We start from the raw sequence: 72089 nt of genomic DNA, 5'->3' as shown, positions 1-72089 counted from the left end.
TGGAAAAAGGAATGTCTTCAAATATAAACTACACAGAATCATTCGGTGAAACTTCTTTCTGATCTGTGCATTCAGTTAACAGAGTTAAACCATACTTTTGATTGAGCAGATCTGAACACTCTTTCTGTTGAAAATGCAACTGGACATTTGGAGCGGTAAGAGCGTAGTAGTGGAAAAAGGAATATATTCAAATATAAACTACACAGAAGCATTCTGTGAAACTTCTTTCTGATCTGAGCATTCAGCTAACAGAGTTAAACCATACTTTTGATTGAGCAGATTTGAAACACTCTGTCTGTAGAAAATGCAACTGGACATTCGTAGCGCTAAGTGTGTAATAGTGGAAAAAAGAATATGTTCAAATATAAACTACACAGAAGCATTGTATGAAACTTCTTTCTGTTCTGTGCATTCAACTAACAGAGTTGAACCTTACTTTTGATTGAGCCGTTCTGAAACACTCTTTCTGTAGAAACTGCAATTGGACATTCTGAGCGCTAAGAGGCCTATATTGGGAAAAAGAATGTCTACAAATAAAAACTACACAGAAGAATTGTGTGAAACTTCTTTCTGTTCTGTTTGTTCAACTAAAAGAGTTGAACCTTAGTTTTGATTGAGCCGTTCTGAAACACTCTTTCTGTAGAAAATGCAAGTGGAGATTCGGAGCGCTAAGAGGGTAATAGTGGAAAAAGGAATGTCTCCAAATATAAACTACACAGAATCATTCTGTGAAACTTCTTTCTGATCTGTGCATTCAGCTAACAGAGTTAAACCATACTTTTGATTGAGCAGATCTGAACACTCTTTCTGTAGAAAATGCAACTGGACATTTGGAGCGCTAAGAGAGTAGTAGTGGAAAAAGGAATATATTCAAATATAAACTACACAGAAGCATTCTGTGAAACTTCTTTCTGATATGAGCATTCAGCTAACAGAGTTAAACCATACTTTTGATTGAGCAGTTTTGAAACACTCTGTCTGTAGAAAATGCAACTGGACATTCGTAGCGCTAAGTGGGTAATAGTGGAAAAAAGAATATGTTCAAATATAAACTACACAGAAGCATTGTATGAAACTTCTTTCTGTTCTGTGCATTCAACTAACAGAGTTGAACCTTACTTTTGATTGAGCCTTTCTGAAACACTCTTTCTGTAGAAACTGCAATTGGACATTCTGAGCGCTAAGAGGCCTCTATTGGGAAAAATAATATCTTCAAATAAAAACTACACAGAAGCATTGTGTGAAACTTATTTCTGATATGTTCATTAAGCTAACAGAGTTAAACCATACTTTTGATTGCGCAGTTCTGAACACTCTTTCTGTAGGAAATGCAAGTGGACATTCGGAGCGCTAAGAGGGTAATAGTGGAAAAAGGAATATATTCAAATATAAACTACACAGTAGCATTCTGTGAAAATTCTTTCTGTTCTGTGCATTCAACTAACAGAGTTGAACCTTACTTTTGATTGAGCCGTTCTGAAACACTCTTTCTGTAGTAACTGCAATTGGACATGCTAAGCGCTAAGAGTCCTACATTGGGAAAAAGAATATCTTCAAATAAAAACTACACAGATGCATTCTGTGAAACTTATTTCTGATCTGTAAATTCAGTTAACAGATATAAAACATATTTTTGATTGAGCAGTTATGAAACACACTTTTTGTAGAAAATGCAAGTGGAGATTCGGAGCGCTAAGAGGGTAACAGTGGAAAAAGGAATGTCTTCAAATATAAACTACACAGAATCATTCGGTGAAACTTCTTTCTGATCTGTGCATTCAGCTAACAGAGTTAAACCATACTTTTGATTGAGCAGATCTGAACACTCTTTCTGTAGAAAATGCAACTGGACATTTGGAGCGGTAAGAGCGTAGTAGTGGAAAAAGGAATATATTCAAATATAAACTACACAGAAGCATTCTGTGAAACTTCTTTCTGATCTGAGCATTCAGCTAACAGAGTTAAACCATACTTTTGATTGAGCAGTTTTGAAACACTCTGTCTGTAGAAAATGCAACTGGACATTCGTAGCGCTAAGTGGGTAATAGTGGAAAAAAGAATATGTTCAAATATAAACTACACAGAAGCATTGTATGAAACTTCTTTCTGTTCTGTGCATTCAACTAACAGAGTTGAACCTTACTTTTGATTGACCCGTTCTGAAACACTCTTTCTGTAGAAACTGCAATTGGACATTCTGAGCGCTAGGAGGCCTATATTGGGAAAAAGAATGTCTACAAATAAAAACTACACAGAAGAATTGTGTGAAACTTCTTTCTGTTCTGTTTGTTCAACTAAAAGAGTTGAACCTTAGTTTTGATTGAGTCGTTCTGAAACACTCTTTCTGTAGAAAATGCAAGTGGAGATTCGGAGCACTAAGAGGGTAATAGTGGAAAAAGGATTGTCTCCAAATATAAACTACACAGAATCATTCTGTGAAACTTCTTTCTGATCTGTGCATTCAGTTAACAGAGTTAAACCATACTTTTGATTGAGCAGATCTGAACACTCTTTCTGTAGAAAATGCAACTGGACATTTGGAGCGCTAAGAGAGTAGTAATGGAAAAAGGAATATATTCAAATATAAACTACACTGAAGCATTCTGTGAAACTTCTTTCTGATCTGAGCATTCAGCTAACAGAGTTAAACCATACTTTTGATTGAGCAGTTTTGAAACACTCTGTCCGTAGAAAATGCAACTGGACATTCGTAGCGCTAAGTGGGTAATAGTGGAAAAAAGAATATGTTCAAATATAAACTACACAGAAGCATTGTATGAAACTTCTTTCTGTTCTGTGCATTCAACTAACAGAGTTGAACCTTACTTTGATTGAGCCTTTCTGAAACACTCTTTCTGTAGAAACTGCAATTGGACATTCTGAGCGCTAAGAGGCCTCTATTGGGAAAAATAATATCTTCAAATAAAAACTACACAGAAGCATTGTGTGAAACTTATATCTGATATGTTCATTAAGCTAACAGAGTTAAACCATACTTTTGATTGCGCAGTTCTGAACACTCTTTCTGTAGAAAATGCAACTGGACATTCGTAGCGCTAAGTGGGTAATAGTGGAAAAAAGAATATATTCAAATATAAACTACACAGAAGCATTGTATGAAACATCTTTCTGTTCTGTGCATTCAACTAACAGAGTTGAACCTTACATTTGATTGAGCCTTTCTGAAACACTCTTTCTGTAGAAACTGCAATTGGACATTCTGAGCGCTAAGAGGCCTCTATTGGGAAAAATAATATCTTCAAATAAAAACTACACAGAAGCATTGTGTGAAACTTATATCTGATATGTTCATTAAGCTAACAGAGTTAAACCATACTTTTGATTGCGCAGTTCTGAACACTCTTTCTGTAGAAAATGCAAGTGGACATTCGGAGCGCTAAGAGGGTAATATTGGAAAAGGAATATATTCAAATATAAACTACACAGTAGCATTCTGTGAAAATACTTTCTGTTCTGTGCATTCAACTAACAGAGTTGAACCTTACTTTTGATTGAGCCGTTCTGAAACACTCTTTCTGTAGAAACTGCAATTGGACATGCTAAGCGCTAAGAGGCCTACATTGGGAAAAAGAATATCTTCAAATAAAAACTACACAGATGCATTCTGTGAAACTTATTTCTGATCTGTACATTCAGTTAACAGAGATAAAACATATTTTTGATTGAGCAGTTATGAAACACTCTTTTTGTAGAAAATGGAAGTGGAGATTCGGAACACTAAGAGGGTAATAGTGGAAAAAAGAATATGTTCAAATATAAACTACACAGAAGCATTGTATGAAACTTCTTTCTGTTCTGTGCATTCAACTAACAGAGTTGAACCTTACTTTTGATTGAGCCTTTCTGAAACACTCTTTCTGTAGAAACTGCAATTGGACATTCTGAGCGCTAAGAGGCCTCTATTGGGAAAAATAATATCTTCAAATAAAAACTACACAGAAGCATTGTGTGAAACTTATTTCTGATATGTTCATTAAGCTAACAGAGTTAAACCATACTTTTGATTGCGCAGTTCTGATCACTCTTTCTGTAGAAAATGCAAGTGGACATTCGGAGCGCTAAGAGGGTAATAGTGGAAAAAGGAATATATTCAAATATAAACTACACAGTAGCATTCTGTGAAAATTCTTTCTGTTCTGTGCATTCAACTAACAGAGTTGAACCTTACTTTTGATTGAGCCGTTCTGAAACACTCTTTCTGTAGTAACTGAAATTGGACATGCTAAGCGCTAAGAGGCCTACATTGGGAAAAAGAATATCTTCAAATAAAAACTACACAGATGCATTCTGTGAAACTTATTTCTGATCTGTAAATTCAGTTAACAGATATAAAACATATTTTTGATTGAGCAGTTATGAAACACTCTTTTTGTAGAAAATGCAAGTGGAGATTCGGAGCGCTAAGAGGGTAACAGTGGAAAAAGGAATGACTTGAAATATAAACTACATAGAATCATTCGGTGAAACTTCTTTCTGATCTGTGCATTCAGCTAACAGAGTTAAACCATACTTTTGATTGAGCAGATCTGAACACTCTTTCTGTAGAAAATGCAACTGGACATTTGGAGTGCTAAGAGCGTAGTAGTGGAAAAAGGAATATATTCAAATATAAACTACACAGAAGCATTCTGTGAAACTTCTTTCTGATCTGAGCATTCAGCTAACAGAGTTAAACCATACTTTTGATTGAGCAGTTTTGAAACACTCTGTCTGTAGAAAATGCAACTGGACATTCGTAGCGCTAAGTGGGTAATAGTGGAAAAAAGAATATGTTCAAATATAAACTACACAGAAGCATTGTATGAAACTACTTTCTGTTCTGTGCATTCAAATAACAGAGTTGAACCTTACTTTTGATTGAGCCGTTCTGAAACACTCTTTCTGTAGAAACTGCAATTGGACATTCTGAGCGCTAAGAGGCCTATATTGGGAAAAAGAATGTCTACAAATAAAAACTACACAGAAGAATTGTGTGAAACTTCTTTCTGTTCTGTTTGTTCAACTAAAAGATTTGCACCTTAGTTTTGATTGAGCCGTTCTGAAACACTCTTTCTGTAGAAAATGCAAGTGGAGATTCGGAGCGCTAAGAGGGTAATAGTGGAAAAAGGAATGTCTCCAAATATAAACTACACAGAATCATTCTGTGAAACTTCTTTCTGATCTGTGCATTCAGCTAACAGAGTTAAAACATACTTTTGATTGAGCAGATCTGAAAACTCTTTATGTAGATAATGCAACTGGACATTTGGAGCGCTAAGAGAGTAGTAGTGGAAAAAGGAATATATTCAAATATAAACTACACAGAAGCATTCTGTGAAACTTCTTTCTGATCTGAGCATTCAGCTAACAGAGTTAAACCATACTTTTGATTGAGCAGTTTTGAAACACTCTGTCTGTAGAAAATGCAACTGGACATTCGTAGCGCTAAGTGGGTAATAGTGGAAAAAAGAATATGTTCAAATATAAACTACACAGAAGCATTGTATGAAACTTCTTTCTGTTCTGTGCATTCAACTAACAGAGTTGAACCTTACTTTTGATTGAGCCTTTCTGAAACACTCTTTCTGTAGAAACTGCAATTGGACATTCTGAGCGCTAAGAGGCCTCTATTGGGAAAAATAATATCTTCAAATAAAAACTACACAGAAGCATTGTGTGAAACTTATTTCTGATATGTTCATTAAGCTAACAGAGTTAAACCATACTTTTGATTGCGCAGTTCTGAACACTCTTTCTGTAGAAAATGCAAGTGGACATTCGGAGCGCTAAGAGGGTAATAGTGGAAAAAGGAATATATTCAAATATAAACTACACAGTAGCATTCTGTGAAAATTCTTTCTGTTCTGTGCATTCAACTGAGTTGAACCTTACTTTTGATTGAGCCGTTCTGAAACACTCTTTCTGTAGAAACTGCAATTGGACATGCTAAGCGCTAAGAGGCCTACATTGGGAAAAAGAATATCTTCAAATAAAAACTACACAGATGCACTCTGTGAAACTTATTTCTGACCTGTAAATTCAGTTAACAGAGATAAAACATATTTTTGATTGAGCAGTTATGAAACACTCTTTTTGTAGAAAATGCAAGTGGAGATTCGGAGCGCTAAGAGGGTAATAGTGGAAAAAGGAATGTCTTCAAATATAAACTACACAGAATCATTCGGTGAAACTTCTTTCTGATCTGTGCATTCAGCTAACAGAGTTAAACCATACTTTTGATTGAGCAGATCTGAACACTCTTTCTGTTGAAAATGCAACTGGACATTTGGAGCGGTAAGAGCCTAGTAGTGGAAAAAGGAATATATTCAAATATAAACTACACAGAAGCATTCTGTGAAACTTCTTTCTGATCTGAGCATTCAGCTAACAGAGTTAAACCATACTTTTGATTGAGCAGTTTTGAAACACTCTGTCTGTAGAAAATGCAACTGGACATTCGTAGCGCTAAGTGGGTAATAGTGGAAAAAAGAATATGTTCAAATATAAACTACACAGAAGCACTGTATGAAACTTCATTCTGTTCTGTGCATTCAACTAACAGAGTTGAACCTTACTTTTGATTGAGCCTTTCTGAAACACTCTTTCTGTAGAAACTGCAATTGGACATTCTGAGCGCTAAGAGTCCTATATTGGGAAAAATAATATCTTCAAATAAAAACTACACAGAAGCATTTTGTGAAACTTATTTCTGATATGTTCATTAAGCTAACAGAGTTAAACCATACTTTTGATTGCGCAGTTCTGAACACTCTTTCTGTAGAAAATGCAAGTGGACATTCGGAGCGCTAAGAGGGTAATAGTGGAAAAGGAATATATTCAAATATAAACTACACAGTAGCATTCTGTGAAAATACTTTCTGTTCTGTGCATTCAACTAACAGAGTTGAACCTTACTTTTGATTGAGCCGTTCTGAAACACTCTTTCTGTAGAAACTGCAATTGGACATGCTAAGCGCTAAGAGGCCTACATTGGGAAAAAGAATATCTTCAAATAAAAACTACACAGATGCATTCTGTGAAACTTATTTCTGATCTGTACATTCAGTTAACAGAGATAAAACATATTTTTGATTGAGCAGTTATGAAACACTCTTTTTGTAGAAAATGCAAGTGGAGATTCGGAACACTAAGATGGTAATAGTGGAAAAAAGAATATGTTCAAATATAAACTACACAGAAGCATTGTATGAAACTTCTTTCTGTTCTGTGCATTCAACTAACAGAGTTGAACCTTACTTTTGATTGAGCCTTTCTGAAACACTCTTTCTGTAGAAACTGCAATTGGACATTCTGAGCGCTAAGAGGCCTCTATTGGGAAAAATAATATCTTCAAATAAAAACTACACAGAAGCATTGTGTGAAACTTATTTCTGATATGTTCATTAAGCTAACAGAGTTAAACCATACTTTTGATTGCGCAGTTCTGAACACTCTTTCTGTAGAAAATGCAAGTGGACATTCGGAGCGCTAAGAGGGTAATAGTGGAAAAAGGAATATATTCAAATATAAACTACACAGTAGCATTCTGTGAAAATTCTTTCTGTTCTGTGCATTCAACTAACAGAGTTGAACCTTACTTTTGATTGAGCCGTTCTGAAACACTCTTTCTGTAGTAACTGCAATTGGACATGCTAAGCGCTAAGAGGCCTACATTGGGAAAAAGAATATCTTCAAATAAAAACTACACAGATGCATTCTGTGAAACTTATTTCTGATCTGTAAATTCAGTTAACAGATATAAAACATATTTTTGATTGAGCAGTTATGAAACACTCTTTTTGTACAAAATGCAAGTGGAGATTCGGAGCGCTAAGTGGGTAACAGTGGAAAAAGGAATGTCTTCAAATATAAACTACATAGAATCATTCGGTGAAACTTCTTTCTGATCTGTGCATTCAGCTAACAGAGTTAAACCATACTTTTGATTGAGCAGATCTGAACACTCTTTCTGTAGAAAATGCAACTCGACATTTGGAGTGCTAAGAGCGTAGTAGTGGAAAAAGGAATATATTCAAATATAAACTACACAGAAGCATTCTGTGAAACTTCTTTCTGATCTGAGCATTCAGCTAACAGAGTTAAACCATACTTTTGATTGAGCAGTTTTGAAACACTCTGTCTGTAGAAAATGCAACTGGACATTCGTAGCGCTAAGTGGGTAATAGTGGAAAAAAGAATATGTTCAAATATAAACTACACAGAAGCATTGTATGAAACTTCTTTCTGTTCTGTGCATTCAACTAACAGAGTTGAACCTTACTTTTGATTGAGCCGTTCTGAAACACTCTTTCTGTAGAAACTGCAATTGGACATTCTGAGCGCTAAGAGGCCTATATTGGGAAAAAGAATGTCTACAAATAAAAACTACACAGAAGAATTGTGTGAAACTTCTTTCTGTTCTGTTTGTTCAACTAAAAGAGTTGAACCTTAGTTTTGATTGAGCCGTTCTGAAACACACTTTCTGTAGAAAATGCAAGTGGAGATTCGGAGCGCTAAGAGGGTAATAGTGGAAAAAGGAATGTCTCCAAATATAAACTACACAGAATCATTCTGTGAAACTTCTTTCTGATCTGTGCATTCAGCTAACAGAGTTAAAACATACTTTTGATTGAGCAGATCTGAACACTCTTTCTGTAGAAAATGCAACTGGACATTTGGAGCGCTAAGAGAGTAGTAGTGGAAAAAGGAATATATTCAAATATAAACTACACAGAAGCATTCTGTGAAACTTCTTTCTGATCTGAGCATTCAGCTAACAGAGTTAAACCATACTTTTGATTGAGCAGTTTTGAAACACTCTGTCTGTAGAAAATGCAACTGGACATTCGTAGCGCTAAGTGGGTAATAGTGGAAAAAAGAATATGTTCAAATATAAACTACACAGAAGCATTGTATGAAACTTCTTTCTGTTCTGTGCATTCAACTAACAGAGTTGAACCTTACTTTTGATTGAGCCTTTCTGAAACACTCTTTCTGTAGAAACTGCAATTGGACATTCTGAGCGCTAAGAGGCCTCTATTGGGAAAAATAATATCTTCAAATAAAAACTACACAGAAGCATTTTGTGAAACTTATTTCTGATATGTTCATTAAGCTAACAGAGTTAAAACATACTTTTGATTGCGCAGTTCTGAACACTCTTTCTGTAGGAAATGCAAGTGGACATTCGGAGCGCTAAGAGGGTAATAGTGGAAAAAGGAATATATTCAAATATAAACTACACAGTAGCATTCTGTGAAAATTCTTTCTGTTCTGTGCATTCAACTAACAGAGTTGAACCTTACTTTTGATTGAGCCGTTCTGAAACACTCCTTCTGTAGAAACTGCAATTGGACATGCTAAGCGCTAAGAGGCCTACATTGGGAAAAAGAATATCTTCAAATAAAAACTACACAGATGCATTCTGTGAAACTTATTTCTGATCTGTAAATTCAGTTAACAGATATAAAACATATTTTTGATTGAGCAGTTATGAAACACTCTTTTTGTAGAAAATGCAAGTGGAGATTCGGAGCGCTAAGAGGGTAACAGTGGAAAAAGGAATGTCTTCAAATATAAACTACACAGAATCATTCGGTGAAACTTCTTTCTGATCTGTGCATTCAGCTAACAGAGTTAAACCATACTATTGATTGAGCAGATCTGAACACTCTTTCTGTAGAAAATGCAACTGGACATTTGGAGCGCTAAGAGCGTAGTAGTGGAAAAAGGAATATATTCAAATATAAACTACACAGAAGCATTCTGTGAAACTTCTTTCTGATCTGAGCATTCAGCTAACAGAGTTAAACCATACTTTTGATTGCGCAGTTTTGAAACACTCTGTCTGTAGAAAATGCAACTGGACATTCGTAGCGCTAAGTGGGTAATAGTGGAAAAAAGAATATGTTCAAATATAAACTACACAGAAGCATTGTATGAAACTACTTTCTGTTCTGTGCATTCAAATAACAGAGTTGAACCTTACTTTTGATTGAGCCGTTCTGAAACACTCTTTCTGTAGAAACTGCAATTGGACATTCTGAGCGCTAAGAGGCCTATATTGGGAAAAAGAATGTCTACAAATAAAAACTACACAGAAGAATTGTGTGAAACTTCTTTCTGTTCTGTTTGTTCAACTAAAAGATTTGCACCTTAGTTTTGATTGAGCCGTTCTGAAACACTCTTTCTGTAGAAAATGCAAGTGGAGATTCGGAGAGCTAAGAGGGTAATAGTGGAAAAAGGAATGTCTCCAAATATAAACTACACAGAATCATTCTGTGAAACTTCTTTCTGATCTGTGCATTCAGCTAACAGAGTTAAACCATACTTTTGATTGAGCAGATCTGAACACTCTTTATGTAGATAATGCAACTGGACATTTGGAGCGCTAAGAGAGTAGTAGTGGAAAAAGGAATATATTCAAATATAAACTACACAGAAGCATTCTGTGAAACTTCTTTCTGATCTGAGCATTCAGCTAACAGAGTTAAAACATACTTTTGATTGAGCAGTTTTGAAACACTCTGTCTGTAGAAAATGCAACTGGACATTCATAGCGCTAAGTGGGTAATAGTGGAAAAAAGAATATGTTCAAATATAAACTACACAGAAGCATTGTATGAAACTTCTTTCTGTTCTGTGCATTCAACTAACAGAGTTGAACCTTACTTTTGATTGAGCCTTTCTGAAACACTCTTTCTGTAGAAACTGCAATTGGACATTCTGAGCGCTAAGAGGCCTCTATTGGGAAAAATAATATCTTCAAATAAAAACTACACAGAAGCATTGTGTGAAACTTATTTCTGATATGTTCATTAAGCTAACAGAGTTAAACCATACTTTTGATTGCGCAGTTCTGAACACTCTTTCTGTAGAAAATGCAAGTGGACATTCGGAGCGCTAAGAGGGTAATAGTGGAAAAAGGAATATATTCAAATATAAACTACACAGTAGCATTCTGTGAAAATTCTTTCTGTTCTGTGCATTCAACTGAGTTGAACCTTACTTTTGATTGAGCCGTTCTGAAACACTCTTTCTGTAGAAACTGCAATTGGACATGCTAAGCGCTAAGAGGCCTACATTGGGAAAAAGAATATCTTCAAATAAAAACTACACAGATGCACTCTGTGAAACTTATTTCTGATCTGTAAATTCAGTTAACAGAGATAAAACATATTTTTGATTGAGCAGTTATGAAACACTCTTTTTGTAGAAAATGCAAGTGGAGATTCGGAGCGCTAAGAGGGTAATAGTGGAAAAAGGAATGTCTTCAAATATAAACTACACAGAATCATTCGGTGAAACTTCTTTCTGATCTGTGCATTCAGCTAACAGAGTTAAACCATACTTTTGATTGAGCAGATCTGAACACTCTTTCTGTTGAAAATGCAACTGGACATTTGGAGCGCTAAGAGCGTAGTAGTGGAAAAAGGAATATATTCAAATATAAACTACACAGAAGCATTCTGTGAAACTTCTTTCTGATCTGAGCATTCAGCTAACAGAGTTAAACCATACTTTTGATTGAGCAGTTTTGAAACACTCTGTCTGTAGAAAATGCAACTGGACATTCGTAGCGCTAAGTGGGTAATAGTGGAAAAAAGAATATGTTCAAATATAAACTACACAGAAGCATTGTATGAAACTTCTTTCTGTTCTGTGCATTCAACTAACAGAGTTGAACCTTACTTTTGATTGAGCCGTTCTGAAACACTCTTTCTGTAGAAACTGCAATTGGACATTCTGAGCGCTAAGAGGCCTATATTGGGAAAAAGAATGTCTACAAATAAAAACTACACAGAAGAATTGTGTGAAACTTCTTTCTGTTCTGTTTGTTCAAATAAAAGAGTTGAACCTTAGTTTTGATTGAGCCGTTCTGAAACACTCTTTCTGTAGAAAATTCAAGTGGAGATTCGGGGCGCTAAGAGGGTAATAGTGGAAAAAGGAATGTCTCCAAATATAAACTACACAGAATCATTCTGTGAAACTTCTTTCTGATCTGTGCATTCAGCTAACAGAGTTAAACCATACTTTTGATTGAGCAGATCTGAACACTCTTTCTGTAGAAAATGCAACTGGACATTTGGAGCGCTAAGAGAGTAGTAGTGGAAAAAGGAATATATTCAAATATAAACTACACAGAAGCATTCTGTGAAACTTCTTTCTGATCTGAGCATTCAGCTAACAGAGTTAAACCATACTTTTGATTGAGCAGTTTTGAAACACTCTGTCTGTAGAAAATGCAACTGGACATTCGTAGCGCTAAGTGGGTAATAGTGGAAAAAAGAATATGTTCAAATATAAACTACACAGAAGCATTGTATGAAACTTCTTTCTGTTCTGTGCATTCAACTAACAGAGTTGAACCTTACTTTTGATTGAGCCTTTCTGAAACACTCTTTCTGTACAAACTGCAATTGGACATTCTGAGCGCTAAGAGGCCTCTATTGGGAAAAATAATATCTTCAAATAAAAACTACACAGAAGCATTGTGTGAAACTTATATCTGATATGTTCATTAAGCTAACAGAGTTAAACCATACTTTTGATTGCGCAGTTCTGAACAATCTTTCTGTAGAAAATGCAAGTGGATATTCGGAGCGCTAAGAGGGTAATAGTGGAAAAAGGAATATATACAAATATAAACTACACAGTAGCATTCTGTGAAAATTCTTTCTGTTCTGTGCATTCAACTAACAGAGTTGAACCTTACTTTTGATTGAGCCGTTCTGAAACACTCTTTCTGTAGAAACTGCAATTGGACATGCTAAGCGCTAAGAGGCCTACATTGGGAAAAAGAATATCTTCAAATAAAAACTACACAGATGCATTCTGTGAAACTTATTTCTGATCTGTAAATTCAGTTAACAGAGATAAAACATATTTTTGATTGAGCAGTTATGAAACACTCTTTTTGTAGAAAATGCAAGTGGAGATTCGGAGCGCTAAGAGGGTAATAGTGGAAAAAGGGATGTCTTCAAATATAAACTACACAGAATCATTCGGTGAAACTTCTTTCTGATCTGTGCATTCAGCTAACAGAGTTAAACCATACTTTTGATTGAGCAGATCTGAACACTCTTTCTGTAGAAAATGCAACTGGACATTTGGAGCGCTAAGAGCATAGTAGTGGAAAAAGGAATATATTCAAATATAAACTACACAGAAGCATTGTGTGAAACTTCTTTCTGATCTGAGCATTCAGCTAACAGAGTTAAACCATACTTTTGATTGAGCAGTTTTGAAACACTCTGTCTGTAGAAAATGCAACTGGACATTCGTAGCGCTAAGTGGGTAATAGTGGAAAAAAGAATATGTTCAAATATAAACTACACAGAAGCATTGTATGAAACTTCTTTCTGTTCTGTGCATTCAACTAACAGAGTTGAACCTTACTTTTGATTGAGCCTTTCTGAAACACTCTTTCTGTAGAAACTGCAATTGGACATTCTGAGCGCTAAGAGGCCTCTATTGGGAAAAATAATATCTTCAAATAAAAACTACACAGAAGCATTGTGTGAAACTTATATCTGATATGTTCATTAAGCTAACAGAGTTAAACCATACTTTTGATTGCGCAGTTCTGAACACTCTTTCTGTAGAAAATGCAAGTGGATATTCGGAGCGCTAAGAGGGTAATAGTGGAAAAAGGAATATATTCAAATATAAACTACACAGTAGCATTCTGTGAAAATTCTTTCTGTTCTGTGCATTCAACTAACAGAGTTGAACCTTACTTTTGATTGAGCCGTTCTGAAACACTCTTTCTGTAGAAACTGCAATTGGACATGCTAAGCGCTAAGAGGCCTACATTGGGAAAAAGAATATCTTCAAATAAAAACTACACAGATGCATTCCGTGAAACTTATTTCTGATCTGTAAATTCAGTTAACAGAGATAAAATATATTTTTGATTGAGCAGTTATGAAACACTCTTTTTGTAGAAAATGCAAGTGGAGATTCGGAGCGCTAAGAGGGTAATAGTGGAAAAAGGAATGTCTTCAAATATAAACTACACAGAATCATTCGGTGAAACTTCTTTCTGATCTGTGCATTCAGCTAACAGAGTTAAACCATACTTTTGATTGAGCAGATCTGAACACTCTTTCTGTAGAAAATGCAACTGGACATTTGGAGCGCTAAGAGCATATTAGTGGAAAAAGGAATATATTCAAATATAAACTACACAGAAGCATTCTGTGAAACTTCTTTCTGATCTGAGCATTCAGCTAACAGAGTTAAACCATACTTTTGATTGAGCAGTTTTGAAACACTCTGTCTGTAGAAAATGCAACTGGACATTCGTAGCGCTAAGTGGGTAATAGTGGAAAAAAGAATATGTTCAAATATAAACTACACAGAAGCATTGTATGAAACTTCTTTCTGTTCTGTGCATTCAACTAACAGAGTTGAACCTTACTTTTGATTGAGCCGTTCTGAAACACTCTTTCTGTAGAAACTGCAATTGGACATTCTGAGCGCTAAGAGGCCTATATTGGGAAAAATAATATCTTCAAATAAAAACTACACAGAAGCATTGTGTGAAACTTATTTCTGACATGTTCATTAAGCTAACAGAGTTAAACCATACTTTTGATTGCGCAGTTCTGAACACTCTTTCTGTAGAAAATGCAAGTGGACATTCGGAGCGCTAAGAGGGTAATAGTGGAAAAAGGAATATATTCAAATATAAACTACACAGTAGCATTCTGTGAAAATTCTTTCTGTTCTGTGCATTCAACTAACAGAGTTGAACCTTATTTTGATAGAGCCGTTCTGAAACACTCTTTCTGTAGAAACTGCAATTGGACCTGCTAAGCGCTAAGAGGCCTACATTGGGAAAAATAATATCTTCAAATAAAAACTACACAGATGCATTCTGTGAAACTTATTTCTGATCTGTAAATTCAGTTAACAGAGATAAAACATATTTTTGATTGAGCAGTTATGAAACGCTCTTTTTGTAGAAAATGCAAGTGGAGATTCGGAGCGCTAAGAGGGTAATAGTGGAAAAAGGAATGTCTTCAAATATAAACTACACAGAATCATTCGGTGAAACTTCTTTCTGATCTGTGCATTCAGCTAACAGAGTTAAACCATACTTTTGATTGAGCAGATCTGAACACTCTTTCTGTAGAAAATGCAACTGGACATTTGGAGCGCTAAGAGCGTAGTAGTGGAAAAAGGAATATATTCAAATATAAACTGCACAGAAGCATTCTGTGAAACTTCTTTCTGATCTGAGCATACAGCTAACAGAGTTAAACCATACTTTTGATTGAGCAGTTTTGAAACACTCTGTCTGTAGAAAATGCAACTGGACATTCGTAGCGCTAAGTGGGTAATAGTGGAAAAGAGAATATGTTCAAATATAAACTACACAGAAGCATTGTATGAAACGTCTTTCTGTTCTGTGCATTCAACTAACAGAGTTGAACCTTACTTTTGATTGAGCCGTTCTGAAACACTCTTTCTGTAGAAACTGCAATTGGACATTCTGAGCGCTAAGAGGCCTATATTGGGAAAAAGAATGTCTACAAATAAAAACTACACAGAAGAATTGTGTGAAACTCCTTTCTGTTCTGTTTGTTCAACTAAAAGAGTTGAACCTTAGTTTTGATTGAGCCGTTCTGAAACACTCTTTCTGTAGAAAATGCAAGTGGAGATTCGGAGCGCTAAGAGGGTAATAGTGGAAAAAGGAATGTCTCCAAATATAAACTACACAGAATCATTCTGTGAAACTTCTTTCTGATCTGTGCATTCAGCTAACAGAGTTAAACCATACTTTTGATTGAGCAGATCTGAACACTCTTTCTGTAGAAAATGCAACTGGACATTTGGAGCGCTAAGAGAGTAGTAGTGGAAAAAGGAATATATTCAAATATAAACTACACAGAAGCATTCTGTGAAACTTCTTTCTGATCTGAGCATTCAGCTAACAGAGTTAAACCATACTTTTGATTGAGCGGTTTTGAAACACTCTGTCTGTAGAAAATGCAACTGGACATTCGTAGCGCTAAGTGGGTAATAGTGGAAAAAAGAATATGTTCAAATATAAACTACACTGAAGCATTGTATGAAACTTCTTTCTGTTCTGTGCATTCAACTTACGGAGTTGAACCTTACTTTTGATTGAGCCGTTCTGAAACACTCTTTCTGTAGAAACTGCAATTGGATATTCTGAGCGCTAAGAGGCCTATATTGGGAAAAAGAATGTCTACAAATAAAAACTACACAGAAGAATTGTGTGAAACTTCTTTCTGTTCTGTTTGTTCAACTAAAAGAGTTGAACCTTAGTTTTGATTGAGCCGTTCTGAAACACTCTTTCTGTAGAAAATGCAAGTGGAGATTCGGAGCGCTAAGAGGGTAATAGTGGAAAAAGGAATGTCTCCAAATATAAACTACACAGAATCATTATGTGAAACTTCTTTCTGATCTGTGCATTCAGCTAACAGAGTTAAACCATACTTTTGATTGAGCAGATCTGAACACTCTTTCTGTAGAAAATGCAACTGGACATTTGGAGCGCTAAGAGAGTAGTAGTGGAAAAAGGAATATATTCAAATATAAACTACACAGAAGCATTCTGTGAAACTTCTTTCTGATCTGAGCATTCAGCTAACAGAGTTAAACCATACTTATGATTGAGCAGTTTTGAAACACTCTGTCTGTAGAAAATGCAACTGGACATTCGTAGCGCTAAGTGGGTAATAGTGGAAAAAAGAATATGTTCAAATATAAACTACACAGAAGCATTGTATGAAACTTCTTTCTGTTCTGTGCATTCAACTAACAGAGTTGAACCTTACTTTTGATTCAGCCTTTCTGAAACACTCTTTCTGTAGAAACTGCAATTGGACATTCTGAGCGCTAAGAGGCCTATATTGGGAAAAATAATATCTTCAAATAAAAACTACACAGAAGCATTGTGTGAAACTTATTTCTGATATGTTCATTAAGCTAACAGAGTTAAACCATACTTTTGATTGCGCAGTTCTGAACACTCTTTCTGTAGAAAATGCAAGTGGACATTCGGAGCGCTAAGAGGGTAATAGTGGAAAAAGGAATATATTCAAATATAAACTACACAGTAGCATTCTGTGAAAATACTTTCTGTTCTGTGCATTCAACTAACAGAGTTGAACCTTACTTTTGATTGAGCCGTTCTGAAACACTCTTTCTGTAGAAACTGCAATTGGACATGCTAAGCGCTAAGAGGCCTACATTGGGAAAAAGAATATCTTCAAATAAGAACTACACAGATGCATTCTGTGAAACTTATTTCTGATCTGTAAATTCAGTTAACAGAGATAAAACATATTTTTGATTGAGCAGTTATGAAACACTCTTTTTGTAGAAAATGCAAGTGGAGATTCGGAGCGCTAAGAGGGTAACAGTGGAAAAAGGAATGTCTTCAAATATAAACTACACAGAATCATTCGGTGAAACTTCTTTCTGATCTGTGCATTCAGCTAACAGAGTTAAACCATACTTTTGATTGAGCAGATCTGAACACTCTTTCTGTTGAAAATGCAACTGGACATTTGGAGCGCTAAGAGCGTAGTAGTGGAAAAAGGAATATATTCAAATATAAACTACACAGAAGCATTCTGTGAAACTTCTTTCTGATCTGAGCATACAGCTAACAGAGTTAAACCATACTTTTGATTGAGCAGTTTTGAAACACTCTGTCTGTAGAAAATGCAACTGGACATTCGTAGCGCTAAGTCGGTAATAGTGGAAAAGAGAATATGTTCAAATATAAACTACACAGAATCATTGTATGAAACTTCTTTCTGTTCTGTGCATTCAACTAACGGAGTTGAACCTTACTTTTGATTGAGCCGTTCTGAAACACTCTTTCTGTAGAAACTGCAATTGGATATTCTGAGCGCTAAGAGGCCTATATTGGGAAAAAGAATGTCTACAAATAAAAACTACACAGAAGAATTGTGTGAAACTTCTTTCTGTTCTGTTTGTTCAACTAAAAGAGTTGAACCTTAGTTTTGATTGAGCCGTTCTGAAACACTCTTTCTGTAGAAAATGCAAGTGGAGATTCGGAGCGCTAAGAGGGTAATAGTGGAAAAAGGAATGTCTCCAAATATAAACTACACAGAATCATTATGTGAAACTTCTTTCTGATCTGTGCATTCAGCTAACAGAGTTAAACCATACTTTTGATTGAGCAGATCTGAACACTCTTTCTGTAGAAAATGCAACTGGACATTTGGAGCGCTAAGAGAGTAGTAGTGGAAAAAGGAATATATTCAAATATAAACTACACAGAAGCATTCTGTGAAACTTCTTTCTGATCTGAGCATTCAGCTAACAGAGTTAAACCATACTTATGATTGAGCAGTTTTGAAACACTCTGTCTGTAGAAAATGCAACTGGACATTCGTAGCGCTAAGTGGGTAATAGTGGAAAAAAGAATATGTTCAAATATAAACTACACAGAAGCATTGTATGAAACTTCTTTCTGTTCTGTGCATTCAACTAACAGAGTTGAACCTTACTTTTGATTGAGCCTTTCTGAAACACTCTTTCTGTAGAAACTGCAATTGGACATTCTGAGCGCTAAGAGGCCTATATTGGGAAAAATAATATCTTCAAATAAAAACTACACAGAAGCATTGTGTGAAACTTATTTCTGATATGTTCATTAAGCTAACAGAGTTAAACCATACTTTTGATTGCGCAGTTCTGAACACTCTTTCTGTAGAAAATGCAAGTGGACATTCGGAGCGCTAAGAGGGTAATAGTGGAAAAAGGAATATATTCAAATATAAACTACACAGTAGCATTCTGTGAAAATACTTTCTGTTCTGTGCATTCCACTAACAGGGTTGAACCTTACTTTTGATTGAGCCGTTCTGAAACACTCTTTCTGTAGAAACTGCAATTGGACATGCTAAGCGCTAAGAGGCCTACATTGGGAAAAAGAATATCTTCAAATAAAAACTACACAGATGCATTCTGTGAAACTTATTTCTGATCTGTAAATTCAGTTAACAGAGATAAAACATATTTTTGATTGAGCAGTTATGAAACACTCTTTTTGTAGAAAATGCAAGTGGAGATTCGGAGCGCTAAGAGGGTAATAGTGGAAAAAGGAATGTCTTCAAATATAAACTACACAGAATCATTCGGTGAAACTTCTTTCTGATCTGTGCATTCAGCTAACAGAGTTAAACCATACTTTTGATTGAGCAGATCTGAACACTCTTTCTGTTGAAAATGCAACTGGACATTTGGAGCGCTAAGAGCGTAGTAGTGGAAAAAGGAATATATTCAAATATAAACTACACAGAAGCATTCTGTGAAACTTCTTTCTGATCTGAGCATACAGCTAACAGAGTTAAACCATACTATTGATTGAGCAGTTTTGAAACACTCTGTCTGTAGAAAATGCAACTGGACATTCGTAGCGCTAAGTGGGTAATAGTGGAAAAGAGAATATGTTCAAATATAAACTACACAGAAGCATTGTATGAAACTTCTTTCTGTTCTGTGCATTCAACTAACGGAGTTGAACCTTACTTTTGATTGAGCCGTTCTGAAACACTCTTTCTGTAGAAACTGCAATTGGACATGCTAAGCGCTAAGAGGCCTACATTGGGAAAAAGAATATCTTCAAATAAAAACTACACAGATGCATTCTGTGAAACTTATTTCTGATCTGTAAATTCAGTTAACAGAGATAAAACATATTTTTGATTGAGCAGTTATGAAACACTCTTTTTGTAGAAAATGCAAGTGGAGATTCGGAGCGCTAAGAGGGTAATAGTGGAAAAAGGAATGTCTTCAAATATAAACTACACAGAATCATTCGGTGAAACTTCTTTCTGATCTGTGCATTCAGCTAACAGAGTTAAACCATACTTTTGATTGAGCAGATCTGAACACTCTTTCTGTTGAAAATGCAACTGGACATTTGGAGCGCTAAGAGCGTAGTAGTGGAAAAAGGAATATATTCAAATATAAACTACACAGAAGCATTCTGTGAAACTTCTTTCTGATCTGAGCATACAGCTAACAGAGTTAAACCATACTTTTGATTGAGCAGTTTTGAAACACTCTGTCTGTAGAAAATGCAACTGGACATTCGTAGCGCTAAGTGGGTAATAGTGGAAAAGAGAATATGTTCAAATATAAACTACACAGAAGCATTGTATGAAACTTCTTTCTGTTCTGTGCATTCAACTAACGGAGTTGAACCTTACTTTTGATTGAGCCGTTCTGAAACACTCTTTCTGTAGAAACTGCAATTGGACATTCTGAGCGCTAAGAGGCCTATATTGGGAAAAAGAATGTCTACAAATAAAAACTACACAGAAGAATTGTGTGAAACTACTTTCTGTTCTGTTTGTTCAACAAAAAGAGTTGAACCTTAGTTTTGATTGAGCCGTTCTGAAACACTCTTTCTGTAGAAAATGCAAGTGGAGATTCGGAGCGCTAAGAGGGTAATAGTGGAAAAAGGAATGTCTCCAAATATAAACTACACAGAATCATTATGTGAAACTTCTTTCCGATCTGTGCATTCAGCTAACAGAGTTAAACCATACTTTTGATTGAGCAGATCTGAACACTCTTTCTGTAGAAAATGCAACTGGACATTTGGAGCGCTAAGAGAGTAGTAGTGGAAAAAGGAATATATTCAAATATAAACTACACAGAAGCATTCTGTGAAACTTCTTTCTGATCTGAGCATTCAGCTAACAGAGTTAAACCATACTTATGATTGAGCAGTTTTGAAACACTCTGTCTGTAGAAAATGCAACTGGACATTCGTAGCGCTAAGTGGGTAATAGTGGAAAAAAGAATATGTTCAAATATAAACTACACAGAAGCATTGTATGAAACTTCTTTCTGTTCTGTGCATTCAACTAACAGAGTTGAACCTTACTTTTGATTCAGCCTTTCTGAAACACTCTTTCTGTAGAAACTGCAATTGGACATTCTGAGCGCTAAGAGGCCTATATTGGGAAAAATAATATCTTCAAATAAAAACTACACAGAAGCATTGTGTGAAACTTATTTCTGATATGTTCATTAAGCTAACAGAGTTAAACCATACTTTTGATTGCGCAGTTCTGAACACTCTTTCTGTAGAAAATGCAAGTGGACATTCGGAGCGCTAAGAGGGTAATAGTGGAAAAAGGAATATATTCAAATATAAACTACACAGTAGCATTCTGTGAAAATACTTTCTGTTCTGTGCATTCAACTAACAGAGTTGAACCTTACTTTTGATTGAGCCGTTCTGAAACACTCTTTCTGTAGAAACTGCAATTGGACATGCTAAGCGCTAAGAGGCCTACATTGGGAAAAAGAATATCTTCAAATAAAAACTACACAGATGCATTCTGTGAAACTTATTTCTGATCTGTAAATTCAGTTAACAGAGATAAAACATATTTTTGATTGAGCAGTTATGAAACACTCTTTTTGTAGAAAATGCAAGTGGAGATTCGGAGCGCTAAGAGGGTAATAGTGGAAAAAGGAATATCTTCAAATATAAACTACACAGAATCATTCGGTGAAACTTCTTTCTGATCTGTGCATTCAGCTAATAGAGTTAAACCATACTTTTGATTGAGCAGATCTGAACACTCTTTCTGTTGAAAATGCAACTGGACATTTGGAGCGCTAAGAGCGTAGTAGTGGAAAAAGGAATATATTCAAATATAAACTACACAGAAGCATTCTGTGAAACTTCTTTCTGATCTGAGCATTCAGCTAACAGAGTTAAACCATGCTTTTGATTGAGCAGTTTTGAAACACTCTGTCTGTAGAAAATGCAACTGGACATTCGTAGCGCTAAGTGGGTAATAGTGGAAAAAAGAATATGTTCAAATATAAACTACACAGAAGCATTGTATGAAACTTCTTTCCGTTCTGTGCATTCAACTAACAGAGTTGAACCTTACTTTTGATTGAGCCGTTCTGAAACACTCTTTCTGTAGAAACTGCAATTGGACATTCTGAGCGCTAAGAGGCCTATATTGGGAAAAAGAATGTCTACAAATAAAAACTACACAGAAGAATTGTGTGAAACTTCTTTCTGTTCTGTTTGTTCAACTAAAAGAGTTGAACCTTAATTTTGATTGAGCCGTTCTGAAACACTCTTTCTGTAGAAAATGCAAGTGGAGATTCGGAGCGCTAAGAGGGTAATAGTGGAAAAAGGAATGTCTCCATATATAAACTACACAGAATCATTCTGTGAAACTTCTTTCTGATCTGTGCATTCAGCTAACAGAGTTAAAGCATACTTTTGATTGAGCAGATCTGAACACTCTTTCTGTAGAAAATGCAACTGGTCATTTGGAGCGCTAAGAGAGTAGTAGTGGAAAAAGGAATATATACAAATATAAACTACACAGAAGCATTCTGTGAAACTTCTTTCTGATCTGAGCATTCAGCTAACAGAGTTAAACCATACTTATGATTGAGCAGTTTTGAAACACTCTGTCTGTAGAAAATGCAACTGGACATTCGTAGCGCTAAGTGGGTAATAGTGGAAAAAAGAATATGTTCAAATATAAACTACACAGAACCATTGTATGAAACTTCTTGCTGTTCTGTGCATTCAACTAACAGAGTTGAACCTTACATTTGATTGAGCCTTTCTGAAACACTCTTTCTGTAGAAACTGCAATTGGACATTCTGAGCGCTAAGAGGCCTATATTGGGAAAAATAATATCTTCAAATAAAAACTACACAGAAGCATTGTGTGAAACTTATTTCTGATATGTTCATTAAGCTAACAGAGTTAAACCATACTTTTGATTGCGCAGTTCTGAACACTCTTTCTGTAGAAAATGCAAGTGGACATTCGGAGCGCTAAGAGGGTAATAGTGGAAAAAGGAATATATTCCAATATAAACTACACAGTAGCATTCTGTGAAAATTCTTTCTGTTCTGTGCATTCAACTAACAGAGTTGAACCTTACTTTTGATTGAGCCGTTCTGAAACACTCTTTCTGTAGAAACTGCAATTGGACATTCTGAGCGCTAAGAGGCCTATATTGGGAAAAAGAATGTCTACAAATAAAAACTACACAGAAGAATTGTGTGAAACTTCTTTCTGTTCTGTTTGTTCAACTAAAAGAGTTGAACCTTAGTTTTGATTGAGCAGTTCTGAAACACTCTTTCTGTAGAAAATGCAACTGGACATTTGGAGCGCTAAGAGAGTAGTAGTGGAAGAAGGAATATATTCAAATATAAACTACACAGAAGCATTCTGTGAAACTTCTTTCTGATCTGAGCATTCAGCTAACAGAGTTAAACCGTACTTTTGATTGAGCAGTTTTGAAACACTCTGTCTGTAGAAAATGCAACTGGACATTCGTAGCGCTAAGTGGGTAATAGTGGAAAAAAGAATATGTTCAAATATAAACTACACAGAAGCATTGTATGAAACTTCTTTCTGTTCTGTGCATTCAACTAACAGAGTTGAACCTTACTTTTGATTGAGCCTTTCTGAAACACTCTTTCTGTAGAAACTGCAATTGGACATTCTGAGCGCTAAGAGGCCTATATTGGGAAAAATAATATCTTCAAATAAAAACTACACAGAAGCATTGTGTGAAACTTATTTCTGATATGTTCATTAAGCTAACAGAGTTAAACCATACTTTTGATTGCGCAGTTCTGAACACTCTTTCTGTAGAAAATGCAAGTGGACATTCGGAGCGCTAAGAGGGTAATAGTGGAAAAAGGAATATATTCAAATGTAAACTACACAGTAGCATTCTGTGAAAATACTTTCTGTTCTGTGCATTCAACTAACAGATTTGAACCTTACTTTTGATTGAGCCGTTCTGAAACACTCTTTCTGTAGAAACTGCAATTGGACATGTTAAGCGCTAAGAGGCCTACATTGGGAAAAAACAATATCTTCAAATAAAAACTACACAGAAGCATTGTGTGAAACTTATTTCTGATATGTTCATTAAGCTAACAGAGTTAAACCATACTTTTGATTGCGCAGTTCTGAACTCTCTTTCTGTACAAAATGCAAGTGGACATTCGGAGCGCTAAGAGGGTAATAGTGGAAAAAGGAATATATTCAAATATAAACTACACAGTAGCATTCTGTGAAAATACTTTCTGTTCTGTGCATTCAACTAAGAGAGTTGAACCTTACTTTTGATTGAGCCGTTCTGAAACACTCTTTCTGTAGAAACTGCAATTGGACATGCTAAGCGCTAAGAGGCCTACATTGGGAAAAAGAATATCTTCAAATAAAAACTACACAGATGCATTCTGTGAAACTTATTTCTGATCTGTAAATTCAGTTAACAGAGTTAAAACATATTTTTGATTGAGCAGTTATGAAACACTCTTTTTGTAGAAAATGCAAGTGGAGATTCGGAGCGCTAAGAGGGTAATAGTGGAAAAAGGAATGTCTTCAAATATAAACTACACAGAATCATTCGGTGAAACTTCTTTCTGATCTGTGCATTCAGCTAACAGAGTTAAACCATACTTTTGATTGAGCAGATCTGAACACTCTTTCTGTTGAAAATGCAACTGGACATTTGGAGCGCTAAGAGCGTAGTAGTGGAAAAAGGAATATATTCAAATATAAACTACACAGAAGCATTCTGTGAAACTTCTTTCTGATCTGAGCATACAGCTAACAGAGTTAAACCATACTTTTGATTGAGCAGTTTTGAAACACTCTGTCTGTAGAAAATGCAACTGGACATTCGTAGCGCTAAGTGGGTAATAGTGGAAAAGAGAATATGTTCAAATATAAACTACACAGAAGCATTGTATGAAACTTCTTTCTGTTCTGTGCATTCAACTAACGGAGTTGAACCTTACTTTTGATGGAGCCGTTCTGAAACACTCTTTCTGTAGAAACTGCAATTGGACATTCTGAGCGCTAAGAGGCCTATATTGGGAAAAAGAATGTCTACAAATAAAAACTACACAGAAGAATTGTGTGAAACTTCTTTCTGTTCTGTTTGTTCAACTAAAAGAGTTGAACCTTAGTTTTGATTGAGCCGTTCTGAAACACTCTTTCTGTAGAAAATGCAAGTGGAGATTCGGAGCGCTAAGAGGGTAATAGTGGAAAAAGGAATGTCTCCAAATATAAACTACACAGAATCATTATGTGAAACTTCTTTCTGATCTGTGCATTCAGCTAACAGAGTTAAACCATACTTTTGATTGAGCAGATCTGAACACTCTTTCTGTAGAAAATGCAACTGGACATTTGGAGCGCTAAGAGAGTAGTAGTGGAAAAAGAAATATATTCAAATATAAACTACACAGAAGCATTCTGTGAAACTTCTTTCTGATCTGAGCATTCAGCTAACAGAGTTAAACCATACTTATGATTGAGCAGTTTTGAAACACTCTGTCTGTAGAAAATGCAACTGGACATTCGTAGCGCTAAGTGGGTAATAGTGGAAAAAAGAATATGTTCAAATATAAACTACACAGAAGCATTGTATGAAACTTCTTTCTGTTCTGTGCATTCAACTAACAGAGTTGAACCTTACTTTTGATTCAGCCTTTCTGAAACACTCTTTCTGTAGAAACTGCAATTGGACATTCTGAGCGCTAAGAGGCCTATATTGGGAAAAATAATATCTTCAAATAAAAACTACACAGAAGCATTGTGTGAAACTTATTTCTGATATGTTCATTAAGCTAACAGAGTTAAACCATACTTTTGATTGTGCAGTTCTGAACACTCTTTCTGTAGAAAATGCAAGTGGACATTCGGAGCGCTAAGAGGGTAATAGTGGAAAAAGGAATATATTCAAATATAAACTACACAGTAGCATTCTGTGAAAATACTTTCTGTTCTGTGCATTCAACTAACAGAGTTGAACCTTACTTTTGATTGAGCCGTTCTGAAACACTCTTTCTGTAGAAACTGCAATTGGACATGTTAAGCGCTAAGAGGCCTACATTGGGAAAAACAATATCTTCAAATAAAAACTACACAGAAGCATTGTGTGAAACTTATTTCTGATATGTTCATTAAGCTAACAGAGTTAAACCATACTTTTGATTGCGCAGTTCTGAACACTCTTTCTGTACAAAATGCAAGTGGACATTCGGAGCGCTAAGAGGGTAATAGTGGAAAAAGGAATATATTCAAATATAAACTACACAGTAGCATTTTGTGAAAATACTTTCTGTTCTGTGCATTCAACTAAGAGAGTTGAACCTTACTTTTGATTGAGCCGTTCTGAAACACTCTTTCTGTAGAAACTGCAATTGGACATGCTAAGCGCTAAGAGGCCTACATTGGGAAAAAGAATATCTTCAAATAAAAACTACACAGATGCATTCTGTGAAACTTATTTCTGATCTGTAAATTCAGTTAACAGAGATAAAACATATTTTTGATTGAGCAGTTATGAAACACTCTTTTTGTAGAAAATGCAAGTGGAGATTCGGAGCGCTAAGAGGGTAATAGTGGAAAAAGGAATGTCTTCAAATATAAACTACACAGAATCATTCGGTGAAACTTCTTTCTGATCTGTGCATTCAGCTAACAGAGTTAAACCATACTTTTGATTGAGCAGATCTGAACACTCTTTCTGTTGAAAATGCAACTGGACATTTGGAGCGCTAAGAGCGTAGTAGTGGAAAAAGGAATATATTCAAATATAAACTACACAGAAGCATTCTGTGAAACTTCTTTCTGATCTGAGCATACAGCTAACAGAGTTAAACCATACTTTTGATTGAGCAGTTTTGAAACACTCTGTCTGTAGAAAATGCAACTGGACATTCGTAGCGCTAAGTGGGTAATAGTGGAAAAGAGAATATGTTCAAATATAAACTACACAGAAGCATTGTATGAAACTTCTTTCTGTTCTGTGCATTCAACTAACGGAGTTGAACCTTACTTTTGATTGAGCCGTTCTGAAACACTCTTTCTGTAGAAACTGCAATTGGACATTCTGGGCGCTAAGAGGCCTATATTGGGAAAAAGAATGTCTACAAATAAAAACTACACAGAAGAATTGTGTGAAACTTCTTTCTGTTCTGTTTGTTCAACAAAAAGAGTTGAACCTTAGTTTTGATTGAGCCGTTCTGAAACACTCTTTCTGTAGAAAATGCAAGTGGAGATTCGGAGCGCTAAGAGGGTAATAGTGGAAAAAGGAATGTCTCCAAATATAAACTACACAGAATCATTATGTGAAACTTCTTTCTGATCTGTGCATTCAGCTAACAGAGTTAAACCATACTTTTGATTGAGCAGATCTGAACACTCTTTCTGTAGAAAATGCAACTGGACATTTGGAGCGCTAAGAGAGTAGTAGTGGAAAAAGGAATATATTCAAATATAAACTACACAGAAGCATTCTGTGAAACTTCTTTGTGATCTGAGCATTCAGCTAACAGAGTTAAACCATACTTATGATTGAGCAGTTTTGAAACACTCTGTCTGTAGAAAATGCAACTGGACATTCGTAGCGCTAAGTGGGTAATAGTGGAAAAAAGAATATGTTCAAATATAAACTACACAGAAGCATTGTATGAAACTTCTTTCTGTTCTGTGCATTCAACTAACAGAGTTGAACCTTACTTTTGATTCAGCCTTTCTGAAACACTCTTTCTGTAGAAACTGCAATTGGACATTCTGAGCGCTAAGAGGCCTATATTGGGAAAAATAATATCTTCAAATAAAAACTACACAGAAGCATTGTGTGAAACTTATTTCTGATATGTTCATTAAGCTAACAGAGTTAAACCATACTTTTGATTGCGCAGTTCTGAACACTCTTTCTGTAGAAAATGCAAGTGGACATTCGGAGCGCTAAGAGGGTAATAGTGGAAAAAGGAATATATTCAAATATAAACTACACAGTAGCATTCTGTGAAAATACTTTCTGTTCTGTGCATTCAACTAACAGAGTTGAACCTTACTTTTGATTGAGCCGTTCTGAAACACTCTTTCTGTAGAAACTGCAATTGGACATGCTAAGCGCTAAGAGGCCTACATTAGGAAAAAGAATATCTTCAAATAAAAACTACACAGATGCATTCTGTGAAACTTATTTCTGATCTGTAAATTCAGTTAACAGAGATAAAACATATTTTTGATTGAGCAGTTATGAAACACTCTTTTTGTAGAAAATGCAAGTGGAGATTCGGAGCGCTAAGAGGGTAATAGTGGAAAAAGGAATGTCTTCAAATATAAACTACACAGAATCATTCGGTGAAACTTCTTTCTGATCTGTGCATTCAGCTAATAGAGTTAAACCATACTTTTGATTGAGCAGATCTGAACACTCTTTCTGTTGAAAATGCAACTGGACATTTGGAGCGCTAAGAGCGTAGTAGTGGAAAAAGGAATATATTCAAATATAAACTACACAGAAGCATTCTGTGAAACTTCTTTCTGATCTGAGCATTCAGCTAACAGAGTTAAACCATGCTTTTGATTGAGCAGTTTTGAAACACTCTGTCTGTAGAAAATGCAACTGGACATTCGTAGCGCTACGTGGGTAATAGTGGAAAAAAGAATATGTTCAAATATAAACTACACAGAAGCATTGTATGAAACTTCTTTCCGTTCTGTGCATTCAACTAACAGAGTTGAACCTTACTTTTGATTGAGCCGTTCTGAAACACTCTTTCTGTAGAAACTGCAATTGGACATTCTGAGCGCTAAGAGGCCTATATTGGGAAAAAGAATGTCTACAAATAAAAACTACACAGAAGAATTGTGTGAAACTTCTTTCTGTTCTGTTTGTTCAACTAAAAGAGTTGAACCTTAATTTTGATTGAGCCGTTCTGAAACACTCTTTCTGTAGAAAATGCAAGTGGAGATTCGGAGCGCTAAGAGGGTAATAGTGGAAAAAGGAATGTCTCCATATATAAACTACACAGAATCATTCTGTGAAACTTCTTTCTGATCTGTGCATTCAGCTAACAGAGTTAAACCATACTTTTGATTGAGCAGATCTGAACACTCTTTCTGTAGAAAATGCAACTGGTCATTTGGAGCGCTAAGAGAGTAGTAGTGGAAAAAGGAATATATACAAATATAAACTACACAGAAGCATTCTGTGAAACTTCTTTCTGATCTGAGCATTCAGCTAACAGAGTTAAACCATACTTATGATTGAGCAGTTTTGAAACACTCTGTCTGTAGAAAATGCAACTGGACATTCGTAGCGCTAAGTGGGTAATAGTGGAAAAAAGAATATGTTCAAATATAAACTACACAGAACCATTGTATGAAACTTCTTGCTGTTCTGTGCATTCAACTAACAGAGTTGAACCTTACTTTTGATTGAGCCTTTCTGAAACACTCTTTCTGTAGCAACTGCAATTGGACATTCTGAGCGCTAAGAGGCCTATATTGGGAAAAATAATATCTTCAAATAAAAACTACACAGAAGCATTGTGTGAAACTTATTTCTGATATGTTCATTAAGCTAACAGAGTTAAACCATACTTTTGATTGCGCAGTTCTGAACACTCTTTCTGTAGAAAATGCAAGTGGACATTCGGAGCGCTAAGAGGGTAATAGTGGAAAAAGGAATATATTCCAATATAAACTACACAGTAGCATTCTGTGAAAATTCTTTCTGTTCTGTGCATTCAACTAACAGAGTTGAACCTTACTTTTGATTGAGCCGTTCTGAAACACTCTTTCTGTAGAAACTGCAATTGGACATTCTGAGCGCTAAGAGGCCTATATTGGGAAAAAGAATGTCTACAAATAAAAACTACACAGAAGAATTGTGTGAAACTTCTTTCTGTTCTGTTTGTTCAACTAAAAGAGTTGAACCTTAGTTTTGATTGAGCAGTTCTGAAACACTCTTTCTGTAGAAAATGCAAGTGGAGATTCGGAGCGCTAAGAGGTTAATAGTGGAAAAAGGAATGTCTCCAAATATAAACTACACAAAATCATTCTGTGAAACTTCTTTCTGATCTGAGCATTCAGCTAACAGAGTTAAACCATACTTTTGATTGAGCAGTTTTGAAACACTCTATCTGTAGAAAATGCAACTGGACATTCGTAGCGCTAAGTGGGTAATAGTGGAAAAGAGAATATGTTCAAATATAAACTACACAGAAGCATTGTATGAAACTTCTTTCTGTTCTGTGCATTCAACTAACGGAGTTGAACCTTACTTTTGATGGAGCCGTTCTGAAACACTCTTTCTGTAGAAACTGCAATTGGACATTCTGAGCGCTAAGAGGCCTATATTGGGAAAAAGAATGTCTACAAATAAAAACTACACAGAAGAATTGTGTGAAACTTCTTTCTGTTCTGTTTGTTCAACTAAAAGAGTTGAACCTTAGTTTTGATTGAGCCGTTCTGAAACACTCTTTCTGTAGAAAATGCAAGTGGAGATTCGGAGCGCTAAGAGGGTAATAGTGGAAAAAGGAATGTCTCCAAATATAAACTACACAGAATCATTATGTGAAACTTCTTTCTGATCTGTGCATTCAGCTAACAGAGTTAAACCATACTTTTGATTGAGCAGATCTGAACACTCTTTCTGTAGAAAATGCAACTGGACATTTGGAGCGCTAAGAGAGTAGTAGTGGAAAAAGAAATATATTCAAATATAAACTACACAGAAGCATTCTGTGAAACTTCTTTCTGATCTGAGCATTCAGCTAACAGAGTTAAACCATACTTATGATTGAGCAGTTTTGAAACACTCTGTCTGTAGAAAATGCAACTGGACATTCGTAGCGCTAAGTGGGTAATAGTGGAAAAAAGAATATGTTCAAATATAAACTACACAGAAGCATTGTATGAAACTTCTTTCTGTTCTGTGCATTCAACTAACAGAGTTGAACCTTACTTTTGATTCAGCCTTTCTGAAACACTCTTTCTGTAGAAACTGCAATTGGACATTCTGAGCGCTAAGAGGCCTATATTGGGAAAAATAATATCTTCAAATAAAAACTACACAGAAGCATTGTGTGAAACTTATTTCTGATATGTTCATTAAGCTAACAGAGTTAAACCATACTTTTGATTGCGCAGTTCTGAACACTCTTTCTGTAGAAAATGCAAGTGGACATTCGGAGCGCTAAGAGGGTAATAGTGGAAAAAGGAATATATTCAAATATAAACTACACAGTAGCATTCTGTGAAAATACTTTCTGTTCTGTGCATTCAACTAACAGAGTTGAACCTTACTTTTGATTGAGCCGTTCTGAAACACTCTTTCTGTAGAAACTGCAATTGGACATGCTAAGCGCTAAGAGGCCTACATTGGGAAAAAGAATATCTTCAAATAAAAACTACACAGATGCATTCTGTGAAACTTATTTCTGATCTGTAAATTCAGTTAACAGAGATAAAACATATTTTTGATTGAGCAGTTATGAAACACTCTTTTTGTAGAAAATGCAAGTGGAGATTCGGAGCGCTAAGTGGGTAATAGTGGAAAAAGGAATGTCTTCAAATATAAACTACACAGAATCATTCGGTGAAACTTCTTTCTGATCTGTGCATTCAGCTAATAGAGTTAAACCATACTTTTGATTGAGCAGATCTGAACACTCTTTCTGTTGAAAATGCAACTGGACATTTGGAGCGCTAAGAGCGTAGTAGTGGAAAAAGGAATATATTCAAATATAAACTACACAGAAGCATTCTGTGAAACTTCTTTCTGATCTGAGCATTCAGCTAACAGAGTTAAACCATGCTTTTGATTGAGCAGTTTTGAAACACTCTGTCTGTAGAAAATGCAACTGGACATTCGTAGCGCTACGTGGGTAATAGTGGAAAAAAGAATATGTTCAAATATAAACTACACAGAATCATTGTATGAAACTTCTTTCCGTTCTGTGCATTCAACTAACAGAGTTGAACCTTACTTTTGATTGAGCCGTTCTGAAACACTCTTTCTGTAGAAACTGCAATTGGACATTCTGAGCGCTAAGAGGCCTATATTGGGAAAAAGAATGTCTACAAATAAAAACTACACAGAAGAATTGTGTGAAACTTCTTTCTGTTCTGTTTGTTCAACTAAAAGAGTTGAACCTTAATTTTGATTGAGCCGTTCTGAAACACTCTTTCTGTAGAAAATGCAAGTGGAGATTCGGAGCGCTAAGAGGGTAATAGTGGAAAAAGGAATGTCTCCATATATAAACTACACAGAATCATTCTGTGAAACTTCTTTCTGATCTGTGCATTCAGCTAACAGAGTTAAACCATACTTTTGATTGAGCAGATCTGAACACTCTTTCTGTAGAAAATGCAACTGGTCATTTGGAGCGCTAAGAGAGTAGTAGTGGAAAAAGGAATATATACAAATATAAACTACACAGAAGCATTCTGTGAAACTTCTTTCTGATCTGAGCATTCAGCTAACAGAGTTAAACCATACTTATGATTGAGCAGTTTTGAAACACTCTGTCTGTAGAAAATGCAACTGGACATTCGTAGCGCTAAGTGGGTAATAGTGGAAAAAAGAATATGTTCAAATATAAACTACACAGAACCATTGTATGAAACTTCTTGCTGTTCTGTGCATTCAACTAACAGAGTTGAACCTTACTTTTGATTGAGCCTTTCTGAAACACTCTTTCTGTAGAAACTGCAATTGGACATTCTGAGCGCTAAGAGGCCTATATTGGGAAAAATAATATCTTCAAATAAAAACTACACAGAAGCATTGTGTGAAACTTATTTCTGATATGTTCATTAAGCTAACAGAGTTAAACCATACTTTTGATTGCGCAGTTCTGAACACTCTTTCTGTAGAAAATGCAAGTGGACATTCGGAGCGCTAAGAGGGTAATAGTGGAAAAAGGAATATATTCCAATATAAACTACACAGTAGCATTCTGTGAAAATTCTTTCTGTTCTGTGCATTCAACTAACAGAGTTGAACCTTACTTTTGATTGAGCCGTTCTGAAACACTCTTTCTGTAGAAACTGCAATTGGACATTCTGAGCGCTAAGAGGCCTATATTGGGAAAAAGAATGTCTACAAATAAAAACTACACAGAAGAATTGTGTGAAACTTCTTTCTGTTCTGTTTGTTCAACTAAAAGAGTTGAACCTTAGTTTTGATTGAGCAGTTCTGAAACACTCTTTCTGTAGAAAATGCAAGTGGAGATTCGGAGCGCTAAGAGGGTAATAGTGGAAAAAGGAATGTCTCCAAATATAAACTACACAGAATCATTCTGTGAAACTTCTTTCTGATCTGAGCATTCAGCTAACAGAGTTAAACCATACTTTTGATTGAGCAGATCTGAACACTCTTTCTGTAGAAAATGCAACTGGACATTTGGAGCGCTAAGAGAGTAGTAGTGGAAAAAGGAATATATTCAAATATAAACTACACAGAAGCATTCTGTGAAACTTCTTTCTGATCTGAGCATTCAGCTAACAGAGTTAAACCATACTTTTGATTGAGCAGTTTTGAAACACTCTGTCTGTAGAAAATGCAACTGGACATTCGTAGCGCTAAGTGGGTAATAGTGGAAAAAAGAATATGTTCAAATATAAACTACACAGAAGCATTGTATGAAACTTCTTTCTGTTCTGTGCATTCAACTAACAGAGTTGAACCTTACTTTTGATTGAGCCTTTCTGAAACACTCTTTCTGTAGAAACTGCAATTGGACATTCTGAGCGCTAAGAGGCCTATATTGGGAAAAAAAATATCTTCAAATAAAAACTGCACAGAAGCATTGTGTGAAACTTATTTCTGATATGTTCATTAAGCTAACAGAGTTAAACCATACTTTTGATTGCGCAGTTCTGAACACTCTTTCTGTAGAAAATGCAAGTGGACATTCGGAGCGCTAAGAGGGTAATAGTGGAAAAAGGAATATATTCAAATATAAACTACACAGTAGCATTCTGTGAAAATACTTTCTGTTCTGTGCATTCAACTAAGAGAGTTGAACCTTACTTTTGATTGAGCCGTTCTGAAACACTCTTTCTGTAGAACCTGCAATTGGACATGCTAAGCGCTAAGAGGCCTACATTGGGAAAAAGAATATCTTCAAATAAAAACTACACAGATGCATTCTGTGAAACTTATTTCTGATTTGTAAATTCAGTTAACAGAGATAAAACATATTTTTGATTGAGCAGTTATGAAACACTCTTTTTGTAGAAAATGCAAGTGGAGATTCGGAGCGCTAAGAGGGTAATAGTGGAAAAAGGAATGTCTTCAAATATAAACTACACAGAATCATTCGGTGAAACTTCTTTCTGTTCTGTGCATTCAGCTAACAGAGTTAAACCATACTTTTGATTGAGCAGATCTGAACACTCTTTCTGTTGAAAATGCAACTGGACATTTGGAGCGCTAAGAGCGTAGTAGTGGAAAAAGGAATATATTCAAATATAAACTACACAGAAGCATTCTGTGAAACTTCTTTCTGATCTGAGCATACAGCTAACAGAGTTAAACCATACTTTTGATTGAGCACTTTTGAAACACTCTGTCTGTAGAAAATGCAACTGGACATTCGTAGCGCTAAGTGGGTAATAGTGGAAAAGAGAATATGTTCAAATATAAACTACACAGAAGCATTGTATGAAACTTCTTTCTGTTCTGTGCATTCAACTAACGGAGTTGAACCTTACTTTTGATTGAGCCGTCCTGAAACACTCTTTCTGTAGAAACTGCAATTGGACATTCTGAGCGCTAAGAGGCCTATATTGGGAAAAAGAATGTCTACAAATAAAAACTACACAGAAGAATTGTGTGAAACTTCTTTCTGTTCTGTTTGTTCAACAAAAAGAGTTGAACCTTAGTTTTGATTGAGCCGTTCTGAAACACTCTTTCTGTAGAAAATGCAAGTGGAGATTCGGAGCGCTAAGAGGGTAATAGTGGAAAAAGGAATGTCTCCAAATATAAACTACACAGAATCATTATGTGAAACTTCTTTCTGATCTGTGCATTCAGCTAACAGAGTTAAACCATACTTTTGATTGAGCAGATCTGAACACTCTTTCTGTAGAAAATGCAACTGGACATTTGGAGCGCTAAGAGAGTAGTAGTGGAAAAAGGAATATATTCATATATAAACTACACAGAAGCATTCTGTGAAACTTCTTTCTGATCTGAGCATTCAGCTAACAGAGTTAAACCATACTTATGATTGAGCAGTTTTGAAACACTCTGTCTGTAGAAAATGCAACTGGACATTCGTAGCGCTAAGTGGGTAATAGTGGAAAAAAGAATATGTTCAAATATAAACTACACAGAAGCATTGTATGAAACTTCTTTCTGTTCTGTGCATTCAACTAACAGAGTTGAACCTTACTTTTGATTCAGCCTTTCTGAAACACTCTTTCTGTAGAAACTGCAATTGGACATTCTGAGCGCTAAGAGGCCTATATTGGGAAAAATAATATCTTCAAATAAAAACTACACAGAAGCATTGTGTGAAACTTATTTCTGATATGTTCATTAAGCTAACAGAGTTAAACCATACTTTTGATTGCGCAGTTCTGAACACTCTTTCTGTAGAAAATGCAAGTGGACATTCGGAGCGCTAAGAGGGTAATAGTGGAAAAAGGAGTATATTCAAATATAAACTACACAGTAGCATTCTGTGAAAATACTTTCTGTTCTGTGCATTCAACTAACAGAGTTGAACCTTACTTTTGATTGAGCCGTTCTGAAACACTCTTTCTGTAGAAACTGCAATTGGACATGCTAAGCGCTAAGAGGCCTACATTGGGAAAAAGAATATCTTCAAATAAAAACTACACAGATGCATTCTGTGAAACTTATTTCTGATCTGTAAATTCAGTTAACAGAGATAAAACATATTTTTGATTGAGCAGTTATGAAACACTCTTTTTGTAGAAAATGCAAGTGGAGATTCGGAGCGCTAAGAGGGTAATAGTGGAAAAAGGAATATCTTCAAATATAAACTACACAGAATCATTCGGTGAAACTTCTTTCTGATCTGTGCATTCAGCTAATAGAGTTAAACCATACTTTTGATTGAGCAGATCTGAACACTCTTTCTGTTGAAAATGCAACTGGACATTTGGAGCGCTAAGAGCGTAGTAGTGGAAAAAGGAATATATTCAAATATAAACTACACAGAAGCATTCTGTGAAACTTCTTTCTGATCTGAGCATTCAGCTAACAGAGTTAAACCATGCTTTTGATTGAGCAGTTTTGAAACACTCTGTCTGTAGAAAATGCAACTGGACATTCGTAGCGCTAAGTGGGTAATAGTGGAAAAAAGAATATGTTCAAATATAAACTACACAGAAGCATTGTATGAAACTTCTTTCCGTTCTGTGCATTCAACTAACAGAGTTGAACCTTACTTTTGATTGAGCCGTTCTGAAACACTCTTTCTGTAGAAACTGCAATTGGACATTCTGAGCGCTAAGAGGCCTATATTGGGAAAAAGAATGTCTACAAATAAAAACTACACAGAAGAATTGTGTGAAACTTCTTTCTGTTCTGTTTGTTCAACTAAAAGAGTTGAACCTTAATTTTGATTGAGCCGTTCTGAAACACTCTTTCTGTAGAAAATGCAAGTGGAGATTCGGAGCGCTAAGAGGGTAATAGTGGAAAAAGGAATGTCTCCATATATAAACTACACAGAATCATTCTGTGAAACTTCTTTCTGATCTGTGCATTCAGCTAACAGAGTTAAAGCATACTTTTGATTGAGCAGATCTGAACACTCTTTCTGTAGAAAATGCAACTGGTCATTTGGAGCGCTAAGAGAGTAGTAGTGGAAAAAGGAATATATACAAATATAAACTACACAGAAGCATTCTGTGAAACTTCTTTCTGATCTGAGCATTCAGCTAACAGAGTTAAACCATACTTATGATTGAGCAGTTTTGAAACACTCTGTCTGTAGAAAATGCAACTGGACATTCGTAGCGCTAAGTGGGTAATAGTGGAAAAAAGAATATGTTCAAATATAAACTACACAGAACCATTGTATGAAACTTCTTGCTGTTCTGTGCATTCAACTAACAGAGTTGAACCTTACATTTGATTGAGCCTTTCTGAAACACTCTTTCTGTAGAAACTGCAATTGGACATTCTGAGCGCTAAGAGGCCTATATTGGGAAAAATAATATCTTCAAATAAAAACTACACAGAAGCATTGTGTGAAACTTATTTCTGATATGTTCATTAAGCTAAGAGAGTTAAACCATACTTTTGATTGCGCAGTTCTGAACACTCTTTCTGTAGAAAATGCAAGTGGACATTCGGAGCGCTAAGAGGGTAATAGTGGAAAAAGGAATATATTCCAATATAAACTACACAGTAGCATTCTGTGAAAATTCTTTCTGTTCTGTGCATTCAACTAACAGAGTTGAACCTTACTTTTGATTGAGCCGTTCTGAAACACTCTTTCTGTAGAAACTGCAATTGGACATTCTGAGCGCTAAGAGGCCTATATTGGGAAAAAGAATGTCTACAAATAAAAACTACACAGAAGAATTGTGTGAAACTTCTTTCTGTTCTGTTTGTTCAACTAAAAGAGTTGAACCTTAGTTTTGATTGAGCAGTTCTGAAACACTCTTTCTGTAGAAAATGCAAGTGGAGATTCGGAGCGCTAAGAGGGTAATAGTGGAAAAAGGAATGTCTCCAAATATAAACTACACAGAATCATTCTGTGAAACTTCTTTCTGATCTGAGCATTCAGCTAACAGAGTTAAACCATACTTTTGATTGAGCAGATCTGAACACTCTTTCTGTAGAAAATGCAACTGGACATTTGGAGCGCTAAGAGAGTAGTAGTGGAAAAAGGAATATATTCAAATATAAACTACACAGAAGCATTCTGTGAAACTTCTTTCTGATCTGAGCATTCAGCTAACAGAGTTAAACCATACTTTTGATTGAGCAGTTTTGAAACACTCTGTCTGTAGAAAATGCAACTGGACATTCGTAGCGCTAAGTGGGTAATAGTGGAAAAAAGAATATGTTCAAATATAAACTACACAGAAGCATTGTATGAAACTTCTTTCTGTTCTGTGCATTCAACTAACAGAGTTGAACCTTACTTTTGATTGAGCCTTTCTGAAACACTCTTTCTGTAGAAACTGCAATTGGACATTCTGAGCGCTAAGAGGCCTATATTGGGAAAAATAATATCTTCAAATAAAAACTACACAGAAGCATTGTGTGAAACTTATTTCTGATATGTTCATTAAGCTAACAGAGTTAAACCATACTTTTGATTGCGCAGTTCTGAACACTCTTTCTGTAGAAAATGCAAGTGGACATTCGGAGCGCTAAGAGGGTAATAGTGGAAAAAGGAATATATTCAAATGTAAACTACACAGTAGCATTCTGTGAAAATACTTTCTGTTCTGTGCATTCAACTAACAGAGTTGAACCTTACTTTTGATTGAGCCGTTCTGAAACACTCTTTCTGTAGAAACTGCAATTGGACATGTTAAGCGCTAAGAGGCCTACATTGGGAAAAAATAATATCTTCAAATAAAAACTACACAGAAGCATTGTGTGAAACTTATTTCTGATATGTTCATTAAGCTAACAGAGTTAAACCATACTTTTGATTGCGCAGTTCTGAACACTCTTTCTGTACAAAATGCAAGTGGACATTCGGAGCGCTAAGAGGGTAATAGTGGAAAAAGGAATATATTCAAATATAAACTACACAGTAGCATTCTGTGAAAATACTTTCTGTTCTGTGCATTCAACTAAGAGAGTTGAACCTTACTTTTGATTGAGCCGTTCTGAAACACTCTTTCTGTAGAAACTGCAATTGGACATGCTAAGCGCTAAGAGGCCTACATTGGGAAAAAGAATATCTTCAAATAAAAACTACACAGATGCATTCTGTGAAACTTATTTCTGATCTGTAAATTCAGTTAACAGAGATAAAACATATTTTTGATTGAGCAGTTATGAAACACTCTTTTTGTAGAAAATGCAAGTGGAGATTCGGAGCGCTAAGAGGGTAATAGTGGAAAAAGGAATGTCTTCAAATATAAACTACACAGAATCATTCGGTGAAACTTCTTTCTGATCTGTGCATTCAGCTAACAGAGTTAAACCATACTTTTGATTGAGCAGATCTGAACACTCTTTCTGTTGAAAATGCAACTGGACATTTGGAGCGCTAAGAGCGTAGTAGTGGAAAAAGGAATATATTCAAATATAAACTACACAGAAGCATTCTGTGAAACTTCTTTCTGATCTGAGCATACAGCTAACAGAGTTAAACCATACTTTTGATTGAGCAGTTTTGAAACACTCTGTCTGTAGAAAATGCAACTGGACATTCGTAGCGCTAAGTGGGTAATAGTGGAAAAGAGAATATGTTCAAATATAAACTACACAGAAGCATTGTATGAAACTTCTTTCTGTTCTGTGCATTCAACTAACGGAGTTGAACCTTACTTTTGATGGAGCCGTTCTGAAACACTCTTTCTGTAGAAACTGCAATTGGACATTCTGAGCGCTAAGAGGCCTATATTGGGAAAAAGAATGTCTACAAATAAAAACTACACAGAAGAATTGTGTGAAACTTCTTTCTGTTCTGTTTGTTCAACTAAAAGAGTTGAACCTTAGTTTTGATTGAGCCGTTCTGAAACACTCTTTCTGTAGAAAATGCAAGTGGAGATTCGGAGCGCTAAGAGGGTAATAGTGGAAAAAGGAATGTCTCCAAATATAAACTACACAGAATCATTATGTGAAACTTCTTTCTGATCTGTGCATTCAGCTAACAGAGTTAAACCATACTTTTGATTGAGCAGATCTGAACACTCTTTCTGTAGAAAATGCAACTGGACATTTGGAGCGCTAAGAGAGTAGTAGTGGAAAAAGAAATATATTCAAATATAAACTACACAGAAGCATTCTGTGAAACTTCTTTCTGATCTGAGCATTCAGCTAACAGAGTTAAACCATACTTATGATTGAGCAGTTTTGAAACACTCTGTCTGTAGAAAATGCAACTGGACATTCGTAGCGCTAAGTGGGTAATAGTGGAAAAAAGAATATGTTCAAATATAAACTACACAGAAGCATTGTATGAAACTTCTTTCTGTTCTGTGCATTCAACTAACAGAGTTGAACCTTACTTTTGATTGAGCCGTTCTGAAACACTCTTTCTGTAGAAACTGCAATTGGACATTCTGAGCGCTAAGAGGCCTATATTGGGAAAAAGAATGTCTACAAATAAAAACTACACAGAAGAATTGTGTGAAACTTCTTTCTGTCCTGTTTGTTCAACTAAAAGAGTTGAACCTTAGTTTTGATTGAGCCGTTCGGAAACACTCTTTCTGTAGAAAATGCAAGTGGAGATTCGGAGCGCTAAGAGGGTAATAGTGGAAAAAGGAATGTCTCCAAATATAAACTACACAGAATCATTCTGTGAAACTTCTTTCTGATCTGAGCATTCAGCTAACAGTGTTAAACCATACTTTTGATTGAGCAGATCTGAACGCTCTTTCTGTAGAAAATGCAACTGGACATTTGGAGCGCTAAGAGAGTAGTAGTGGAAAAAGGACTATATTCAAATATAAACTACACAGAAGCATTCTGTGAAACTTCTTTCTGATCTGAGCATTCAGCTAACAGAGTTAAACCATACTTTTGATTGAGCAGTTTTGAAACACTCTGTCTGTAGAAAATGCAACTGGACATTCGTAGCGCTAAGTGGGTAATAGTGGAAAAAAGAATATGTTCAAATATAAACTACACAGAAGCATTGTATGAAACTTCTTTCTGTTCTGTGCATTCAACTAACAGAGTTGAACCTTACTTTTGATTGAGCCTTTCTGAAACACTCTTTCTGTAGAAACTGCAATTGGGCATTCTGAGCGCTAAGAGGCCTATATTGGGAAAAAGAATGTCTACAAATAAAAACTACACAGAAGAATTGTGTGAAACTACTTTCTGTTCTGATTGTTCAACTAAAAGAGTTGAACCTTAGTTTTGATTGAGCCGTTCTGAAACAGTCTTTCTGTAGAAAATGCAAGTGGAGATTCGGAGCGCTAAGAAGGTAATAGTGGATAAAGGAATGTCTCCAAATATAAACTACACAGAATCATTCTGTGAAACTTCTTTCTGATCTGTGCATTCAGCTAACAGAGTTAAACCATACTTTTGATTGAGCAGATCTGAACTCTCTTTCTGTAGAAAATGCAACTGGACATTTGGAGCGCTAAGAGAGTAGTAGTGGAAAAAGGAATATATTCAAATATAAACTACACAGAAGCATTCTGTGAAACTTTTTTCTGATCTGAGCATTCAGCTAACAGAGTTAAACCATACTTTTGATTGAGCAGTTTTGAAACACTCTGTCTGTAGAAAATGCAACTGGACATTCGTAGCGCAAAGTGGGTAATAGTGGAAAAAAGTATATGTTCAAATATAAACTACACAGAAGCATTGTATGAAACTTTTTCTGTTCTGTGCATTCAACTAACAGAGTTGAACCTTACTTTTGATTGAGCCGTTCTGAAACACTCTTTCTGTAGAAACTGCAATTGGACATTCTGAGCGCTATGAGGCCTATATTGGGAAAAAGAATGTCTACAAATAAAAACTACACAGAAGAATTGTGTGAAACTTCTTTCTGTTCTGTTTGTTCAACTAAAAGAGTTTAACCTTAGTTTTGATTGAGCCGTTCTGTAACAGTCTTTCTGTAGAAAATGCAAGTGGAGATTCGGAGCGCTAAGAGGGTAATAGTGGAAAAAGGAATGTCTCCAAATATAAACTACACAGAATCATTCTGTGAAACTTCTTTCTGATCTGAGCATTCAGCTAACAGAGTTAAACCATACTTTTGATTGAGCAGATCTGAACGCTCTTTCTGTATAAAATGCAAATGGACATTTGGAACGCTAAGAGAGTAGTAGTGGAAAAAGGAATATATTCAAATATAAACTACACAGAAGCATTCTGTGAAACTTCTTTCTGATCTGAGCATTCAGCTAACAGAGTTAAACCATACTTTTGATTGAGCAGTTTTGAAACACTCTGTCTGTAGAAAATGCAACTGGACATTCGTAGCGCTAAGTGGGTAATAGTGGAAAAAAGAATATGTTCAAATATAAACTACACAGAAGCATTGTATGAAACTTCTTTCTGTTCTGTGCATTCAACTAACAGAGTTGAACCTTACTTTTGATTGAGCCTTTATGAAACACTCTTTCTGTAGAAACTGCAATTGGACATTCTGAGCGCTAAGAGGCCTATACTGGGAAACATAATATCTTCAAATAAAAACTACACAGAAGCATTGTGTGAAACTTATTTTTGATATGTTCATTAAGGTAACAGTGTTAAACCATACTTTTGATTGCGCAGTTCTGAACACTCTTTCTGTAGAAAATGCAAGTGGACATTCGGAGCGCTAAGAGGGTAATAGTGGAAAAAAGGAATATATTCAAATATAAACAACACAGTAGCATTCTGTGAAAATTCTTTCTGTTCTGTGCATTCAACTAACAGAGTTGAACCTTACTTTTGATTGAGCCGTTCTGAAACACTCTTTCTGTAGAAACTGCAATTTGACATGCTAAGCGCTAAGAGGCCTACATTGGGAAAAAGAATATCTTCAAATAAAAACTACACAGATGCATTCTGTGAAACTTATTTCTGATCTGTAAATTCAGTTAACAGAGATAAAACATATTTTTGATTGAGCAGTTATGAAACACTCTTTTTGTAGAAAATGCAAGTGGAGATTCGGAGCGCAAAGAGGGTAATAGTGGAAAAAGGAATGTCTTCAAATATAAACTACACAGAATCATTCGGTGAAACTTCTTTCTGATCTGTGCATTCAGCTAACAGAGTTAAACCATACTTTTGATTGAGCAGATCTGAACACTCTTTCTGTTGAAAATGCAACTGGACATTTGGAGCGCTAAGAGCGTAGTAGTGGAAAAAGGAATATATTCAAATATAAACTACACAGAAGCATTCTGTGAAACTTCTTTCTGATCTGAGCTTTCAGCTAACAGAGTTAAACCATACTTTTGATTGAGCAGTTTTGAAACACTCTGTCTGTAGAAAATGCAACTGGACATTCGTAGCGCTAAGTGGGTAATAGTGGAAAAAAGAATATGTTCAAATATAAACTACACAGAAGCATTGTATGAAACTTCTTTCTGTTCTGTGCATTCAACTAACAGAGTTGAACCTTACTTTTGATTGAGCCTTTCTGAAACACTCTTTCTGTAGAAACTGCAATTGGGCATTCTGAGCGCTAAGAGGCCTATATTGGGAAAAAGAATGTCTACAAATAAAAACTACACAGAAGAATTGTGTGAAACTACTTTCTGTTCTGATTGTTCAACTAAAAGAGTTGAACCTTAGTTTTGATTGAGCCGTTCTGAAACAGTCTTTCTGTAGAAAATGCAAGTGGAGTTTCGGAGCGCTAAGAAGGTAATAGTGGAAAAAGGAATGTCTCCAAATATAAACTACACAGAATCATTCTGTGAAACTTCTTTCTGATCTGTGCATTCAGCTAACAGAGTTAAACCATACTTTTGATTGAGCAGATCTGAACTCTCTTTCTGTAGAAAATGCAACTGGACATTTGGAGCGCTAAGAGAGTAGTAGTGGAAAAAGGAATATATTCAAATATAAACTACACAGAAGCATTCTGTGAAACTTCTTTCTGATCTGAGCATTCAGCTAACAGAGTTAAATCATACTTTTGATTGAGCAGTTTTGAAACACTCTGTCTGTAGAAAATGCAACTGGACATTCGTAGCGCTAAGTGGGTAATAGTGGAAAAAAGTATATGTTCAAATATAAACTACACAGAAGCATTGTATGAAAGTTTTTCTGTTCTGTGCATTCAACTAACAGAGATGAACCTTACATTTGTTTGAGCCGTTCTGAAACACTCTTTCTGTAGAAACTGCAATTGGACATTCTGAGCGCTAAGAGGCCTATATTGGGAAAAAGAATGTCTACAAATAAAAACTACACAGAAGAATTGTGTGAAACTTCTTTCTGTTCTGTTTGTTCAACTAAAAGGGTTGAACCTTAGTTTTGATTGAGCCGTTCTGAAACACTCTTTCTGTAGAAAATGCAAGTGGAGATTCGGAGCGCTAAGAATGTAATAGTGGAAAAAGGAATGTCTCCATATATAAACTACACAGAATCATTCTGTGAAACTTCTTTCTGATCTGAGCATTCAGCTAACAGAGTTAAACCATACTTTTGATTGAGCAGATCTGAACGCTCTTTCTGTAGAAAATGCAACTGGACATTTGGAGCGCTAAGAGAGTAGTAGTGGAAAAAGGAATATATTCAAATATAAACTACACAGAAGCATTCTGTGAAACTTCTTTCTGATCTGAGCATTCAGCTAACAGAGTTAAACCATACTTTTGATTGAGCAGTTTTGAAACACTCTGTCTGTAGAAAATGCAACTGGACATTCGTAGCGCTAAGTGGGTAATAGTGGAAAAAAGAATATGTTCAAATATAAACTACACAGAAGCATTGTATGAAACTTCTTTCTGTTCTGTGCATTCAACTAACAGAGTTGAACCTTACATTTGATTGAGCCTTTCTGAAACACTCTTTCTGTAGAAACTGCAATTGGACATTCTGAGCGCTAAGAGGCCTATACTGGGAAAAATAATATCTTCAAATAAAAACTACACAGAAGCATTGTGTGAAACTTATTTCTGATATGTTCATTAAGCTAACAGAGTTAAACCATACTTTTGATTGCGCAGTTCTGAACACTCTTTCTGTAGAAAATGCAAGTGGACATTCGGAGCGCTAAGAGGGTAATAGTGGAAAAAGGAATATATTCAAATATAAACTACACAGTAGCATTCTGTGAAAATTCTTTCTGTTCTGTGCATTCAACTAACAGAGTTGAACCTTACTTTTGATTGAGCCGTTCTGAAACACTCTTTCTGTAGAAACTGCAATTGGACATGCTAAGCGCTAAGAGGCCTACATTGGGAAAAAGAATATCTTCAAATAAAAACTACACAGATGCATTCTGTGAAACTTATTTCTGATCTGTAAATTCAGTTAACAGAGATAAAACATATTTTTGATTGAGCAGTTATGAAACACTCTTTTTGTAGAAAATGCAAGTGGAGATTCGGAGCGCTAAGAGGGTAATAGTGGAAAAAGGAATGTCTTCAAATATAAACTACACAGAATCATTCGGTGAAACTTCTTTCTGATCTGTGCATTCAGCTAACAGAGTTAAACCATACTTTTGATTGAGCAGATCTGAACACTCTTTCTGTAGAAAATGCAACTGGACATTTGGAGCGCTAAGAGCGTAGTAGTGGAAAAAGGAATATATTCAAATATAAACTACACAGAAGCATTCTGTGAAACTTCTTTCTGATCTGAGCATTCAGCTAACAGAGTTAAACCATACTTTTGATTGAGCAGTTTTGAAACACTCTGTCTGTAGAAAATGCAACTGGACATTCGTAGCGCTAAGTGGGTAATAGTGGAAAAAAGAATATGTTCAAATATAAACTACACAGAAGCATTGTATGAAACTTCTTTCTGTTCTGTGCATTCAACTAACAGAGTTGAACCTTACTTTTGATTGAGCCTTTCTGAAACACTCTTTCTGTAGAAACTGCAATTGGGCATTCTGAGCGCTAAGAGGCCTATATTGGGAAAAAGAATGTCTACAAATAAAAACTACACAGAAGAATTGTGTGAAACTACTTTCTGTTCTGATTGTTCAACTAAAAGAGTTGAACCTTAGTTTTGATTGAGCCGTTCTGAAACAGTCTTTCTGTAGAAAATGCAAGTGGAGATTCGGAGCGCTAAGAAGGTAATAGTGGAAAAAGGAATGTCTCCAAATATAAACTACACAGAATCATTCTGTGAAACTTCTTTCTGATCTGTGCATTCAGCTAACAGAGTTAAACCATACTTTTGATTGAGCAGATCTGAACTCTCTTTCTGTAGAAAATGCAACTGGACATTTGGAGCGCTAAGAGAGTAGTAGTGGAAAAAGGAATATATTGAAATATAAACTACACAGAAGCATTCTGTGAAACTTCTTTCTGATCTGAGCATTCAGCTTACAGAGTTAAACCATACTTTTGATTGAGCTGTTTTGAAACACTCTGTCTGTAGAAAATGCAACTGGACATTCGTAGCGCTAAGTTGGTAATAGGGGAAAAAAGAATATGTTCAAATATAAACTACACAGAAGCATTGTATGAAACTTCTTTCTGTTCTGTGCATTCAACTAACAGAGTTGAACCTTACTTTTGACTGAGCCTTTCTGAAACACTCTTTCTGAAGAAACTGCAATTGGACATTCTGAGCGCTAAGAGGCCTATATTGGGAAAAATAATATCTTCAAATAAAAACTACACAGAAGCATTGTGTGAAACTTATTTCTGATATGTTCATTAAGCTAACAGAGTTAAACCATACTTTTGATTGCGCAGTTCTGAACACTCTTTCTGTAGAAAATGCAAGTGGACATTCGGAGCGCTAAGAGGGTAATAGTGGAAAAAGGAATATATTCAAATATAAACTACACAGTAGCATTCTGTGAAAATACTTTCTGTTCTGTGCATTCAACTAACAGAGTTGAACCTTACTTTTGATTGAGCCGTTCTGAAACACTCTTTCTGTAGAAACTGCAATTGGACATGCTAAGCGCTAAGAGGCCTACATTGGGAAAAAGAATATCTTCAAATAAAAACTACACAGATGCATTCTGTGAAACTTAATTCTGATCTGTAAATTCAGTTAACAGAGATAAAACATATTTTTGATTGAGCAGTTATGAAACACTCTTTTTGTAGAAAATGCAAGTGGAGATTCGGAGCGCTAAGAGGGTAATAGTGGAAAAAGGAATGTCTTCAAATATAAACTACACAGAATCATTCGGTGAAACTTCTTTCTGATCTGTGCATTCAGCTAACAGAGTTAAACCATACTTTTGATTGAGCAGATCTGAACACTCTTTCTGTTGAAAATGCAACTGGACATTTGGAGCGCTAAGAGCGTAGTAGTGGAAAAAGGAATATATTCAAATATAAACTACACAGAAGCTTTCTGTGAAACTTCTTTCTGATCTGAGCATTCAACTAACAGAGTTAAACCATACTTTTGATTGAGCAGTTTTGAAACACTCTGTCTGTAGAAAATGCAACTGGACATTCGTAGCGCTAAGTGGGTAATAGTGGAAAAAAGAATATGTTCAAATATAAACTACACAGAAGCATTGTATAAAACTCCTTTCTGTTCTGTGCATTCAACTAACAGAGTTGAACCTTACTTTTGATTGAGCCGTTCTGAAACACTCTTTCTGTAGAAACTGCAATTGGACATTCTGAGCGCTAAGAGGCCTATATTGGGAAAAATAATGTCTACAAATAAAAACTACACAGAAGAATTGTGTGAAACTAATTTCTGTTCTGATTGTTCAACTAAAAAAGTTGAACCTTAGTTTTGATTGAGCCGTTCTGAAACACTCTTTCTGTAGAAAATGCAAGTGGAGATTCGGAGCGCTAAGAAGGTAATAGTGGAAAAAGGAATGTCTCCAAATATAAACTACACAGAATCATTCTGTGAAACTTCTTTCTGATCTGTGCATTCAGCTAACAGAGTTAAACCATACTTTTGATTGAACAGATCTGAACACTCTTTCTGTAGAAAATGCAACTGGACATTTGGAGCGCTAAGAGAGTAGTAGTGGAAAAAGGAATATATTCAAATATAAACTACACAGAAGCATTCTGTGAAACTTCTTTCTGATCTGAGCATTCAGCTAACAGAGTTAAACCATACTTTTGATTGAGCAGTTTTGAAACACTCTGTCTGTAGAAAATGCAACTGGACATTCGTAGCGCTAAGTGGGTAATAGGGGAAAAAAGAATATGTTCAAATATAAACTACACAGAAGCATTGTATGAAACTACTTTCTGTTCTGTGCATTCAACTAACAGAGTTGAACCTTACTTTTGACTGAGCCTTTCTGAAACACTCTTTCTGTAGAAACTGCAATTGGACATTCTGAGCGCTAAGAGGCCTATATTGGGAAAAATAATATCTTCAAATAAAAACTACACAGAAGCATTGTTTGAAACTTATTTCTGATATGTTCATTAAGCTAACAGAGTTAAACCATACTTTTGATTGCGCAGTTCTGAACACTCTTTCTGTAGAAAATGCAAGTGGACATTCGGAGCGCTAAGAGGGTAATAGTGGAAAAAGTAATATATTCAAATAGAAACTACACAGTAGCATTCTGTGAAAACTCTTTCTGTTCTGTGCATTCAGCTAACAGAGTTGAACCTTACTTTTGATTGAGCCGTTCTGAAACACTCTTTCTGTAGAAACTGCAATTGGACATGCTAAGCGCTAAGAGGCCTACATTGGAAAAAAGAATATCTTCAAATAAAAACTACACAGATGCATTCTGTGAAACTTATTTCTGATCTGTAAATTCAGTTAGCAGAGATAAAACATATTTTTGATTGAGCAGTTATGAAACACTCTATTTGTAGAAAATGCAAGTGGAGATTCGGAGCGCTAAGAGGGTAATAGTGGAAAAAGGAATGTCTTCAAATATAAACTACACAGAATCATTCGGTGAAACTTCTTTCTGATCTGTGCATTCAGCTAACAGAGTTAAACCATACTTTTGATAGAGCAGATCTGAACACTCTTTCTGTAGAAAATTCAACTGGACATTTGGAGCGCTAAGAGCGTAGTAGTGGAAAATGGAATATATTCAAATATAAACTACACAGAAGCATTCTGTGAAACTTCTTTCTGATCTGAGCATTCAGCTAACAGAGTGAAACCATACTTTTGATTTAGCAGTTTTGAAACACTCTGTCTGTAGAAAATGCAACTGGACATTCGTAGCGCTAAGTGGGTAATAGTGGAAAAAAGAATATGTTCAAATATAAACTACACAGAAGCATTGTATGAAACTTCTTTCAGTTCTGTGCATTCAACTAACAGAGTTGAACCTTACTTTTGATTGAGCCGTTCTGAAACACTCTTTCTGTAGAAACTGCAATTGGACATTCTGAGCGCTAAGAGGCCTATATTGGGAAAAAGAATGTCTACAAATAAAAACTACACAGAAGAATTGTGTGAAACATCTTTCTGTTCTGTTTGTTCAACTAAAAGAGTTGAACCTTAGTTTTGATTGAGCCGTTCTGAAACACTCTTTCTGTAGAAAATGCAAGTGGAGATTCGGAGCGCTAAGAAGGTAATAGTGGAAAAAGGAATGTCTCCAAATATAAACTACACAGAATCATTCTGTGAAACTTCTTTCTGACCTTTGCATTCAGCTAACAGAGTTAAACCATACTTTTGATTGAGCAGATCTGAACACTCTTTCTGTAGAAAATGCAACTGGACATTTGGAGCGCTAAGAGAGTAGTAGTGGAAAAAGGAATATATTCAAATATAAACTACACAGAAGCATTCTGTGAAACTTCTTTCTGATCTGAGCATTCAGCTAACAGAGTTAAACCATACTTTTGATTGAGCAGTTTTGAAACACTCTGTCTGTAGAAAATGCAACTGGACATTCGTAGCGCTAAGTGGGTAATAGTGGAAAAAAGAATATTTTCAAATATAAACTACACAGAAGCATTGTATGAAACTTCTTTCTGTTCTGTGCATTCAACTAACAGAGTTGAACCTTACTTTTGATTGAGCCTTTCTGAAACACTCTTTCTGTAGAAACTGCAATTGGACATTCTGAGCGCTAAGAGGCCTCTATTGGGAAAAATAAAATCTTCAAATAAAAACTACACAGAAGCATTGTGTGAAACTTATTTCTGATATGTTCATTAAGCTAACAGAGTTAAACCATACTTTTGATTGCGCAGTTCTGAAAACTCTTTCTGTAGAAAATGCAAGTGGACATTCCGAGCGCTAAGAGGGTAATAGTGGAAAAAGGAATATATTCAAATATAAACTACACAGTTGCATTCTGTGAAAATTCTTTCTGTTCTGTGCATTCAACTAACAGAGTTGAACCTTACTTTTGATTGAGCCGTTCTGAAACACTCTTTCTGTAGAAACTGCAATTGGACATGCTAAGCGCTAAGAGGCCTACATTGGGAAAAAGAATATCGTCAAATAAAAACTACACAGATGCATTCTGTGAAACTTATTTCTGATCTGTAAATTCAGTTAACAGAGATAAAACATATTTTTGATTGAGCAGTTATGAAACACTCTTTTTGTAGAAAATGCAAGTGGAGATTCGGAGCGCTAAGAGGGTAATAGTGGAAAAAGGAATGTCTTCAAATATAAACTTCATAGAATCATTCGGTGAAACTTCTTTCTGATCTGTGCATTCAGCTAACAGAGTTAAACCATACTTTTGATTGAGCAGATCTGAACACTCTTTCTGTACAAAATGCAACTGGACATTTGGAGCGCTAAGAGCGTAGTAGTGGAAAAAGGAATATATTCAAATATAAACTACACAGAAGCATTCTGTGAAACTTCTTTCTGATCTGAGCATTCACCTAACAGAGTTAAACCATACTTTTGATTGAGCAGTTTTGAAACACTCTGTCTGTAGAAAATGCAACTGGACATTCGTAGCACTAAGTGGGTAATAGTGGAAAAAAGAATATGTTCAAATATAAACTACACAGAAGCATTGTATGAAACTTCTTTCTGTTCTGTGCATGCAACTAACAGAGTTGAACCTTACTTTTGATTGAGCCGTTCTGAAACACTCTTTCTGTAGAAACTGCAATTGGACATTCTGAGCGCTAAGAGGCCTATATTGGGAAAAATAATGTCTACAAATAAAAACTACACAGAAGAATTGTGTGAAACTAATTTCTGTTCTGATTGTTCAACTAAAAAAGTTGAACCTTAGTTTTGATTGAGCCGTTCTGAAACACTCTTTCTGTAGAAAATGCAAGTGGAGATTCGGAGCGCTAAGAAGGTAATAGTGGAAAAAGGAATGTCTCCAAATATAAACTACACAGAATCATTCTGTGAAACTTCTTTCTGATCTGTGCATTCAGCTAACAGAGTTAAACCATACTTTTGATTGAACAGATCTGAACACTCTTTCTGTAGAAAATGCAACTGGACATTTGGAGCGCTAAGAGAGTAGTAGTGGAAAAAGGAATATATTCAAATATAAACTACACAGAAGCATTCTGTGAAACTTCTTTCTGATCTGAGCATTCAGCTAACAGAGTTAAACCATACTTTTGATTGAGCAGTTTTGAAACACTCTGTCTGTAGAAAATGCAACTGGACATTCGTAGCGCTAAGTGGGTAATAGGGGAAAAAAGAATATGTTCAAATATAAACTACACAGAAGCATTGTATGAAACTTCTTTCTGTTCTGTGCATTCAACTAACAGAGTTGAACCTTACTTTTGACTGAGCCTTTCTGAAACACTCTTTCTGTAGAAACTGCAATTGGACATTCTGAGCGCTAAGAGGCCTATATTGGGAAAAATAATATCTTCAAATAAAAACTACACAGAAGCATTGTTTGAAACTTATTTCTGATATGTTCATTAAGCTAACAGAGTTAAACCATACTTTTGATTGCGCAGTTCTGAACACTCTTTCTGTAGAAAATGCAAGTGGACATTCGGAGCGCTAAGAGGGTAATAGTGGAAAAAGTAATATATTCAAATAGAAACTACACAGTAGCATTCTGTGAAAACTCTTTCTGTTCTGTGCATTCAGCTAACAGAGTTGAACCTTACTTTTGATTGAGCCGTTCTGAAACACTCTTTCTGTAGAAACTGCAATTGGACATGCTAAGCGCTAAGAGGCCTACATTGGAAAAAAGAATATCTTCAAATAAAAACTACACAGATGCATTCTGTGAAACTTATTTCTGATCTGTAAATTCAGTTAGCAGAGATAAAACATATTTTTGATTGAGCAGTTATGAAACACTCTATTTGTAGAAAATGCAAGTGGAGATTCGGAGCGCTAAGAGGGTAATAGTGGAAAAAGGAATGTCTTCAAATATAAACTACACAGAATCATTCGGTGAAACTTCTTTCTGATCTGTGCATTCAGCTAACAGAGTTAAACCATACTTTTGATAGAGCAGATCTGAACACTCTTTCTGTAGAAAATTCAACTGGACATTTGGAGCGCTAAGAGCGTAGTAGTGGAAAAAGGAATATATTCAAATATAAACTACACAGAAGCATTCTGTGAAACTTCTTTCTGATCTGAGCATTCAGCTAACAGAGTGAAACCATACTTTTGATTTAGCAGTTTTGAAACACTCTGTCTGTAGAAAATGCAACTGGACATTCGTAGCGCTAAGTGGGTAATAGTGGAAAAAAGAATATGTTCAAATATAAACTACACAGAAGCATTGTATGAAACTTCTTTCAGTTCTGTGCATTCAACTAACAGAGTTGAACATTACTTTTGATTGAGCCGTTCTGAAACACTCTTTCTGTAGAAACTGCAATTGGACATTCTGAGCGCTAAGAGGCCTATATTGGGAAAAAGAATGTCTACAAATAAAAACTACACAGAAGAATTGTGTGAAACATCTTTCTGTTCTGTTTGTTCAACTAAAAGAGTTGAACCTTAGTTTTGATTGAGCCGTTCTGAAACACTCTTTCTGTAGAAAATGCAAGTGGAGATTCGGAGCGCTAAGAAGGTAATAGTGGAAAAAGGAATGTCTCCAAATATAAACTACACAGAATCATTCTGTGAAACTTCTTTCTGACCTTTGCATTCAGCTAACAGAGTTAAACCATACTTTTGATTGAGCAGATCTGAACACTCTTTCTGTAGAAAATGCAACTGGACATTTGGAGCGCTAAGAGAGTAGTAGTGGAAAAAGGAATATATTCAAATATAAACTACACAGAAGCATTCTGTGAAACTTCTTTCTGATCTGAGCATTCAGCTAACAGAGTTAAACCATACTTTTGATTGAGCAGTTTTGAAACACTCTGTCTGTAGAAAATGCAACTGGACATTCGTAGCGCTAAGTGGGTAATAGTGGAAAAAAGAATATTTTCAAATATAAACTACACAGAAGCATTGTATGAAACTTCTTTCTGTTCTGTGCATTCAACTAACAGAGTTGAACCTTACTTTTGATTGAGCCTTTCTGAAACACTCTTTCTGTAGAAACTGCAATTGGACATTCTGAGCGCTAAGAGGCCTCTATTGGGAAAAATAAAATCTTCAAATAAAAACTACACAGAAGCATTGTGTGAAACTTATTTCTGATATGTTCATTAAGCTAACAGAGTTAAACCATACTTTTGATTGCGCAGTTCTGAAAACTCTTTCTGTAGAAAATGCAAGTGGACATTCCGAGCGCTAAGAGGGTAATAGTGGAAAAAGGAATATATTCAAATATAAACTACACAGTTGCATTCTGTGAAAATTCTTTCTGTTCTGTGCATTCAACTAACAGAGTTGAACCTTACTTTTGATTGAGCCGTTCTGAAACACTCTTTCTGTAGAAACTGCAATTGGACATGCTAAGCGCTAAGAGGCCTACATTGGGAAAAAGAATATCGTCAAATAAAAACTACACAGATGCATTCTGTGAAACTTATTTCTGATCTGTAAATTCAGTTAACAGAGATAAAACATATTTTTGATTGAGCAGTTATGAAACACTCTTTTTGTAGAAAATGCAAGTGGAGATTCGGAGCGCTAAGAGGGTAATAGTGTAAAAAGGAATGTCTTCATATATAAACTTCATAGAATCATTCGGTGAAACTTCTTTCTGATCTGTGCATTCAGCTAACAGAGTTAAACCATACTTTTGATTGAGCAGATCTGAACACTCTTTCTGTACAAAATGCAACTGGACATTTGGAGCGCTAAGAGCGTAGCAGTGGAAAAAGGAATATATTCAAATATAAACTACACAGAAGCATTCTGTGAAACTTCTTTCTGATCTGAGCATTCACCTAACAGAGTTAAACCATACTTTTGATTGAGCAGTTTTGAAACACTCTGTCTGTAGAAAATGCAACTGGACATTCGTAGCACTAAGTGGGTAATAGTGGAAAAAAGAATATGTTCAAATATAAACTACACAGAAGCATTGTATGAAACTTCTTTCTGTTCTGTGCATGCAACTAACAGAGTTGAACCTTACTTTTGATTAAGCCGTTCTGAAACACTCTTTCTGTAGAAACTGCAATTGGACATTCTGAGCGCTAAGAGGCCTATATTGGGAAAAATAATATCTACAAATAAAAACTACACAGAAGAATTGTGTGAAACTTCTTTCTGTTCTGTTTGTTCAACTAAAAGAGTTGAACCTTAGTTTTGATTGAGCCGTTCTGAAACACTCTTTCTGTAGAAAATGCAAGTGGATATTCGGAGCGCTAAGAGGGTAATAGTGGAAAAAGGAATGTCTCCAAATATAAACTACACAGAATCATTCTGAGAAACTTCTTTCTGATCTGTGCATTCAGCTAACAGAGTTAAAACATACTTTTGATTGAGCAGATCTGAACACTCTTTCTGTAGAAAATGCAACTGGACATTTGGAGCGCTAAGATAGTAGTAGTGGAAAAAGGAATATATTCAAATATAAACTACACAGAAGCATTCTGTGAAACTTCTTTCTGATCTGAGCATTCAGCTAACAGAGTTAAACCATACTTTTGATTGAGCTGTTTTGAAACACTCTGTCTGTAGAAAATGCAACTGGACATTTGTAGCGCTAAGTTGGTAATAGGGGAAAAAAGAATATTTTCAAATATAAACTACACAGAAGCATTGTATGAAACTTCTTTCTGTTCTGTGCATTCAACTAACAGAGTTGAACCTTACTTTTGACTGAGCCTTTCTGAAACACTCTTTCTGAAGAAACTGCAATTGGACATTCTGAGCGCTAAGAGGCCTATATTGGGAAAAATAATATCTTCCAATTAAAACTACACAGAAGCATTGTGTGAAACTTATTTCTGATATGTTCATTAAGCTAACAGAGTTAAACCATACTTTTGATTGTGCAGTTCTGAACACTCTTTCTGTAGAAAATGCAAGTGGACATTCGGAGCGCTAAGAGGGTAATAGTGGAAAAAGGAATATATTCAAATATAAACTACACAGTAGCATTCTGTGAAAATACTTTCTGTTCTGTGCATTCAACTAACAGAGTTGAACCTTACTTTTGATTGAGCCGTTCTGAAACACTCTTTCTGTAGAAACTGCAATTGGACATGCTAAGCGCTAAGAGGCCTACATTGGGAAAAAGAATATCTTCAAATAAAAACTACACAGATGCATTCTGTGAAACTTATTTCTGATCTGTAAATTCAGTTAACAGAGATAAAACATATTTTTGATTGAGCAGTTATGAAACACTCTTTTTGTAGAAAATGCAAGTGGAGATTCGGAGCGCTAAGAGGGTAATAGTGGAAAAAGGAATGTCTTCAAATATAAACTACACAGAATCATTCGGTGAAACTTCTTTCTGATCTGTGCATTCAGCTAACAGAGTTAAACCATACTTTTGATTGAGCAGATCTGAACACTCTTTCTGTTGAAAATGCAACTGGACATTTGGAGCGCTAAGAGCGTAGTAGTGGAAAAAGGAATATATTCAAATATGAACTACACAGAAGCTTTCTGTGAAACTTCTTTCTGATCTGAGCATTCAGCTAACAGAGTTAAACCATACTTTTGATTGAGCAGTTTTGAAACACTCTGTCTGTAGAAAATGCAACTGGACATTCGTAGCTCTAAGTGGGTAATAGTGGAAAAAAGAATATGTTCAAATATAAACTACACAGAAGCATTGTATAAAACTTCTTTCTGTTCTGTGCATTCAACTAACAGAGTTGAACCTTACTTTTGATTGAGCCGTTCTGAAACACTCTTTCTGTAGAAACTGCAATTGGACATTCTGAGCGCTAAGAGGCCTATATTGGGAAAAAAAATGTCTACAAATAAAAACTACACAGAAGAATTGTGTGAAACTACTTTCTGTTCTGATTGTTCAACTAAAAGAGTTGAACCTTAGTTTTGATTGAGCCGTTCTGAAACACTCTTTCTGTAGAAAATGCAAGTGGAGATTCGGAGCGCTAAGAAGGTAATAGTGGAAAAAGGAATGTCTCCAAATATAAACTACACAGAATCATTCTGTGAAACTTCTTTCTGATCTGTGCATTCAGCTAACAGAGTTAAACCATACTTTTGATTGAGCAGATCTGAACACTCTTTCTGTAGAAAATGCAACTGGACATTTGGAGCGCTAAGAGAGTAGTAGTGGAAAAAGGAATATATTCAAATATAAACTACACAGAAGCATTCTGTGAAACTTCTTTCTGATCTGAGCATTCAGCTAACAGAGTTAAACCATACTTTTGATTGAGCAGTTTTGAAACACTCTGTCTGTAGAAAATGCAACTGGACATTCGTAGCGCTAAGTGGGTAATAGGGGAAAAAAGAATATGTTCAAATATAAACTACACAGAAGCATTGTATGAAACTTCTTTCTGTTCTGTGCATTCAACTAACAGAGTTGAACCTTACTTTTGACTGAGCCTTTCTGAAACACTCTTTCTGTAGAAACTGCAATTGGACATTCTGAGCGCTAAGAGGCCTATATTGGGAAAAATAATATCTTCAAATAAAAACTACACAGAAGCATTGTTTGAAACTTATTTCTGATATGTTCATTAAGCTAATAGAGTTAAACCATACTTTTGATTGCGCAGTTCTGAACACTCTTTCTGTAGAAAATGCAAGTGGACATTCGGAGCGCTAAGAGGGTAATAGTGGAAAAAGGAATATATTCAAATATAAACTACACAGTAGCATTCTGTGAAAATTCTTTCTGTTCTCTGCATTCAACTAACAGATTTGAACCTTACTTTTGATTGAGCCGTTCTGAAACACTCTTTCTGTAGAAACTGCAATTGGACATGCTAAGCGCTAAGAGGCCTACATTGGGAAAAAGAATATCTTCAAATAAAAACTACACAGATGCATTCTGTGAAACTTATTTCTGATCTGTAAATTCAGTTAACAGAGATAAAACATATTTTTGATTGAGCAGTTATGAAACACTCTTTTTGTAGAAAATGCAAGTGGAGATTCGGAGCGCTAAGAGGGTAATAGTGGAAAAAGGAATGTCTTCAAATATAAACTACACAGAATCATTCGGTGAAACTTCTTTCTGATCTGTGCATTCAGCTAACAGAGTTAAACCATACTTTTGATTGAGCAGATCTGAACACCCTTTCTCTAGAAAATGCAACTGGACATTTGGAGCGCTAAGAGCGTAGTAGTGGAAAAAGGAATATATTCAAATATAAACTACACAGAAGCATTCTGTGAAACTTTTTTCTGATCTGAGCATTCAGCTAACAGAGTTAAACCATACTTTTGATTGAGCAGTTTTGAAACACTCTGACTGTAGAAAATGCAACTGGACATTCGTAGCGCTAAGTGGGTAATAGTGGAAAAAAGAATATGTTCAAATATAAACTACACAGAAGCATTGTATGAAACTTCTTTCTGTTCTGTGCATTCAACTAACAGAGTTGAACCTTACTTTTGATTGAGCCGTTCTGAAACACTCTTTATGTAGAAACTGCAATTGGACATTCTGAGCGCTAAGAGGCCTATATTGGGAAAAAGATTGTCTACAAATAAAAACTACACAGAAGAATTGTGTGAAACTTCTTTCTGTTCTGTTTGTTCAACTAAAAGAGTTGAACCTTAGTTTTGATTGAGCCGTTCTGAAACACTCTTTCTGTAGAAAATGCAAGTGGAGATTCGGAGCGCTAAGAGGGTAATAGTGGAAAAAGGAATGTCTCCAAATATAAACTACACAGAATCATTCTGTGAAACATCTTTCTGATCTGTGCATTCAGCTAACAGAGTTAAACCATACTTTTGATTGAGCAGATCTGAACTCTCTTTCTGTAGAAAATGCAACTGGACATTTGGAGCGCTAAGAGAGTAGTAGTGGAAAAAGGAATATATTCAAATATAAACTACACAGAAGCATTCTGTGAAACTTCTTTCTGATCTGAGCATTCAGCTAACAGAGTTAAACCATACTTTTGATTGAGCAGTTTTGAAACACTCTGTCTGTAGAAAATGCAACTGGACATTCGTAGCGCTAAGTGGGTAATAGTGGAAAAAAGAATATGTTCAAATATAAACTACACAGAAGCATTGTATGAAACTTCTTTCTGTTCTGTGCATTCAACTAACAGAGTTGAACCTTACTTTTGATTGAGCCTTTCTGAAACACTCTTTCTGTAGAAACTGCAATTGGACATTCTGAGTGCTAAGAGGCCTATATTGGGAAAAATAATATCTTCAAATAAAAACTACACAGAAGCATTGTGTGAAACTTATTTCTGATATGTTCATTAAGCTAACAGAGTTAAACCATACTTTTGATTGCGCAGTTCTGAAAACTCTTTCTGTAGAAAATGCAAGTGGACATTCCGAGCGCTAAGAGGGTAATAGTGGAAAAAGGAATATATTCAAATATAAACTACACAGTTGCATTCTGTGAAAATTCTTTCTGTTCTGTGCATTCAACTAACAGAGTTGAACCTTACTTTTGATTGAGCCGTTCTGAAACACTCTTTCTGTAGAAACTGCAATTGGACATGCTAAGCGCTAAGAGGCCTACATTGGGAAAAAGAATATCGTCAAATAAAAACTACACAGATGCATTCTGTGAAACTTATTTCTGATCTGTAAATTCAGTTAACAGAGATAAAACATATTTTTGATTGAGCAGTTATGAAACACTCTTTTTGTAGAAAATGCAAGTGGAGATTCGGAGCGCTAAGAGGGTAATAGTGTAAAAAGGAATGTCTTCATATATAAACTTCATAGAATCATTCGGTGAAACTTCTTTCTGATCTGTGCATTCAGCTAACAGAGTTAAACCATACTTTTGATTGAGCAGGTCTGAACACTCTTTCTGTACAAAATGCAACTGGACATTTGGAGCGCTAAGAGCGTAGCAGTGGAAAAAGGAATATATTCAAATATAAACTACACAGAAGCATTCTGTGAAACTTCTTTCTGATCTGAGCATTCACCTAACAGAGTTAAACCATACTTTTGATTGAGCAGTTTTGAAACACTCTGTCTGTAGAAAATGCAACTGGACATTCGTAGCACTAAGTGGGTAATAGTGGAAAAAAGAATATGTTCAAATATAAACTACACAGAAGCATTGTATGAAACTTCTTTCTGTTCTGTGCATGCAACTAACAGAGTTGAACCTTACTTTTGATTAAGCCGTTCTGAAACACTCTTTCTGTAGAAACTGCAATTGGACATTCTGAGCGCTAAGAGGCCTATATTGGGAAAAATAATATCTACAAATAAAAACTACACAGAAGAATTGTGTGAAACTTCTTTCTGTTCTGTTTGTTCAACTAAAAGAGTTGAACCTTAGTTTTGATTGAGCCGTTCTGAAACACTCTTTCTGTAGAAAATGCAAGTGGATATTCGGAGCGCTAAGAGGGTAATAGTGGAAAAAGGAATGTCTCCAAATATAAACTACACAGAATCATTCTGAGAAACTTCTTTCTGATCTGTGCATTCAGCTAACAGAGTTAAAACATACTTTTGATTGAGCAGATCTGAACACTCTTTCTGTAGAAAATGCAACTGGACATTTGGAGCGCTAAGATAGTAGTAGTGGAAAAAGGAATATATTCAAATATAAACTACACAGAAGCATTCTGTGAAACTTCTTTCTGATCTGAGCATTCAGCTAACAGAGTTAAACCATACTTTTGATTGAGCTGTTTTGAAACACTCTGTCTGTAGAAAATGCAACTGGACATTTGTAGCGCTAAGTTGGTAATAGGGGAAAAAAGAATATTTTCAAATATAAACTACACAGAAGCATTGTATGAAACTTCTTTCTGTTCTGTGCATTCAACTAACAGAGTTGAACCTTACTTTTGACTGAGCCTTTCTGAAACACTCTTTCTGAAGAAACTGCAATTGGACATTCTGAGCGCTAAGAGGCCTATATTGGGAAAAATAATATCTTCAAATAAAAACTACACAGAAGCATTGTGTGAAACTTATTTCTGATATGTTCATTAAGCTAACAGAGTTAAACCATACTTTTGATTGTGCAGTTCTGAACACTCTTTCTGTAGAAAATGCAAGTGGACATTCGGAGCGCTAAGAGGGTAATAGTGGAAAAAGGAATATATTCAAATATAAACTACACAGTAGCATTCTGTGAAAATACTTTCTGTTCTGTGCATTCAACTAACAGAGTTGAACCTTACTTTTGATTGAGCCGTTCTGAAACACTCTTTGTGTAGAAACTGCAATTGGACATGCTAAGCGCTAAGAGGCCTACATTGGGAAAAAGAATATCTTCAAATAAAAACTACACAGATGCATTCTGTGAAACTTATTTCTGATCTGTAAATTCAGTTAACAGAGATAAAACATATTTTTGATTGAGCAGTTATGAAACACTCTTTTTGTAGAAAATGCAAGTGGAGATTCGGAGCGCTAAGAGGGTAATAGTGGAAAAAGGAATGTCTTCAAATATAAACTACACAGAATCATTCGGTGAAACTTCTTTCTGATCTGTGCATTCAGCTAACAGAGTTAAACCATACTTTTGATTGAGCAGATCTGAACACTCTTTCTGTTGAAAATGCAACTGGACATTTGGAGCGCTAAGAGCGTAGTAGTGGAAAAAGGAATATATTCAAATATGAACTACACAGAAGCTTTCTGTGAAACTTCTTTCTGATCTGAGCATTCAGCTAACAGAGTTAAACCATACTTTTGATTGAGCAGTTTTGAAACACTCTGTCTGTAGAAAATGCAACTGGACATTCGTAGCTCTAAGTGGGTAATAGTGGAAAAAAGAATATGTTCAAATATAAACTACACAGAAGCATTGTATAAAACTTCTTTCTGTTCTGTGCATTCAACTAACAGAGTTGAACCTTACTTTTGATTGAGCCGTTCTGAAACACTCTTTCTGTAGAAACTGCAATTGGACATTCTGAGCGCTAAGAGGCCTATATTGGGAAAAAAAATGTCTACAAATAAAAACTACACAGAAGAATTGTGTGAAACTACTTTCTGTTCTGATTGTTCAACTAAAAGAGTTGAACCTTAGTTTTGATTGAGCCGTTCTGAAACACTCTTTCTGTAGAAAATGCAAGTGGAGATTCGGAGCGCTAAGAAGGTAATAGTGGAAAAAGGAATGTCTCCAAATATAAACTACACAGAATCATTCTGTGAAACTTCTTTCTGATCTGTGCATTCAGCTAACAGAGTTAAACCATACTTTTGATTGAGCAGATCTGAACACTCTTTCTGTAGAAAATGCAACTGGACATTTGGAGCGCTAAGAGAGTAGTAGTGGAAAAAGGAATATATTCAAATATAAACTACACAGAAGCATTCTGTGAAACTTCTTTCTGATCTGAGCATTCAGCTAACAGAGTTAAACCATACTTTTGATTGAGCAGTTTTGAAACACTCTGTCTGTAGAAAATGCAACTGGACATTCGTAGCGCTAAGTGGGTAATAGGGGAAAAAAGAATATGTTCAAATATAAACTACACAGAAGCATTGTATGAAACTTCTTTCTGTTCTGTGCATTCAACTAACAGAGTTGAACCTTACTTTTGACTGAGCCTTTCTGAAACACTCTTTCTGTAGAAACTGCAATTGGACATTCTGAGCGCTAAGAGGCCTATATTGGGAAAAATAATATCTTCAAATAAAAACTACACAGAAGCATTGTTTGAAACTTATTTCTGATATGTTCATTAAGCTAATAGAGTTAAACCATACTTTTGATTGCGCAGTTCTGAACACTCTTTCTGTAGAAAATGCAAGTGGACATTCGGAGCGCTAAGAGGGTAATAGTGGAAAAAGGAATATATTCAAATATAAACTACACAGTAGCATTCTGTGAAAATTCTTTCTGTTCTCTGCATTCAACTAACAGATTTGAACCTTACTTTTGATTGAGCCGTTCTGAAACACTCTTTCTGTAGAAACTGCAATTGGACATGCTAAGCGCTAAGAGGCCTACATTGGGAAAAAGAATATCTTCAAATAAAAACTACACAGATGCATTCTGTGAAACTTATTTCTGATCTGTAAATTCAGTTAACAGAGATAAAACATATTTTTGATTGAGCAGTTATGAAACACTCTTTTTGTAGAAAATGCAAGTGGAGATTCGGAGCGCTAAGAGGGTAATAGTGGAAAAAGGAATGTCTTCAAATATAAACTACACAGAATCATTCGGTGAAACTTCTTTCTGATCTGTGCATTCAGCTAACAGAGTTAAACCATACTTTTGATTGAGCAGATCTGAACACCCTTTCTCTAGAAAATGCAACTGGACATTTGGAGCGCTAAGAGCGTAGTAGTGGAAAAAGGAATATATTCAAATATAAACTACACAGAAGCATTCTGTGAAACTTTTTTCTGATCTGAGCATTCAGCTAACAGAGTTAAACCATACTTTTGATTGAGCAGTTTTGAAACACTCTGACTGTAGAAAATGCAACTGGACATTCGTAGCGCTAAGTGGGTAATAGTGGAAAAAAGAATATGTTCAAATATAAACTACACAGAAGCATTGTATGAAACTTCTTTCTGTTCTGTGCATTCAACTAACAGAGTTGAACCTTACTTTTGATTGAGCCGTTCTGAAACACTCTTTATGTAGAAACTGCAATTGGACATTCTGAGCGCTAAGAGGCCTATATTGGGAAAAAGATTGTCTACAAATAAAAACTACACAGAAGAATTGTGTGAAACTTCTTTCTGTTCTGTTTGTTCAACTAAAAGAGTTGAACCTTAGTTTTGATTGAGCCGTTCTGAAACACTCTTTCTGTAGAAAATGCAAGTGGAGATTCGGAGCGCTAAGAGGGTAATAGTGGAAAAAGGAATGTCTCCAAATATAAACTACACAGAATCATTCTGTGAAACATCTTTCTGATCTGTGCATTCAGCTAACAGAGTTAAACCATACTTTTGATTGAGCAGATCTGAACTCTCTTTCTGTAGAAAATGCAACTGGACATTTGGAGCGCTAAGAGAGTAGTAGTGGAAAAAGGAATATATTCAAATATAAACTACACAGAAGCATTCTGTGAAACATCTTTCTGATCTGAGCATTCAGCTAACAGAGTTAAACCATACTTTTGATTGAGCAGTTTTGAAACACTCTGTCTGTAGAAAATGCAACTGGACATTCGTAGCGCTAAGTGGGTAATAGTGGAAAAAAGAATATGTTCAAATATAAACTACACAGAAGCATTGTATGAAACTTCTTTCTGTTCTGTGCATTCAACTAACAGAGTTGAACCTTACTTTTGATTGAGCCTTTCTGAAACACTCTTTCTGTAGAAACTGCAATTGGACATTCTGAGCGCTAAGAGGCCTATATTGGGAAAAATAATATCTTCAAATAAAAACTACACAGAAGCATTGTGTGAAACTTATTTCTGATATGTTCATTAAGCTAACAGAGTTAAACCATACTTTTGATTGTGCAGTTCTGAACACTCTTTCTGTAGAAAATGCAAGTGGACATTCGGAGCGCTAAGAGGGTAATAGTGGAAAAAGGAATATATTCAAATATAAACTACACAGTAGCATTCTGTGAAAATTCTTTCTGTTCTGTGCATTCAACTAACAGAGTTGAACCTTACTTTTGATTGAGCCGTTCTGAAACACTCTTTCTGTAGAAACTGCAATTGGACATGCTAAGCGCTAAGAGGCCTACATTGGGAAAAAGAATATCTTCAAATAAAAACTACACAGATGCATTCTGTGAAACTTATTTCTGATCTGTAAATTCAGTTAACAGAGATAAAACATATTTTTGATTGAGCAGTTATGAAACACACTTTTTGTAGAAAATGCAAGTGGAGATTCGGAGCGCTAAGAGGGTAATAGTGGAAAAAGGAATGTCTTCAAATATAAACTACACAGAATCATTCGGTGAAACTTCTTTCTGATCTGTGCATTCAGCTAACAGAGTTAAACCATACTTTTGATTGAGCAGATCTGAACACTCTTTCTGTTGAAAATGCAACTGGACATTTGGAGCGCTAAGAGCGTAGTAGTGGAAAAAGGAATATATTCAAATATAAACTACACAGAAGCATTCTGTGAAACTTCTTTCTGATCTGAGCATACAGCTAACAGAGTTAAACCATACTTTGATTGAGCAGTTTTGAAACACTCTGTCTGTAGAAAATGCAACTGGACATTCGTAGCGCAAAGTGGGTAATAGTGGAAAAAAGAATATGTTCAAATATAAACTACACAGAAGCATTGTATGAAACTTCTTTCTGTTCTGTGCATTCAACTAACAGAGTTGAACCTTACTTTTGATTGAGCCGTTCTGAAACACTCTTTATGTAGAAACTGCAATTGGACATTCTGAGCGCTAAGAGGCCTCTATTGGGAAAAATAATATCTTCAAATAAAAACTACACAGAAGCATTGTGTGAAACTTATTTCTGATATGTTCATTAAGCTAACAGAGTTAAACCATACTTTTGATTGCGCAGTTCTGAACACTTTCTGTAGAAAATGCAAGTGGACATTCGGAGCGCAAAGAGGGTAATAGTGGAAAAAGGAATATATTCAAATATAAACTACACAGTAGCATTCTGTGAAAATTCTTTCTGTTCTGTGCATTCAAGTAACAGAGTTGAACCTTACTTTTGATTGAGCCGTTCTGAAACACTCTTTCTGTAGAAACTGCAATTGGACATTCTGAGCGCTAAGAGGCCTATATTGGGAAAAAGAATGTCTACAAATAAAAACTACACAGAAGAATTGTGTGAAACTTCTTTCTGTTCTGTTTGTTCAACTAAAAGAGTTGAACCTTAGTTTTGATTGAGCCGTTCTGAAACACTCTTTCTGTAGAAAATGCAAGTGGAGATTCGGAGCGCTAAGAGGGTAATAGTGGAAAAAGGAATGTCTCCAAATATAAACTACACAGAATCATTCTGTGAAACATCTTTCTGATCTGTGCATTCAGCTAACAGAGTTAAACCATACTTTTGATTGAGCAGATCTGAACTCTCTTTCTGTAGAAAATGCAACTGGACATTTGGAGCGCTAAGAGAGTAGTAGTGGAAAAAGGAATATATTCAAATATAAACTACACAGAAGCATTCTGTGAAACTTCTTTCTGATCTGAGCATTCAGCTAACAGAGTTAAACCATACATTTGATTGAGCAGTTTTGAAACACTCTGTCTGTAGAAAATGCAACTGGACATTCGTAGCGCTAAGTGGGTAATAGTGGAAAAAAGAATATGTTCAAATGTAAACTACACAGAAGCATTGTATGAAACTTCTTTCTGTTCTGTGCATTCAACTAACAGAGTTGAACCTTACTTTTGATTGAGCCTTTCTGAAACACTCTTTCTGTAGAAACTGCAATTGGACATTCTGAGCGCTAAGAGGCCTATATTGGGAAAAATAATATCTTCAAATAAAAACTACACAGAAGCATTGTGTGAAACTTATTTCTGATATGTTCATTAAGCTAACAGAGTTAAACCATACTTTTGATTGTGCAGTTCTGAACACTCTTTCTGTAGAAAATGCAAGTGGACATTCGGAGCGCTAAGAGGGTAATAGTGGAAAAAGGAATATATTCAAATATAAACTACACAGTAGCATTCTGTGAAAATTCTTTCTGTTCTGTGCATTCAACCAACAGAGTTGAACCTTACTTTTGATTGAGCCGTTCTGAAACACTCTTTCTGTAGAAACTGCAATTGGACATGTTAAGCGCTAAGAGGCCTACATTGGGAAAAAGAATATCTTCAAATAAAAACTACACAGATGCATTCTGTGAAACTTATTTCTGATCTGTAAATTCAGTTAACACAGATAAAACATATTTTTGATTGAGCAGTTATGAAACACACTTTTTGTAGAAAATGCAAGTGGAGATTCGGAGCGCTAAGAGGGTAATAGTGGAAAAAGGAATGTCTTCAAATATAAACTACACAGAATCATTCTGTGAAACTTCTTTCTGATCTGTGCATTCAGCTAACAGAGTTAAACCATACTTTTGATTGAGCAGATCTGAACACTCTTTCTGTTGAAAATGCAACTGGACATTTGGAGCGCTAAGAGCGTAGTAGTGGAAAAAGGAATATATTCAAATATAAACTACACAGAAGCATTCTGTGAAACTTCTTTCTGATCTGAGCATACAGCTAACAGAGTTAAACCATACTTTGATTGAGCAGTTTTGAAACACTCTGTCTGTAGAAAATGCAACTGGACATTCGTAGCGCAAAGTGGGTAATAGTGGAAAAAAGAATATGTTCAAATATAAACTACACAGAAGCATTGTATGAAACTTCTTTCTGTTCTGTGCATTCAACTAACAGAGTTGAAGCTTACATTTGATTGAGCCGTTCTGAAACACTCTTTATGTAGAAACTGCAATTGGACATTCTGAGCGCTAAGAGGCCTCTATTGGGAAAAATTATATCTTCAAATAAAAACTACACAGAAGCATTGTGTGAAACTTATTTCTGATATGTTCATTAAGCTAACAGAGTTAAACCATACTTTTGATTGCGCAGTTCTGAACACTTTCTGTAGAAAATGCAAGTGGACATTCGGAGCGCTAAGAGGGTAATAGTGGAAAAAGGAATATATTCAAATATAAACTACACAGTAGCATTCTGTGAAAATTCTTTCTGTTCTGTGCATTCAACTAACAGAGTTGAACCTTACTTTTGATTGAGCCGTTCTGAAACACTCTTTCTGTAGAAACTGCAATTGGACATTCTGAGCGCTAAGAGGCCTATATTGGGAAAAAGATTGTCTACAAATAAAAACTACACAGAAGAATTGTGTGAAACTTCTTTCTGTTCTGTTTGTTCAACTAAAAGAGTTGAACCTTAGTTTTGATTGAGCCGTTCTGAAACACTCTTTCTGTAGAAAATGCAAGTGGAGTTTCGGAGCGCTAAGAGGGTAATAGTGGAAAAAGGAATGTCTCCAAATATAAACTACACAGAATCATTCTGTGAAACTTCTTTCTGATCTGTGCATTCAGCTAACAGAGTTAAACCATACTTTTGATTGAGCAGATCTGAACACTCTTTCTGTAGAAAATGCAACTGGACATTTGGAGCGCTAAGAGAGTAGTAGTGGAAAAAGGAATATATTCAAATATAAACTACACAGAAGCATTCTGTGAAACTTCTTTCTGATCTGAGCATTCAGCTAACAGAGTTAAACCATACTTTTGATTGAGCAGTTTTGAAACACTCTGTCTGTAGAAAATGCAACTGGACATTCGTAGCGCTAAGTGGGTAATAGTGGAAAAAAGAATATGTTCAAATATAAACTACACAGAAGCATTGTATGAAACTTCTTTCTGTTCTGTGCATTCAACTAACAGAGTTGAACCTTACTTTTGATTGAGCCGTTCTGAAACACTCTTTCTGTAGAAACTGCAATTGGACATTCTGAGCGCTAAGAGGCCTATATTGGGAAAAAGAATGTCTACAAATAAAAACTACACAGAAGAATTGTGTGAAACTTCTTTCTGTTCTGTTTGTTCAACTAAAAGAGTTGAACCTTAGTTTTGATTGAGCCGTTCTGAAACACTCTTTCTGTAGAAAATGCAAGTGGAGATTCGGAGCGCTAAGAGGGTAATAGTGGAAAAAGGAATGTCTCCAAATATAAACTACACAGAATCATTCTGTGAAACATCTTTCTGATCTGTGCATTCAGCTAACAGAGTTAAACCATACTTTTGATTGAGCAGATCTGAACTCTCTTTCTGTAGAAAATGCAACTGGACATTTGGAGCGCTAAGAGAGTAGTAGTGGAAAAAGGAATATATTCAAATATAAACTACACAGAAGCATTCTGTGAAACTTCTTTCTGATCTGAGCATTCAGCTAACAGAGTTAAACCATACTTTTGATTGAGCAGTTTTGAAACACTCTGTCTGTAGAAAATGCAACTGGACATTCGTAGCGCTAAGTGGGTAATAGTGGAAAAAAGAATATGTTCAAATATAAACTACACAGAAGCATTGTATGAAACTTCTTTCTGTTCTGTGCATTCAACTAACAGAGTTGAACCTTACTTTTGATTGAGCCTTTCTGAAACACTCTTTCTGTAGAAACTGCAATTGGACATTCTGAGCGCTAAGAGGCCTATATTGGGAAAAATAATATCTTCAAATAAAAACTACACAGAAGCATTGTGTGAAACTTATTTCTGATATGTTCATTAAGCTAACAGAGTTAAACCGTACTTTTGATTGTGCAGTTCTGAACACTCTTTCTGTAGAAAATGCAAGTGGACATTCGGAGCGCTAAGAGGGTAATAGTGGAAAAAGGAATATATTCAAATATAAACTACACAGTAGCATTCTGTGAAAATTCTTTCTGTTCTGTGCATTCAACTAACAGAGTTGAACCTTACTTTTGATTGAGCCGTTCTGAAACACTCTTTCTGTAGAAACTGCAATTGGACATGTTAAGCGCTAAGAGGCCTACATTGGGAAAAAGTATATCTTCAAATAAAAACTACACAGATGCATTCTGTGAAACTTATTTCTGATCTGTAAATTCAGTTAACACAGATAAAACATATTTTTGATTGAGCAGTTATGAAACACTCTTTTTGTAGAAAATGCAAGTGGAGATTCGGAGCGCTAAGAGGGTAATAGTGGAAAAAGGAATGTCTTCAAATATAAACTACACAGAATCATTCGGTGAAACTTCTTTCTGATCTGTGCATTCAGCTAACAGAGTTAAACCATACTTTTGATTGAGCAGATCTGAACACTCTTTCTGTTGAAAATGCAACTGGACATTTGGAGCGCTAAGAGCGTAGTAGTGGAAAAAGGAATATATTCAAATATAAACTACACAGAAGCATTCTGTGAAACTTCTTTCTGATCTGAGCATACAGCTAACAGAGTTAAACCATACTTTTGATTGAGCAGTTTTGAAACACTCTGTCTGTAGAAAATGCAACTGGACATTCGTAGCGCTAAGTGGGTAATAGTGGAAAAAAGAATATGTTCAAATATAAACTACACAGAAGCATTGTATGAAACTTCTTTCTGTTCTGTGCATTCAACTAACAGAGTTGAACCTTACTTTTGATTGAGCCGTTCTGAAACACTCTTTATGTAGAAACTGCAATTGGACATTCTGAGCGCTAAGAGGCCTCTATTGGGAAAAATAATATCTTCAAATAAAAACTACACAGAAGCATTGTGTGAAACTTATTTCTGATATGTTCATTAAGCTAACAGAGTTAAACCATACTTTTGATTGCGCAGTTCTGAACACTCTTTCTGTAGAAAATGCAAGTGGACATTCGGAGCGCTAAGAGGGTAATAGTGGAAAAAGGAATATATTCAAATATAAACTACACAGTAGCATTCTGTGAAAATTCTTTCTGTTCTGTGCATTCAACTAACAGAGTTGAACCTTACTTTTGATTGAGCCGTTCTGAAACACTCTTTCTGTAGAAACTGCAATTGGACATTCTGAGCGCTAAGAGGCCTATATTGGGAAACAGAATGTCTACAAATAAAAACTACACAGAAGAATTGTGTGAAACTTCTTTCTGTTCAGTTTGTTCAACTAAAAGAGTTGAACCTTAGTTTTGATTGAGCCGTTCTGAAACACTCTTTCTTTAGAAAATGCAAGTGGAGATTCGGAGCGCTAAGAGGGTAATAGTGGATAAAGGAATGTCTCCAAATATAAACTACACAGAATCATTCTGTGAAACTTCTTTCTGATCTGTGCATTCAGCTAACAGAGTTAAACCATACTTTTGATTGAGCAGATCTGAACACTCTTTCTGTAGAAAACGCAACTGGACATTTGGAGCGCTAAGAGAGTAGTAGTGGAAAAAGAATATATTCAAATATAAACTACACAGAAGCATTCTGTGAAACTTCTTTCTGATCTGAGCATTCAGCTAACCGAGTTAAACCATACTTTTGATTGAGCAGTTTTGAAACACTCTGTCTGTAGAAAATGCAACTGGACATTCGTAGCGCTAAGTGGGTAATAGTGGAAAAAAGAATATGTTCAAATATAAACTACACAGAAGCATTGTATGAAACTTCTTTCTGTTCTGTGCATTCAACTAACAGAGTTGAACCTTACATTTGATTGAGCCTTTCTGAAACACTCTTTCCGTAGAAACTGCAATTGGAATTTCTGAGCGCTAAGAGGCCTATATTGGGAAAAATAATATCTTCAAATAAAAACTACACAGAAGCATTGTGTGAAACTTATTTCTGATATGTTCATTAAGCTAACAGAGTTAAACCATACTTTTGATTGCGCAGTTCTGAACACTCTTTCTGTAGAAAATGCAAATGGACATTCGGAGCGCTAAGAGGGTAATAGTGGAAAAAGGAATATATTCAAATATAAACTACACAGTAGCATTCTGTGAAAATTCTTTCTGTTCTGTGCATTCAACTAACAGAGTTGAACCTTACTTTTGATTGAGCCGTTCTGAAACACTCTTTCTGTAGAAACTGCAATTGGACATGCTAAGCGCTTAGAGGCCTACATTGGGAAAAAGAATATCTTCAGATAAAAACTACACAGATGCATTCTGTGAAACTTATTTCTGATCTGTATATTCAGTTAACAGAGATAAAACATATTTTTGATTGAGCAGTTATGAAACACTCTTTTTGTAGAAAATGCAAGTGGAGATTCGGAGCGCTAAGAGGGTAATAGTGGAAAAAGGAATGTCTTCAAATATAAACTACACAGAATCATTCGGTGAAACTTCTTTCTGATCTGTGCATTCAGCTAACAGAGTTAAACCATACTTTTGATTGAGCAGATCTGAACACTCTTTCTGTAGAAAATGCAACTGGACATTTGGAGCGCTAAGAGCGTAGTAGTGGAAAAAGGAATATATTCAAATATAAACTACACAGAAATATTCTGTGAAACTTCTTTCTGATCTGAGCATTCAGCTAACAGAGTTAAACCATACTTTTGATTGAGCAGTTTTGAAACACTCTGTCTGTAGAAAATGCAACTGGACATTCGTAGCGCTAAGTGGGTAATAGTGGAAAAAAGAATATGTTCAAATATAAACTACACAGAAGCATTGTATGAAACTACTTTCTGTTCTGTGCATTCAACTAACAGAGTTGAACCTTACTTTTGATTGAGCCTTTCTGAAACACTCTTTCTGTAGAAACTGCAATTGGACATTCTGAGCGCTAAGAGGCCTATATTGGGAAAAATAATATCTTCAAATAAAAACTACACAGAAGCATTGTGTGAAACTTAATTCTGATATGTTCATTAAACTAACAGAGTTAAACCATACTTTTGATTGTGCAGTTCTGAACACTATTTCTGTAGAAAATGCAAGTGGACATTCGGAGCGCTAAGAGGGTAATAGTGGAAAAAGGAATATATTCAAATATAAACTACACAGTAGCATTCTGTGAAAATTCTTTCTGTTCTGTGCATTCAACTAACAGAGTTGAACCTTACTTTTGATTGAGCCGTTCTGAAACACTCTTTCTGTAGAAACTGCAATTGGACATGTTAAGCGCTAAGAGGCCTACATTGGGAAAAACAGTATCTTCAAATAAAAACTACACAGATGCATTCTGTGAAACTTATTTCTAAACTGTAAATTCAGTTAACAGAGATAAAACATATTTTTGATTGAGCAGTTATGAAACACTCTTTTTGTAGTAAATGCAAGTGGAGATTCGGAGTGCTAAGAGGGTAATAGTGGAAAAAGGAATGTCTTCAAATATAAACTACACAGAATCATTCGGTGAAACTTCTTTCTGATCTGTGCATTCAGCTAACAGAGTTAAACCATACTTTTGATTGAGCAGATCTGAACACTCTTTCTGTTGAAAATGCAACTGGACATTTGGAGCGCTAAGAGCGTAGTAGTGGAAAAAGGAATATATTCAAATATAAACTACACAGAAGCATTCTGTGAAACTTCTTTCTGATCTGAGCATACAGCTAACAGAGTTAAACCATACTTTTGATTGAGCAGTTTTGAAACACTCTGTCTGTAGAAAATGCAACTGGACATTCGTAGCGCTAAGCTGGTAATAGTGTAAAAAAGAATATGTTCAAATATAAACTACACAGAAGCATTGTATGAAACTTCTTTCTGTTCTGTGCATTC

Source organism: Symphalangus syndactylus, chromosome 14 (genome assembly GCF_028878055.3).
Source record: "Symphalangus syndactylus isolate Jambi chromosome 14, NHGRI_mSymSyn1-v2.1_pri, whole genome shotgun sequence".
NCBI lineage: Eukaryota > Metazoa > Chordata > Mammalia > Primates > Hylobatidae > Symphalangus > Symphalangus syndactylus.
Note: the sequence above shows the minus strand (reverse complement) of the source record.